At 42.7% G+C, this 72,089-nt stretch overlaps 2 long non-coding RNA genes across 3 annotated transcripts; both read right to left on the bottom strand.

The window, feature by feature from the left end:
• Nucleotides 1-15,147: 15,147 nt before the first annotated feature.
• Nucleotides 15,148-17,107, bottom strand: Gm35667. 2 transcript variants are annotated; one of them, XR_867629.3, is made up of 4 exons: nucleotides 17,060-17,096; nucleotides 16,196-16,299; nucleotides 15,982-16,090; nucleotides 15,148-15,384 (listed from the first exon to the last, which is right to left on the bottom strand). It is a non-coding gene; the product is annotated as a predicted gene, 35667 (long non-coding RNA). The 2 variants fall into 2 exon arrangements; XR_376055.4 differs by having other exon boundaries at nucleotides 16,196-17,107.
• Nucleotides 17,108-32,807: 15,700 nt separating this feature from the next.
• On the bottom strand, nucleotides 32,808-71,857 carry 9830132P13Rik (RIKEN cDNA 9830132P13 gene). Its single transcript, NR_040552.1, has 5 exons — nucleotides 71,742-71,857; nucleotides 60,472-60,599; nucleotides 59,162-59,309; nucleotides 39,855-40,079; nucleotides 32,808-36,378 (listed from the first exon to the last, which is right to left on the bottom strand). It is a non-coding gene; the product is annotated as an RIKEN cDNA 9830132P13 gene (long non-coding RNA).
• Between the last annotated feature and the right edge of the window lie 232 nt (nucleotides 71,858-72,089).

Below are 72,089 nucleotides of genomic sequence, written 5' to 3'. Positions count from 1 at the left end.
CACTAACTTCCTTTGTGTGAGTGGTTGTAAAACACATCTTAAACCTGAATACACCAGTATTTACATAAAAAGAAAATAATGAACCGTTCCAGTTAAGATTAAAAAGGGATGAGGGTTATTTTTCAAACAAACACACTTGGAGAAGATACAGAGAGTCGGACATTGAAGCAGGGTAAATGTTATGTCGTTGCTATGGTGCCGCTGTCTCCACAAGTTCGTGTTGAAACTTAATCCCACTGTGAGGTGTTAGCAGGTGGGACTTTTAAGTGGTTGGGTAATGAGAAGCCTCGTACTCCTGAGTCATGGATTAGTGGATTAGTAGGTTAATGGGTCATCTCAAGGGCAAGTTTTTTGTAAAATCCAGTTTGGCTCCATCTCTGTCACCCTGTCCTGCCCTGTTCCATCTTAGGACTTTGCAAAGTCCTCAGTCAGCAAAATGAAATCCAGAAGAACTTCAGCAGACACAACTCCCTAGTCTTGATTTTCCAGGCTCCAATGATGTGAGCTAAATAAACTTCTTTTCCTCCTAAATTCTCCAGTCTCGGGTATTTTGTTATGGCAACACAAACAGAACTAATGTTGGTGAAGATCTGACCAAAAATGTAATACAACCATATTAACATAAACAAAAACAGTGCGTATAATGTAAAAAGGTGTTACTGCAGCTAGAAAAGCACGTCTTGGTGTAGAAATTTCAACTTACCAAGAGAGCATAATTCTAAGCTTGTATACTCATCAAAGCATAGCCACACAGTATCTAAAATGTTAATAGTTTTAGATATGGACAAATACACAAATCTACAATCATATTCCTAATGGACCTGTTTCAGCACATGTCAGTACAACAAACCGAATTCCTGTAAGTATAGATTATGTGAACGTTCCATCCACAAACCTAGCCTGCCTGACAGATGCTGAACACAGTATTCCACAGCCTAGAGCCCGGATTTTAAGTGTGTACAAGTAGTGTATAAAAATTGATCTTCCTTTGAGCCATTGAACAAAATCACCACATTTCTAATGACTGGAATCTACAGTACAGTCTCAAACTAATTATGGAGCTATATATTTGCTGGGCCTGACTATACCTATGTGATGTGAGCATTTTGAGGTCCTAAGGCAGGAGAATCCCAACTTGGATGCCAGGCTAGACAACCTAGTGTGTCCTGGGCTATCTTGAGATACAATCAGACCCTCTCTCAGAATACAAAACCAAGGTATCATGGCACAATAATTTGGAGGGTAGGGGTTGGGTGGTTCAAGACAGGGTTTCTCTGTATAGCCCTGACTGTCACAAGACCTCTGTAGTCTAGACTGGCCTTGAACTCATAAAGATCCACCTGCCTTTCTTTTCTAAATATGAGGATTTAAAGGTGTGTGCTACTACTACATGGTGGTACAATAAAATTTTAATTTTCAAGAAAGCTTCTCTGAGCTATGAATTAATGTCTATACCTAAGCACGTATGAATTCAGTGTGAACCTAATAGAAAGAAACTCTAACAGGTCTTTGCTTTACTCTTATTGAAGTTTTTTGGTTTTTTTTTTTTTTTTTGGTTTTTTTTTTTTTTTTTTTTTTTGTAAAAATGACTCCAAATTTATCTGGAAATAATGAGGGCTAAAATTATAATGATATTGAGACTTTCATAAAACTGCACTAATTCAATGCTATGGTATTGGCACAGGATAGAATAATAGACTTTTGGAAGGGGGAAAAAACCTCTCATTCATCTTTGAACACCAATTCCTAACAAAATGGCAGCACAAAATAGCAAAGAAAGATGGTGCCACAAGAGGTGTTGACACACAGGCATGCCTTGTTGGAGGAGACAAAGCATGGCTCTACCTCACACCAATGAGAAAAGTGGGGAAAGCAACAGTATGGCTTCTAAGAGATACAGCTAGAGGCTATGCTGTAGCTGCAAAGTTAAGAAAGGCCTTCCAGAAACAATAGGAAAGATACTGTGAGGAAGCAAGGGCGTGCTGGACTATGTGGATGCAGGGCTAATCATGGAAGAGTTGATGTGCTGAAGATGTGCTATATACAAAATACATTTGCCATCACTGTGACAAAATGTCTGACAGAAACAAGCCAGGAGAGGGAGAGTCCGTCTGAGCTCGTGGTTGTGAGGGGTCAGCCCATGTCCATGGTTGCTTGGCCCTACGCACTTGAGCAGAGTAGTATGGTGGTAAGAGCCTGAAGTGAGCTGTCTGTATTTCTTGGAGAGAGAGAAGGGGCCACAAAGACTCTACAGCAGGTACAGCCCCTACGGTCATGAGCCCCGCTGATCTACTCCTTCTGCCTAGGCCCCTCTTCTTCCCCTGCATCGTACCTCCCAATACAGACATCACATTAGGAATCCATCAAGAGTTTAATCCACCTACAATTTAATGCTGCTCATTAATCCCCTAGCCTTTCTTAATCCAATCAACTTGACAATCAAATTAACCATCACAAACCTCTACTAAGCAAAAACCTTCAAAAAGAGTTTGAGATGCAGAACTAATCAATGAGGAAAAGTTAATGCTTTTAGGCAGTGATGTGGACAAGAGAGTAAATGCCCTCTTCACAGCAAGGTGCTATGTTATAGGAATTGCTTAATCCCGACACGGGGTTTCTACACTACCTTTGACCATGTAGTTATCAGGTAAAACACACACATGACCTTTATAGAGTCTTAATCAGCACTAGAGCTGGGCAGAGATCTACCTTCTGTGCTATTAGAATCTACTTTCCTACCAATAACCCAGAGTTACTACTTACTATGTTTCATCTGGGCTGCTCTTAACTCCAATTGGCCAACCCTCAGGGCCATGTTTTCGTGACTCACCTAACCCATGGTAGCTTCTCCTTCCTTCTCCCATCTTCTTCTCCTCATGGTTCTCAACCAACCCCAAGCACAGGAAACTCAAACCCCACCTAAGTCTCTTTTGTTCTGTTATTAGCCATTGGCATCTTTAGTTACCAATCAGAAATAACTTGGGGACAGGATCACTTTGGTCTATGTGTAGACTTGGGGGGCCCAAACTTAGCATTTCAATAGACAACAAGACAGTAACTTAAGGGTCAGCAATATGAAGTGTTCAATTTCACACGTGATGTGTGATTGGGGATGAAATCCTCCATGAGAGCCCACATCGAGCAAGGATGGCAAGAAAGGGAAGTCTAACCCGATGTTACTTCTCATGGGTTGAATCTTAGGCTCCTGCTTTTAGCATTTGCTTCCCGGCAAGTGGTACTATTTTCAAGGCCATTGAGCCTTTAGAAAGTGGAGCCTGGCTAGGGAAAAATAGGTCATTGCTAGTGGCCTTTTGAATGTTTTACCTTCCGCTGGTTCCAGCCATGCTCTCTGATAACTGTCCAGCTGCCATGTGAACAGTTTTTCTTCCTACTACCACTGGAAGCAACACTGTCATACCCACAGCCACGCCTTCCCCAACAATAGCAAACTGAAATCCCTCTGAAGCAATGACATAAAGAACACAACAGACAACCCCCCAACTCAGACTGCCTCTGGTGGTATTTTGTTCACTGAAATGAGAAAAGCAACCAAGGGTTACCTATATGGAAGTCTACAGACCAGTAGGATGTGTAACTCTGATGAAAAGTTAATTAGATAGGAATGTTTTGGGACGTGCTAGAGCAGCCCTTAAATTTGACGGTGCATTAGCTATGCATTACTACAACAAATACCTGAAATGATCCTCCTGTGCGATGAAAAAGTACATTTCGTCCCACAGTTACAGAAGTTTCCATCCATGGTTGGTTGGTCCCATTGTTTCTAGACCTATGATAAGGAAATGCATCTTAGTATTATGAAATCATTCACCTCATGACTAGGATGTGAAAGAGATGGGAAGAGGCCAAAGTCCCATGATATCCTTCAAGAGCATATACTTACAACTTCCCATTAGGCCTCCTGTGTTAAGGTTTCTATCACTTCCAGACAGCACAAAGCTGGGTTCAAGCTTTTAACACATGGGCCTAGGAAGAACATTGAAGATGTAAATTATGGGACCATATACACCTTCTCCACTCACAGGAAAATAACCAACAATAATAGATGCATGTATGTGTCCGAGGGCATGTTAAAAGAATGTTTATGTCAGGGTCCTTTCAGCAAAATCTTGCTAGTGTATGCAATGGTGTCAGTGTTTGGAGGCTGATTATGGGATGCATCCCCAGGTATGGCAGTCTCTAGATTGTCCATCCTTTCGTCTCAGCTCCAAACTTTGTCTCTGTAACTCCTCTCATGGGTGTTTTATTCCCAATTCTAAGAAGGGGCAAAGTGTCCACACTTTGGTCATCGTTCTTCTTGAGTGTCATAGCTGTCTCTTGTGAGGCTATGCCAGGGCCTAGCAAACACAGAAGTGGATGCTCACAGTCGGCTATTGGATGGATCACATGGCCCCCAATGAAGGAGCTAGAGAAAGTACCAAAGAAGCTAAAGGGATCTGCAACCCTATAGGTGGAACAACATTATGAACTAACCAGTACCCCGGAGCTCTTGACTCTAGCTGCATATGCATCAAAAGATGGCCTAGTCGGCCATCACTGGAAAGAGAGGCCCATTGGACACGCAAACTTTATATGCCCCAGTACAGGGGAACGCCAGGGCCATAAAAGGGGAGTGGGTGGGTAGGGGAGAGGGGGTGGGTGGCTATGGGGGACTTTTGGTATAGCATTGCAAATGTAAATGAGCGAAATACCTAATAAAAAATGGAAAAAAAAAAAGAAAAAAAAAAAAAAAGAGAGAAAGTACCCAAGGAGCTAAAGGGGTCTGCAACCCTATAGGTGGAACAACAATATGAACTAACCACTACCCCCGGAGCTCGTGTCACTAGCTGAATATGTATCAGAAGATGGCCTAGTCAGCCATCATTGAGAAGAGAGGCCCCTTGGTCTTACAAACTTTATGTGCCCCAGTACAGGGGAACGCCAGGGCCAAGAAGTGGGAGTGGGTGGGTAGGGGAGCAGTGTGGGGAGGGTATGGGGGACTTTTGGGATAGCATTGGAAATGTAAATGAAGAAAATACCTAATAAATTTTTTAAAAAGAATGTTTATGAAGGCATTCTTCATACATAAAACAACTTGAAATATACATGTCAATCAATCAATGGAAATTGTAACTTGTATTCACTCAAGGGTGTCCTATGCTACGAAGATGTTGAAAGAACTGAACTCAAATATCACTGCATGATGATTTTTTAAACGATTACAATTTGAATAAAATGAATAAAAAACACTGAAGTGCACAGTAACAATAAACACTAAATTAAAAATGTTGTTCAAAAAGGACAAGTAACAGTTCACATTGTATAGCTTTTACTGCTCAATTTTGATGTGTGAAATACGCAGAATGATCCTTAAAAGCCAAACCTTTGATACAGAGAAGCCAATTTACAAAAGGAGAATCAATTTAACTTATGTGAGTAGTTTTAATTAGGCTAAACATCTGAGATTATGGGCATGTACTTGGGTATATTCGTAATAAGAAAACATTAAGATGCTTTTTTAAGATTAACGTTAAGATGAATTTAACACTAACATTTATAATAAAAAACATTATGATATTAGTCAGGATATTAGTTTACTTTGAGAGGCAGCAATAGGCTGGAAAGAAGAGACAATGTACCATTTCTTGACTCAATGGTTTGCGTAGACATTCACTTTGTAATATATCATCAGGCTATACTCTTACTTTGTGGTCTACTCTATGTGTGTTATATTTCTCAATCTGAAAGTCTTTGAACAATTGTTTCCCACATTAGAACCGAAATGGTTATATATTCACATAGCTATTTGAGGTAATTATGTATATGAAAATGAGCAAATAAGTGTTAATTTTGCAGGATTCGCTTTGAGAAATAGTCACCAATAATTGAAACAAGCAAATAGTATAACAATATCAAACATAATAATAGCTAAGACACATGACCTGGGCAGCTATTCTGCAAAGTACTTTACACATAAACATTTGATCTCACAAGTCGTATATAGAACAGACACATATGAACGTACATCCTCCTTTCTGAGTATGAGTCACGGGGATGCTATTTGTGAAGACAGACAGCATAAAAAGACGCTGTGAATGAGCATCGCTGCTCCCAAGGGTGCGGACCTTTCTGAACATCACGGGTGTCAACAAACAAAACGCTTGTCAAGGACTTGATGCCAACTAGTCAAAAAGAGATTAGATATTTTAAAAAGACATCAAAACTCTTTCCATTGGGTCAGGGTGGGGTCAGCTAGAAACCTTTGTAAAAAAAAATAGTGAAATTAACAGAATAATTTTAACATCTTAATCTCTATTAATCTATAAATTTTCTACCATTTTAGATACCCCTTCTCAGGCCTTAAAAAATAACTTCCTTAATATTTATGTCTGCAATGTATTTCTTAATAACTTTTAGGATCCTAACATACTATCAGCATAAGCTTTTTCTTGTGCTAGCTGCTACTATGCCTGATCTTATGGGGTTGCAACCACAAGTAGTCAGCTATTCTGCCTATGACTTGGATTTAAAAATCAATATGCACAAGAATTAAGTTATTGACTGGTGTCTGGCTACACCACCAGAGAACTGACTCTCCACCCGCTCCTCCAGAAACCACTAACTGGTAAGTACCCCCATACTCAGTAAACAACCCTACGCCCACGCCAATGCAAGCAGATAAACTAACTGGCAAAGAGTTGTTTCATCTTAATTTTGTTTAAAAGCTTAAAGGTTTTGTGTTTTGCTTTGGCTGTTGATAATGAAGGCATACAGCATGAAGTCACTTTGTCAGTACCTTTGATCCTTGCTGAGTTAATTTGTTTACATCATGGAATACTCTGTTATTTTCTTTCCCTTTCCTAATAGCAATGTCGCCAAGCTCACGACAAAAAATATTAGAGGGAAAAAAAATCAACTTATTTTAATACTAAAGACGCATCAATATCCCACCTCTTTCAGGCACTTCTGTTCAATACAACCATGTGATAATTGACTTAAATAGGGAAAACTCCATTCACCAATTCAGTATTGAGTTGTCTACTATTAAAACACTGTATATGTTTGCTTCTGCTACTATTTTGAGACAAGTCCTTGCTTTACAACCTGGGCTATACGTAACTGCCAGGCCTCTCTACCTCTGTCCCCAAGTGATGGTATTCCTCTCCTCTCGATGTAAGTTTCCTGTTGTTTGCTTTTGACACAGTGTCATCTCACTATGTCCCCCTGACTGGCCTGGAGCTTGCTATGTAGACTAAACCGACCTCAAACTTACAGAGTCACTCCTACCACCATCCCACTCCCTCTGAACCCCATAATCTTCCCTACAAGTCCCCCTTTTATTTCATGTCCTTTTGCTCCCTCTTTTCAACAATGATCCACTAAATTTAACTGCTTTCATTGGCGTGGGTGTAGGGTTGTTTACTAAGTATGGGGGTTCTTACAAGATAGTGGTTTCTGGAGGAGGGGGTGGAGAGTCAGTTCTCTGGTGGTGTAGCCAGTAGTAAATAAGCTGCCCAGACACCAGTCAATATCCCAATACTTGTGCATATTGATTTTTAAATCAAAGTCATAAGAGGAATAGCTCCCTACATTTGCAGTTATTTTATGTGTGGAGAGTACTGGGGGTGCATGGGTGGTGTTCAACAGCTACAAACTCACAGCCTTCAGAGTGCTGGGAAGAAAGGCATGGGCCACCATGTCAGACTATATTTTTTAATTATTTTTTTGTTTTGTTTTGAGATAATTGCAGACTATATGCTCTTACAGAACAGAGATTATACACACTGGCCCAACTTCTCCAGAGGTCACAATTTCAAATCTGTACGATATCAGAATCATGAATCATTCATTCCAGGACCCCTCATGGGAGGCTTCTGCAACCGCACTTCTCTCTAATTCCACCTTCTTTCTTAAATAAAATCACTCATCTGGTCTCCACTGGTCTCACTTTGTCACTTTAATAACATTGTTTAAGTGGGATCATACTCTGTGGGGCTTTGGGGGAGTGTCTCTCTTTACTAAGCATAACCCCTAGACATTTATCCAAATTGTTGTGTGTGTCAGCAATTTATTCCTTTTCATGGCAGAGTAGTACTCCCTAGTATTATGTACCACATTTTTGAGCCATTTCTCTGTTAAAAGACATCTAGATTGCTTCCAGTTTGTGATTTATTGTAAATAAAGTTGCTATAACCTTTATATAACATGAGCACTTCCCTCTGGCAAATAACCAAGAGCCTAATGGCTGAGTCATGTTCTAGCTACCTTGTTCACACGTTTAAGAAACCAACACTTTTCCCAAACTAGCCATGACCCTCAGCATTGTCAGCCTCAAAGCACTCGCGATCTGCTTTCCCCATAACCTTGAACCCCCATGTTTTAGTGTTTGTGAGCTGGTAGGACACACATACTCAGATAATGTGTTTCTGGAAGCAGTTACAGTTCCTTACCAAAATGGCTCATTTAATTATAGACAAACAGTGATAAATAACAGAAATATAAAAAGTTAGCAATAAAATTCCAGCTGACAAACCAGGTGACAACTCCATGCTCTTTTTTTACCACCCCCACCTATTGTTTTCCCCTATAATTTCCAAGAATCAAAGACTTGTTCCTCATACAGATAGATAGATAGATAGATAGATAGATAGATAGATAGATAGATAGATAGATAGACAGACAGATAGATAAGGCAGATGGGGAGCTGACTCAGTAAAGCAATTTCTTTTTGTTGTTGTTGTTTTGGGGGTGTTTTGTTTTGTTTTGTTTTGTTTTGTTTTGTTTTTCAAGACAGGGTTTCTCTGTGTAGCCCTGGCTATCCTGGAAATCACTTTGTTGACCAGGCTGGCCTTGAACTCAGAAATCTGCCTGCCTCTGCCTCCCAAGTGCTGGGATTAAAGGCGTGTGCCACCACGCCCGGCCCAGCAATTTCTGCACTAATGTGAGAACCAGGTGTAAAACCACAGAATCCATTAAAAGCCACATATGGTGCCATTTATCTGTAGTCCCAAAGATGTCTGCCAACGTCTACAGGCCAGTGAACCTCCCAACACAGCATCAAACAAGACAAGGCATCTCAAATAAGGTGGAAGGTGAGGACCGACCACCAGGGTTGTTTTCTGACCTCTACATATGTACATGAGCACAAACATGCACACACACACATGCACACACACTCACAGAGAGAGACACACAGACACATACACACACATATGCATGCACACAAGCATGCACATGCACACACACACACATGCACACAGACAGACACATATACAGACACACACATGCAAGCACAAACAGACACACTCACATACACACAGACACACAGGCACACACACAGATTTTTTAAAATCTTGACAAAATATGTCTTTACCCACCACATAAGTTGGAGAAATTCACAGCATTCACCTTGTGTACAATGTATCAGAGGAAGTCAGCACAAATAAATGGTTCAAAGCAAAGTAAAATGACTCTAGTCTGTTCCATATAATTAAACATTTCAAACTGTCTGGAAGGGAGGGGTTTCAAACTTGCTGGCACCTAGAAATGATAATATCTGAAAAGACGGAGCCACTGGTTGTCTGATGTGACTGGTCTACATTGCATATGTGCCATTCTGTGCCACAGGCCTATCAATAATTAATTACAAATGGATGCCAATCAAAAGCACCCAAAAACCAGCTTTCAATGTGCATCGTCACGTGAATTTGTCATGCTGTCTTCTCCTGTGTTTTTATCCTTTTAAAAACAAATGTATGTTTTATGTTACTTAAAAATAAACAACTGAATGTTATATTACATCCCACAAAGGCATACACACATATTTATGTTATTTTTAAAAGATTTAAATGCCAATAAAAGAAATATAATCTTAACACCATAATTATCTGACACAAAGTTTCAGGGAACAGAAAAATAGACACATCATACAGAGAGCTAACTGACAAATGTAATTAAAATTGTATCAGTAATCACATCCAATGAGTTTGTTAGACATGCTGGTCCAAGAAACTCTAAGATAGAATAATAGTGTAAGAATCAACAACTATTTATGCTCTATAAGTGACTCACTGTGTATATTAGGGTTCCACAGAAGAATATAACAAGTAGAATATATGTGTGTGAATGTGTATTATATGTAGGATACATAAATAATAAAGATATATTATATATAAATAATGAAGACATAGTTGGTTTGGGTGATGTATAAGTGCATACATTTAGTGTGAACCTTCACAATTTCTGTTCTGAATGCCATTCTAGCTGTATATAAATTCATTTAAGTTTCAATCTGGTTAATTTCAGTGTGTCATTTCCTTCGATGCATTCTTTCCCCTCTGCTTCCAATTATTCGTCAAACCCAGTTTTAACCTCTTGAATACAACTGTCCACAGAGGAACTGCTAATCACTTGAATTTTTTCAGGGGAAAAAAAGATACCGTCATCCCTCTACCCTCAACTCACTACCTTAAGAGATCTGCTGGATTCCACGCCCATTCATCCTGAACTTGGGGAATTAAACCTAGGCTTAAGTATAATAAAAAACTTGCTAAAATGCCCTTTGTCCTCTTACTGGAATATGCACTCTTGCATGCAAAGCGGAGGGGCAGGAAACACTGACAGAACCAGAAAGATAGCTGAGTACACTGAGAATAGCCAGAGCTTCTGCTCTTGTGTTTTGAGTTAGCCTCTGCCGCCCATACCTTGAGAAACATCAAATTAAAAGAATGTGACTCAAGACCACGAAAAAAAAAAAAAGAAAGAAAGAAAGAGAAAGAAACCACGTAGATTTACAGGCCTGCACACAAGTCCATAGAGTTGCACAGATCCAAGCAGAAAGTTTATGTTCATCTGAGAATGGAAATTTCAGCTTCTTCCAGAAGCACCATCTGTTTCTGCTGGCTGGTCTTGGTTTGAATTATTTATTACAACAACCTCACATTTATCAGGTTAACATTTGGATTGGCTCCTAAAAAATGGCAAATGTTTAGGATTTTTGAGTAGGACCGTAGAATGGAAAGATTAACTTTACCGTTGTATTTAAGTCATTTGTGGGGATCTATGTTATAATCAGAACAACAAGGAGAAATCATAGCGTTAACTATGTTTAATAAGTTTGATCCTTACAGATATTCAAGTGGTCTACAAAATGGTATTGCTCATGATAATCTAGAATCTAATTATTTCGTGTATAAGTGTTCTGCCCACGTATATGTACACACACCACATGTGTACACAGAAGAGAGAGTCAGATCTGGAACTGGAGTTACAGTGAGCCACCGTGCGAGTTCTGGAAATCCAATCAGAACTCTTTGGTGTTCCCTTCAAGAGCATCAAGTACTCCTAACCATTCGACCATCTATCCAGTCCAACACATTATTTTTTTCAATATTAATTGGTGCAATTTTCAAACTAAAAAAATAAATAAATAAATGCAATTCCCCACCATAGTTAACACAGGATATTTCCCTTATCAGTCTGCTAATGAGGAATGGAAAAGAACAGAGTTCCCAGAATCAAAGTCAGGACTTTAAAAGCTGACAAACAGCCCTCTGTGGATCTTTACGATCTGGTAAGTCTCAGTATCTTAAGAAAAATATAAATGACTTCTGAGAGGTAACATTAAAGATAAAGCGCCTGTTCTGAAAGGATGAAGCACAGGAGCAGTGGAGAAATGCATCCTCAAGAGACAGCATAAATGGGTGGAGATGTACTAATCACCGAGAAAGTTGGGTTTCCAAAATAGAAGAGGAAATAGAGGCTTTCGCATGTTTCAGAACTCCATGTACAACCTCTTGGCTGAATAGGCTAGGGCAGCAATGCTCCAATGAAAGACACAAATTTAAAGGAATCATTATGGGGTCTATGAGGGCAGGACCCGTGCACTTGCAACCGAGGTTGCATTGCATACCAATAAACTAACTGAACAATGAGAACATCCAACGCCAGCGGGGTGTATGTGAAGCACCTAACACGCTGACTGTCACTGCTTAGCAGTACAGGGCACTGCAGGGTGTGGGCTGTTTCCCCTTGGGACAGCTAAGACAGAGAGCTGGTCCTTACTCTCCTGTGCTTGGTATCCCAAAAGCATATCCCCTATAATACAGCGGCAGCACCAGAAAAGATCAAATTCACAAGCACGGTTTCTATGTGTTTCGTGTCCACACTGGGGTAAACAGAGAAAATCTTCTATCTAGGGATCATAATGGGGGACCTTTGTCGTAACATTTTCACCTCCTTGAGTTGACAGGACGCTACCTGCAGGCCATGAGCCTGACCAATACAGTGCCGTTTCATTTTTCCCGAGCTCTAGCTGAATGCAGCTCTAACGAGCCAATGGATTCAGGATCCTTGGGTAGGTCAGGCATCAGCAACTTGTGAATCAAGGCGGAGCTCAGAATTCCAGCTTCTTCTACTTTGCCTTCATTAGTTCGTTTTCTAGTTGTTGGGGGTCTAGGCTTTTCTTCTCTTCCTATCATGGTTGTTTTTAAGTTTTTAAACATTGCTATGGGTCGGAGCTTGTAGATGTCTGCATGTTTCTGTGTGTTCATGTAAAAGCCAGAGATGCCTGCTCCCTTGAGACACAGTCCCTGACTGAACCTAAAGATCACCATTTTCCCAGATGGGTGGCTGGGCATCCAGCCGCAGTAAATCCCCTGTCTCTGAGCACCCGTTCTAGGTGCTGGGGTTATAGGCATGGGTCGTCATACCTTGCTTCTTTACCTGGGTGGTGGGGATCTGAGCTCAGGCCCTCAAGCTTGCATGCAAGTCGTGCCACTGAGCCATCTTCCCATCCTCTGATGTGTTGCTCAAACAGTCAGGACTAGAATTAACTAAGAAGCAACTCTCTGTTTGAAGGTGTTGCTTTCGTGAATGTTGGCCCTTGGAAGCAGTGTAGACAAATGGGTAGATTTGTTATCACAAAGCTAGGCTGGAATCCTGAGGACTTTGGGGAACAGAAAGAGCAGCCTGATGGAGATATCCGAGTCCCATATGACCCATGTTTCCCCTAACATGAAGGATTTCAGGCCATGAGTCATCCGTGGCTTAGCTAAGACTTTAAATCTTTGCATTTCAATCCCCTGAGTCTTTATGGAGGATGGTCTTTAAAGAGATACATACCATGCCTGGCTCCTGAGTGGCCTTTTCCAGATTAGAGTATCAGTTACCCAGGGCCATCTTAAAATTCTACATTGTTTTTTAACCTCTGTGTGTGTGTGTGTGTGTGTGTGTGTGTGTGTGTGTGTGTGTGTGTGTTGTTGTTGTTGTTGTTGTTGTTGTTGTTGCTGTTGCTGCTGCTGCTGCTGCTGCAATCATATGGAGATCAGAGGGAAACTTGGAGTCAGTTCTTCCCAGCAACTCTGGTCCCTAGTCAACTCTGATCTGTGTTTCTCCCAAGCTACTACTTGTGCCGTCTGTCTGTCTGTCTGTCTGTCTGTCTGTCTGTCTGTCTGTGTCTCATATCTATCTACCTTCCTATCTATCTATCTATCTATCTATCTATCTATCTATCTATCTATCTAGCATCAATTAGACATAACAAGGGTCATCTCAGAAGAGGAAACCTCATTTGAGAATGCCTCCATTAGATTGGCCGGTAGGACATTTTCTCAATTAACCACTGATGTTAGCCAGGCCCACCATGAACAGTTCCACTATGGGGTTGGTGGTCCTGGATGGTATAAGAAAGCAGATTGAGCAAGCCATGAGGAGCAAACCAGTAAACGGCACTCCTCCATGGCTTCTGCTTCAGCTCCTGTCCCCCAGGTTCCTGCCCTGTTTAAGTCTCTGCCTTGGTTTCACTCAGTGATGGGCTCTAATCACCAGAGCATATAAGCAAAATAAACCCTCTCCTCCCCAAGTTGATTTTGGTCTTGGTGTTTTTCCACAGCAATAGTTCCCTGGGATACCACTGAACCTTCTCACCAAGCTGAAAAAAATCTATATTATTGAGGAAAAAAATCATAATCTATCTTTCTTCCCAAGTCCAACAGTCAAGTGTGTTTCCTCTCTGGATCCCTCACTTCGGTGGCTGTACAGCAACATCGCCAGCTAACCATAGAAGGGAGATCTGCAGTGTGGCCTTTGAGTCATTAGTTCTTTGTTGAATAGTCTTCATGCCTCCTTCACTCTCAGTGGCAGTTCCCCATGACGTACTGCTGGCAGGGGACAGGAGCCACACCTTTCATTACAAAAGCAAAGGAAGGGAGATCACAAGTCCCTCTGCCCAGTGGCAGTAACGACCTGAGTGTATGGTCTACTCCCAAGCAAATGCTTTCTATTTGATTCTGGAAGGAAGAAGAAATATGTACTAGTCATCACTTCCTGTCTTAAGCACTTGGGAGGCTGAGGCAAGATTTTGAGTTGGAGGCAACTCTGGGTGGGCTACACAGTATTAATTTCCTGAGCTAATGGTCCAGTTGCCCCCACTATCCTTCTTGCCTAGCATTACACTGATGCAGAGAAAGGTGAAGTTAGCCCAGTCAATGTCAGGTCGCCCAGCAGAAAGCCTGACGAACAATACCGACGGCATCTAAGGAGCAAGGCAGCCAAAAGAAATGAGCGCTCATGATTCAAAACCTGATAGACCGTTAAAATAAATATCAGAACAAAAATACTTGGTTAGGTGAGGACATTTTTCTTTCAATCCACAACTCAGAAAACAATTATAGTCACAACACAGATCTTTTGGATATGTTTAAGATTGTACTTTTTAAGTGAGAATTTACCATCTCGTTCAGTATGAATGTATTATAAGCAAGTTTTAACTTTAGGAAATAGTTTTGTGGGGCTGGAGAAATGGCTCAGCAGTTGAGAGCTAGCTGCGTTGACAGCTGACCTGGCTTTATTACCAGCACACACATGGCAGTTCACAACCCTCTGGATTCCCGTTCCAAAGGATCTAACACCCTCTTCTGGAACCTCCGCAGGCCTTAGGCACATAGCTGATACACAGACATACATATAGAGAAAAACATTAAATAAAACAAATTTTAAAGTGTTTTCATTAAAAAGAAATCGTTTTTTCACCTCCTAAAAAGAAAAGAGCAACTAGAAAAATCAGCAATGATAAAGACCTGTTTCATAAAACTAATTTTGGAGTTTTAGAAGAATCTTTATTCATAAAATCACAGAGCAGTAAACAAAGTATGTCAACGTTTATATATCTTTATTGAACCATCTTAGTAAGAATTCATCACCAATTTATGAAGAAAAAAAAACAACTAGAAAGAACAATAGGAAAGGTCTTCGGAGAAAATTTAAATCATTTCTAATCCAACATCACAGCACGTTGGGGTCAGTTGGACCAGATGAATATTTCTCAGTCATATTGGGATGGCTCCCGCATCTCCATCACCATTATCACTTATGCAGAACAACAGTGGGCTTGTGGATGAAGAGAAGGCAGGCAGTGAAAGGTTATTTTAAATATGTCCTACTGCCTGACAATGATGACCTAAGTGACCAATGACCACTGGGGTGTGGGAGCTCTCAGTCTTTGGGCAAGACTTAATTTTACATCCAGTATTTGTTGGGGTTCTGTTGTCGTTTCTTTTTGATTTATTCTTCTCCCATACATGACAACCCTATGGTGGCTTCCTCTCCTCCCAGTCCCTCCTCTTCCCCAAACCCACTCCCACTCCGATTTCCTTCAGAAAAGAGCAGGCCTCCCAAGGGTATCCACAAACACAGCATAACAAATTACAATAAGACTAGACATAGACCCTCACATCAAGGCTGGATGAGGCAACCCAGTATGAGTTTTGGGGTCCCAAAAGCAGGCAAAAGAGTCAAAGACAACCCCTGATTACACTATTAAGAATCCCAAAAGAACACAACCTTAACATATAAGAGGACCTGGGTCAGACCTATACATGCTCCCTGATCGGCACTTCAGCCACTGTGACCACCACCACCACTCCCCACTCCCCCACCTCAGTTAGTTGATTCTGTAGGTTTCTGACCCCTCTGGCTCGTACAAACCTTTCTTGCCTTCTTCTTGCCAGAGCTCCACCTAATGTTTGGCTGTGGATCTTTGCATCCAGTATTTGTAATTCAGGAATTAACGATGTGGCGGGGGAGGGGGGCACGGCTGGGAATATAGTTCAGACAGTAGAATGAATGCTTGCCTACCATGCTCAAATCCCTGAGTTCAACCCCCAACACCACATAATCCAGGGGAGACAATAGTACTCACCTGCAATCCTAGTACTCAGGATAGAGAGGCGAGAGGATCGGAAGTTCAAGGTAACCTCCGACTACAGGAGGTAGAGACCAGCCTACTGGTTACATGAAATCTTGCTTTAAAAATGAAAATAAAAATGATAATGAGCAGGTTAGTGGTAAATCTGACACATAATATTTTTTTGTGAAAAGAGTTATGACCAGAGTGTTTATAAAGTAGCAGAAGCAACTAGTCTGTAAACGAAAAGGAATGGGCAGTAGAAGTTGGACATCCAGATAAAACAAAAGTTTCTGATACAATATTGAGAAATAGCCGTAGTTTTTCTACATGTAATTTCCAATACACGGACACGGGTGAAACTTAGGAAATACTCTGATTTGGAATTTCTGCGATCTATCTCAAGGCAGCAGGAAAGTAGAGAACAGTACCCCGCATCCCCAAGTTTAACCCATGTCACTAGTTATTAAGGTTGTATAGAATGCACCTCACCACGTAGTTAACAGTATGGTTTTTTTTTTTTTTCAACACTCCACTTGTCACAAAAATGTACAAATAAATTAATATCTCTAATCTAAAACCAAAAAGAAAATGCCTTCAGACTTTGTCAAGTAAAAACTCAAGGGAAATGGACAGATAATAAAATATTGTATCTCAAAGACTGCAGAAGTCAGTAACCTTTCCCTGTAACATTTAGTGTTGGCTAAAAGTCAAAATGATGGCCTGACCACAGCAAATAATTTGCCTGGCGCTTCAGCGCCACCCAGTGGCCGATAATGGTTGTACAGCCCAGCGAACACCAGAGAAGAGAAAACAGCCAGGTAGGTAATGGAGACCCCATAAGAACAACTCTGCACCAAAATTTTCAGAGGTGCAAACCTGCTTAAAAATAGGAAACTAGGGCTGGAGAGATGGCTTGGCGGTTAAGAGCACTGACTGCTCTTCCAGAGGTTCTGAGTTCACATCTGTAATAGGATCTGGTGTGTCTGAAGAGAGCTGCAATATAAGCACATAAATAAAATAAACAAATCAATCTTAGAGGAGCAGGAGGAGGAGGAGGAGGAGGAGGAGGAAGAGGAAGAGGAAGAGGAAGAAGAAGAAGAAGAAGAAGAAGAAGAAGAAGAAGAAGAAGAAGAAAGAAGAAGAAGAAGAAGAAGAAGAAGAAGAAGAAGAAGAAGGAAGAAGGAAGAAGAAGAAGAAGAAGAAGAAGAAGAAGAAGAAGAAGAAGAAGAAGAAGAAGAAGAAGAAGAAGAAGAAGAAGGAAGAAGGAAGAAGGAAGAAGGAAGAAGGAAGAAGGAAGAAGGAAGAAGGAAGAAGGAAGAAGGAAGAAGGAAGAAGGAAGAAGGAAGAAGGAAGAAGGAAGAAGGAAGAAGGAAGAAGGAAGAAGGAAGAAGGAAGAAGGAAGAAGGAAGAAGGAAGAAGGAAGAAGAAGAAGAAGAAGAAGAAGAAGAAGAAGAAGAAGAAGAAGAAGAAACAACAAAATCGTTCTGGTAGTTACGGCTATCTGTATGTTGTAAAAGCCTGGGTCCTCACTACATCGAGTAGAACCCGGTGACAGGCGGGCCCACTGTATACTGAGCACCAAGTACACCTGAGAGTAGGCCCTGTCTCCGTGTTTTCTACAACTGATGTCCACAAAATTTCTTGGGAAATGTTATTGTCTTTGTAAAGCTAAGTTCGCTGAAGGAAGTGGGAAAAAAGGAAGGAAAAACTTCTTTATTCTGCCTGGCTCACACTGTAGCCTAACCTCGGGGGGGGGGGGGGGTCCCCGTATTTTGTTCTCAATGCTCAGTTAATGAAGAAATGGGATTCCTCCAAAGTCACATTAGAGACGTGCTTTTCACTGTGTTCACAACGGCCACTGAAAATCCAATAAGGAAATAAACGCTCCCCAATATACACATATAATACGCACCTGCTTTTAACAGGCCTTGCTTGTCTTGTTTTCTGCATCTCTGATTGGGGCTCTGACATTGGCGTTTAAGGAGCACACATAAACAAGTTCAACTCTGACAAGAACATTACGACCAAGTGTATGACTGGAAAACTGAGTCTATCTGTTGTGTGTGGCTTCCCCCACTTCCCTTCGGCTATTATTTTTTTAGATTCTAATCTAAGGAGACCAGAGCTGGGTTAACTGAAAGTGGAGATAAAATCAGTGAGGGGAGGGTAGACCAAGTCAGTTCTATTCAAACTCTGAGAGGGGCCTAAAACACAAGAAAAATATGCCAGCTGTTTCAAGAGCCACGTGTCCCCGGCCACCTTCCTTCATCCCAGGATGTGCCCAAGGTAATCACAATGAGCCACTTCAAAGAAAAAGTGAGGTTGACCAAGTCCAGTGTCAAGATGGGGGCATCTGGAGTCCAGCCCCCCACTCCCCAGACACTTCTTAATTCTTTTATTTAGGATAATAATTTTTTTTGAGACAAGGTCTCACTCTGTAGCCCATGTTAGCCTGGAACTCACTATATAGCCCAGGCTAGATCAAACTCATAGCAATTCTCCTGCCTCAGCCTACTAAGTGCTTGGCTACAGGTAAAAGCCATGTCTGTGTATATTTAAACCATCTCTGGGTCCGTTACAACACCTAACATAAACTCCTGTAAATGGTTTTCATACTGGTATGATTAAAAAGATAATGACAAGATCTTAAAAATCTGCCTGCGTTCGGCACAGAAATAACTTGATCCTAAATGTGTGGTGGATCGTCTTCACTGCCAGCTTGATTGCATTTAGAATCCCTGGGAGGCCGGTGCGGCACAGACTCTGGGTGTGTCCGTGAGGGAATTTCCAGGTGGAATTCGCACGAGTGGGGAAGCCCCAGCGCAAATGTGAGCAGCGCCCCAGCATGGGGTAGGAACCCAAGGGGAACTGAGGTGGCACGGGAGAAAGTCGGTGCAAGACCTCTCTGCTTCCGGTATGTCCCACAATGCACCACAAGTCCCTGTTACCATAATGTTCTGCCCGAGCACATGGGTCAAACTGACGTACTTGTTTTTATTTTATATACATGAGTGTTTTGCCTGTGTGTAGATAGGTGCACAGTGTGTGAGCCTGGTGCCCGCAGAGGTCACAAGAGGAAAGTAACTCACTCATGCCTCAGTCGTAGTCAAGTTTCAGCGCATACCCCAATGGGTTTCTTTGAAGGGCACACTAAGTAACCATGTGTTCATGTCTCTGTGTACATATATGTGTGTGGAGAGAATCTGTCAGTTAAATTCCATCACATGAGCAGGAGTTAATGTATGGTACTTGATTATACAATAAATCCTTCTCTAAGAAGCCTACTGCATTGATGAACGTAGAAACAGCCACGCACTGTTGAACGATGAGAGTGTATTCTATGAAATGTGTCATTAGGCAATTTTGTTCTGAGGCCAATATAGTGTGTGCTTATGGAAACCCACTTCACATCCATTATCGCACTGTGTGTGCAGTACAGCTCACACATTATATACAGTAGCATGTCAATACAATATATGTAATACAGTATCTACAGTAGAGTAAATGCAAAAAAGCACATAGGTACAGCAAATGCATTATACTACATGCATTATAGTACATGCACTATACACAGTACAGTATAAGCAGGACCATATAAGCAATATGATATATACGGTGTAGTATAGGTACCATAATATATCCGGTATAATAACTATGGTATAAGTATACTGCATGCAGTATAGCATATACAGTATAGCAGAGGCAATATATCCAATATAAGACATGCAATATAAAGAATATAGTATATCTAGCACAGTATTTTAACACAGTGTATGCAGCACAGTACCTACAATAAAGTAATACAGAATGATATATATATATATATATATATATATATATATATATATATATGCAGTATAGTGGAGAATGTACAGTTGCAGTAAAATATATGCAATGTAGTGTGTTCAGGATAGTATATTGTACATGTGAAGTGGAAACTTAATGGTTCTTTGGAAAGTCGGTTGAATGGTGTTTTGCTGGGCCAAACACGTGAAGGAACCTTTAGCTGAAGCAGACACAGATGAAAGGATGTTCTGCTAAAGCAAGCACGTGAAAGGACACGTGATGAAGGAGTCTTCGATAACAACAGCATGCATTGGTCTGCCTTACATTGTGCAGTTGAGCTGCATTTGTCTGGACTCCATAAAGAGAAACACACCAAAAAAACTTCTGGTGGTATGCTGCAGTGTCTTGCTTCCGAGGACTCAGGCCGATTGGCAGAGTGATGTCAGCTGAGACAGATGCACATGCTGACGTAAGGCCCGTTGGAGGACACATGACGTTTGGAGGGTATGAATAGGACTCAGTGGACAGTGACAGACTGAGCTAGGCTTGCTTATAGAGCTAGCTGTGCAACGCATGTGGTCTTGCATCTTTGCTTCCCTGAGAGAGGCACAACTGAGAACTTCTCCTGGCGTTCCTCCTGGTCCCTCCTGCTGCTGGCGTGCCTGGCTGTCTCTGCTAGGTAGCGCCACGGCTGCTGATTCCTGTTTACTGCACCGACTCTGCCAAACTAGACTACTGGTGCATCCATGAAGTGTTTGCAAGCAGATCGAGCTACTGCTGCTGACCTGTGAACCCAACTGCCGATTTCAGACAGCACAGGCAGAAATTGCTCCAAAGAACCTTTCTAAACGGATCCACTTCCCATCTCCTTTCTTTCCCACTACCTCTGGTGGGTGGTGGGCTAAGAGGGAGGTTAGAACATATAAGAAACATCATTAAAAATAGGTTTTGAAAAAATTCAAGTTAGATATATGCAGTATAATGTATGCAGAACAGTGTGTGTATACTCAGTATAATACATCCAGTATAGTTTATATGCATAATAGTGCACTCACATAGTATATACAGTACAATACATCCAGTATGATATATGCAGTATAGTATAGTCAGTATAATATATCCAGTATAAGGCATATAAAATATGCAATCCAGCATACCCATACAATCGACGCAGTATAGTGTATATAGCACATACATCCAAAATAGTATGTGCAGCCCAATATACAGAGTATAGTACATGCATATAATATGTGCAGTATAGTACATACAATCTTTCATGTACGTGACTATAAATCCTTTCCTAATTATTTTTCAAGCAAGGAAGAAATCAAAGAAAAGGTATTCGTTATATTAAAATGAATGCCCTAAGCTATAAAGTCAGTTTCACGTCCCTAACTATGGAAAGTTAGAAGCAGGGTAGCCTTTGTGAAAACCATTGTCCTAGTATGGCATTCCCTGGACTGTGAAATTGATGCATAAATTACTCCTGCGTAAGAAAAACTTAAAGTCTCTGCTAAGCATTATTTCTGGATATATCTGGCTCTGCAGAGCAAAACTCCTGTGTGTTCAAAGGAGGAGTTCTTGTTTCTTTTCTCACGTAAAGTAAAACTAGTTCATTCCCTGCGGCTGGAGGTTTCTAAGTGACTCATTACGCTCCTTAACTGCATAAGATCCTCCAGCAACTGTGCAGTGTCTGAGGATAAGAGTCTAACTACTGGATACAACCTCCAAGGCCTGTGAGATGTTCTGAGGATAACAGTCTAATTCCTGAACACACCCTTAAAAGCCTGCAAGTTTTAGTAGCAACCTCAGGCTCCTTGGCAGCCCCATTGCATGTCTTTGATGTTAAGGCTGAGCCTCCCAACCTGCTCCCATTGGCTTGGGTACGACCACCAGAACTTCCACCGCCTCTATTGAAAAGGGTTTTCTCCCTGGCCTACACTTCATCCCTCACTTCTTGGTTTAGCTGCCTCCCTCTCCGGGCCCGGCATCCATGCCCATATCACTATCTTACAACATTCTCTGCCTCTTCACAGCATGTTGGGACGTTGACATTAATTATGAGTCTGAGAAAGGCTGCCCAGAGCTTCCTACCCATGCAAAGAGCAAGCACAAAGATCTGCTGCTACATGCCAGCATCTGACTGATATATAAATATCCATTCAATATTTGCTTAATAAATGGACAAACTTTTTATTTGAATTCTCTTGCTTACTCTCAAGATGTAACTCAAGTATTTTATGAAGGATTCAACTGCTGACTGAGAGACTTGAGATGGTGCCCACACTCGGCCAAGACCTGGGACAAAATCAATAAGTATTGATTACCTACTATACGCCAAACAACATTTCAGGTTAATATCTGGCCAGAGAGTCATAGGATTACTCATAAAAATGGACACTAATTTTACCCACTTTTGAAATATTTCTACTAAATTCCCACAGACAGGAGGAACTGTCGTGTTTTATAAAAAGATACGGAGAGAAGGAGAATATGTTTGGTGGAGGTGTGGTAAGGTGTGGGGGGAGGGGGTGCCTCCGTGGGCCCGTCCTGAGGCATCCCCCAATAGTATAGTATAGAATAGAGTTTATTCATGGCATGAGGGTGGAAATTGAGAGGGTAGTAGAGACAGAGAAAGGCGGAGAGAGAGAGAGAGAGGGAGAGAGAGAGGGAGAGAGAGAGAGGGAGAGAGAGAGAGAGAGAGAGAGAGAGAGAGAGTAGAGGAGTAGAGGCTAGCCATGCACACGTGGAGAGAGAGGAGGGAGGGGAATGGAGAAAGAGGGGGAAGGGGCCAGAGGACAAAGCAAGAAGATGAAGGCAAGAGAAAGTGGAGTGGGCAAGCAGCCCCTTTTATAGTGAGTCAGGCACACCTGGTTGTTGCCAGTTAACTGTGGGGTGGAGCCTAAACAAAATGCTAACAGGAACACATGAAAGAAGTCTTCAGTGTTGGCATCTTGAGGCCTTTAATCAGAGCATAATTCCAGTGTGGCTCATGGAACCCAGTCACGATGCTCATTCGCAACTACACGTTACCAGGCTACATTAACGGGAAAGCCCCTCCCCCTTGCCTCACCCCCTGCCTTTCTTAGACTGTGTCTAGAGACTGACCCACCTCCATACACGGCTCACGGAGAAAACAAGGCGATCCTCTCAGCCCAATAGCACTGTTGTGTTTTTTCATGTTGTCACTGAACACTTGATGGTCACACTTGAGTGCGTGCAAACTCTTTTCCAGCCTCAGTCCGTGTGCATCTCCACCCTGGCATGTAAATGTAAACTTTTACTTCCTATTCAGATGTCCCATCTTTTTTCTAAATCATGACAGTAAGACCGAGAGGCTGAGTCTAAGAGTCCTGGTGGCCTCGGCTACAGCACACACCCCAACATTTCCTTCCAATCTCACTGGACGGAAAGAGCAAGACTGAACTCAAACTTGATTCTGCGATGATTACCCAACACCACACCGTTGCCGTCCTTCCTTCCTTCCAAAAGAACCCACTGCATGGCTCTGCAGACAAGGCCAACACATCGACCATCTGCAAGCTCCAGTGTAAAACTAAAGTTGTTTGCAAAAATAAAAGCAGTGTCAATCCTAATACTGCAGTATATAAACCCTTCTTTTTCCACAGCCCCGTCTCTCTTTCTTGTTGTGTTGTTGGTTTTATTTATTTAATATATCTATATATAATTTATTTATAATAGATTGTATTTATATATTAATAGATTTATAATATTTATATCTAATATTTAGTTATATAAATTATTTATTTGATATCAAGCCCAGGGATATTTTCATGGCTATTACAACCCTTCACGGGTACTCCAAAATGTATTCTATAACTTTTCACATAGGATCTATGTCCCAACAGCCACCACCAGAAACACAAAGGAAAGTCAGCCTTTCCCATGGCCCCCACAACTCCAGCCAGTGGCTAATGTGCACTCAAATCCTAGCACTTTTGGGCTCAGATCCATTCAGCACCTGGATAGGGTGGCCAGTCTCTCCCCTGTCGACTCACCTGGCAAGCATCTCATGGAGTTACCAGCTTAAGTCAGAAACGGCTACTGCCTTGTTCTACTCTAGGATATTGTAAGTCCCACATAAACCCTATATATTCTATTTTTGTGAACTGATCCCTAATGGGGACAATGGACCATGGCAGGATTTGCCCCATTGCAACTTCCTCCCTGCCAATGCAACCTGATTACATGCAGAAAGTAGCAGCAGCTGCAGGTGTTGGTAAGTAGGGGAAGGCTAAGCATGGCCATGGCAAAGGAAGTGAGGGGCAGGCAACTGTCCTGGAGAAGTAGAAAGAAAAGGAGAAGGACCAGAAGTGAGCTGATGCTGAAAACCCCATCAGATCTTACCAACAGATAACAAATTATGAGATTGCAGAAGGACCAGAAGTGAGCTGATGCTGCAAGCCCCATCAGACCTTACCAATGGATAACAAATTATGAGATTGCAGAAGGACCAGAAGTGAGCTGATGCTGCAAACCCCCATCAGACCTCACCAACAGATAACAAATTATGAGATTGCAGAACCTTAAGCCCTAAGCTGGTCATTCTTCTGATTAGGGGATTCCTGCATAACTGTACCGGCCCTGCAACAGCAAGGCCAGTCTGTCGAGCAGAACATGTGTGCAAAGGCAAGAATCTTTTGAAACCACAAATTATTTGACACACATTCTTCCTCCAGAGCCATGATGTCTATCCACCTTGTGTTTCAGAAACTAGCCAAGCACCAAAGTGATTTTCTGTTGAATTACTTTCACAACTTAGGCACAGTTTATTTCCAGAAACTTCTTTTTTTTTTTAGAGTGTAGAATCCTCTGTATTTGTTCACATAATTTTTTATTAGACATTTCCTTCATTTACATTTCAAATGCTATCCCAAAAGTCCCCTATACTCTCCCCCTGCCTTGTTCCCCTACCCACTCACTTCAACTTATTGGCCCTGGCTTTCCCCTGTACTGGGGCATAGAAAGTTTGCTAGACCAAGGGGCCTCTCTTCCCAGTGATGGCTGACTAGGCCATCTTCTGCTACATATGAAGCTAGAGACACGAGCTCCAGGGGGTACTGGTTAGTTCATATTGTTGTTCCACCTATAGGGTTGCAGACCCCTTCAGCTCCTTGGGTACTTTCTCTAGCTCCTCCATTGGGGGCCCTGTGTTTCATCCAATAGCTGACTGTGAGCATCCACTTCTGTGTTTGCTAGGCACTGCCAAAGCCTCACAGGAGACAGCTATATCAGGGTCCTTTCAGCAAAATCTTGCTGGCGTATGCAATAGTGTCTGTGTTTGGTGGCTGATTATGGGATGGACCCCAGGTGGGGCAGTCTCTGGATAGTCCAACCTTCCATCTTAGCTCCAAACCTTGTCTCTGCAACTCCTTCCATGGATATTTTATTCCCTATTCTAGGAAGGAATGAAGTATCCACGAGTTGGTCTTCCTTCTTGATTTTCTTGTGTTTGGAAAGGACTCCAGAGTGCTCTCCACGCCACAGGACCTCGGGATCGCCTTGGGATCACAGGAGAGTGGAACACAACATCAGCTCCAAAGAATCACGAAGGTTCTTGTGCCACCAGAAACTTCTTATTGAGAAGAAAGAAGCGATTTCTGAATCACCAAACACATTGATTAAGAAAAGCAAATCTAAGCAGAGCAGTGGTGTCCCATGCTTTAATCTCAGCACTTGGGAGACAGAGGTAGGCAGATCTCTAAGTTCTAGGCCAGCCTGGTCTACAGAGTGAGTTCAAGGTCAATCAGAGCTTCACAGGAAAAACCTTGTCTTGAAAAAACCAGGAAGGAAGGAAGGAAGGAAGGAAGGGAGGGAGGGAGGGAGGGAGGGAGGGAGGGAGGGAGGGAGGGAGGGAAGGAGGGAGAGAGGGAGGGAGGAAAAATGGGAAGGGAAAAGAAAAAGAAAAGGAAAGAGAAGAAAATCTAACAAGTACAAACAAGGTTTTATTCTGGACCCCTGAATCTCACTATGTAGCTCAGGCTAGCTTCTGACACACGGTAATCCAATTATCTCAGACTCATAACTGCTGGGATTATAGAACACCATACATCACTTAGAAATTCAAACTTTTCAAAGAAAGTAGATTATTTTAAAAATCAGGAAGATAAATAACTTTTTTAAAAGCATGGACTTCTCCACTACTGGCTTGGTTGATATTACGGCACTTTGCTTTGATCTGGATGTGTCAGAACTAACAAACACATTTTGATGATTTTTGACATGAGAAGAAGAATGAAGGATAAACACGGTATCGTGGAACACTATGAAAATTATAGGCCAACGTTTTCTGGCCATCATCGGGAAACAATATGAAGATGCTCAGGGCATGGCTTAAGAAAGAGCTCCATGTTTGTTCCTCACTGCCGCTGACAAGGAGTCTCCATGGCTGCATCTCTTCCTTCATTCCATCTGCTGATGTTACATTGCAAATATCCCATCAGCCCGCCCACACTCAGCTTTGTCGCTTCTCTCTATAATATTTTAATATGTTTATATTAAGCATACTTGGGTATATTTCTGACTTATGGTTGTACTACTTTAACACCGTCTTAGAGTCTCTACTGCTGTAACAAAACACCATGACAAAAAGCAACGGTGGGAAGAAATGATTTATTTCATCTTACATGTCCCCATCACAGTCCACCATTAGGAAAGTCAGGAGAGGAAACCGGAGACAAGAGTGCAGCAGAAGCCACGAAGGTGTGTGGCCTACTGCCTTGTTCTTCCTGGCTTGCTCAGCTTGCTTTCTGATCAGGCCCAGGGCCACCTGCCCAGGTCTGGAAGTACCAATAGAAAGGTGAGCCCACCCTCACTGCTCCTCAATGAAGAGAATGCATCGCCAGCTTACCCACAGCCCAATCTGTTGGGTATACTTCTTCACTTGAGGATACCTCTAGCTTGTGTCAAGTTGACATAAAAAGAGCCAGCAGAAACTTAAAGCCCTTCTGGTGTCAATGTTGCTACCATTATGGTTTATTAAGCATATTTCATGTTGCAATGCATGCTGCCTCAGGCTATTGCAAAAGCAAAAACAAAAAAAAGGATTCTAGAAAAACAACTTTAAATTAGTTTTATATCACATAACCCACTCACTGCACAAACATTTCATGACATATTTATTATAACACTATTCCTTTCTATAATGTTAATGGTCTTAATTCTAACGTGTGAATGCATTATACAATTCACAGATGCCTTTTGTGTGACAGCTTTCATAGCAAAATATTGAAATGTAATGAAAGCAAATGGAAATGTACACCATCTTCCACTTTGAAGACATGTTTTATGTAAATATGGCCAGCCCAATAGTTATATAGCATTGACTCTCTGGATTTATGTTTTTATCTTTGAAGGGGGGAAAATCTTACCTCCAAAAATGTCAGGAGCATCAATATACTTCAATAGCAATGAACTTCTCAATTCTGACAGAGTTAATAAATTAAATAACTCCTTCCATAGCCTCCCTTTGAACTTCACTTTAGACCCTAACAGCTGATCACAATGAACCTTGTCTAAAATTCTAACAGTTGACCCAAAAATTAGAGCTCTCTGGCCACGAGTTCCTATCCACTACCTCACTTCTGCTCCTCCAACTTCAAACTTGAACTCTCCATGGTGACTCCTCCTAAACCATGGTGTCAAGTTCTTCCCTGGCCAAGTTGAACTCATGACCTTTGATTCATGTGTCATGTCTGTTTTAACATGTTGAACTGCCTAAAGGTTGTGTTCAATTTCACAGAAACTTAATAGACCTTGTTGCCCTGCTAATTAGGGTCGAAGTCTACCATTGTTCTGTGGAATATGGAAGACTCCCTTCATTGGCAGGGCTTTGCCTTCTCTGAACTTGTCTGGAGAGTTCAACTACCACTCCCCATCTGCAGAATACCATGTAGCTTTGAATAAGATTACAGGTTCAACTTCCTTTCTCCTGATAAGAATGCATTCAGTTAGCATCTGAAATTCCTGGAATGCCTCCCCATGCTAATAGAACATTTTGGTACCCTAAGCTTTGCCCATCCTGCTTGTTCCTACCCCAGTTCCCAGAATTATATAAGCCTTGAATCACCCCATGGACAGCTGATCTGCCTCTCTGCCACTGGTCCTGGTATTTTCCTCACCATGTGTACTCACAGGGCTTCCAGTACCCCCATACACACACACACACACACACACACACACACACACACACACACACACACACACACACACTTGGGTAGATATCGACCAATGATCCCCAAGGGTGGGGGCCCATTTCTCCATCTCTCCCATATGTTGCATCCCACCCTCCACTCCCCAAACCCTCTTAGCTAGGTCCTTCCTCTCAGACCACAAGCAATACCCAACTTGCACAAACTGTTTCAAACAGCACCACAGCAGACTTCTTAATTCGAGAGCTTAAGAGGTCATGTCTTCTTTCTGCAACGTCCCCTGCATCACACCTCTTTCCAGCTAATTAAATCCAACTCTTTCTGTGCGTCGTCGTGGGCCAGAGATCATTTCCTTGCACAATCCCGATCAAGTTCCTCTAATTCCCTTCCTTCACAGAACTAATCCAAGCTGTAATTATTCACAGTAATTATTCACAGCCTGGCTCACTCACTAGTGGTTTCTCCCTCTTATTCTTAAGGCTTCAGGAAAGCAGATGCCCTGATGCTATTGACCAGCATTCTACCCTCAATGTATTACACAGATCCTGGGATGTATTTGGTGTTCAATAAATAGTTGTAAATATTTTTAATGCACTTGTTCGCTGATTGTAACCTTAAATCTTTCTTTCAAAACAGTATCGTAACTCCTTCTCTCCACGGTAGTCTGAAAGTCGGCTCCTCCTAAATCGAGTCTGTTGGATGTTAATCTCCAGTGTGACAGTATTAGCAGATGGGGCGTTAAGGAGGTAATTAAATCATGGAGGCACCGTCCTCCTGAATAGGATTAGCACCTCTGTGGGAGAGACTGAGGGCAGCTGCCTTACCCTCACACCATACAACAACACAACAAGGTGCCACTTACAGAGCTTCCATTAAAGACCAGACTAATCATGTCTTCACCTTGGACTTTCCTTAGCTGTGAGGGATAAACTTCAAATCATATAAAATGTTCATCCTAAGGCATTTTGTTACAGCAATAGAACACAGTAAGATGCATTCAAGGGGGGAAAAGGAAGAGATGAGTGTTTCGGGAAAAAAAATGTAACTTTAATTTTTCTTCCCGATAAAATGATGCAAAAAAGTAACCAGGAAGGAGAGGAGAAAGGAACTGGCTTAGGATTCGAGAGGCCAACTCTTATTCCCACCATCGCTCTGACCCGACTAGCCTCCTCTCTGCAGGAAAAACTGGGCCTGAACTTCTTGAAGGTTTCTTCCTGGCATAACATCATTTAGTTTTCAAATTACTGTCCATTAAGGGAATCAGGAAACTGTTTCAGAGGGAAGTCTGCTCTATATTGTGACAGATATTCTGAATGCTTTCCAAAATTGACTGCCTACTTAACAATGATTAGCCTGGTCCATTGACATTCTCTGAACTGTGCTATAGAGTTTAGTGGTCATCATATTGGATAACTAACTGCTTTAGTATCCCTCAAAGAAAGTTTGCTTTAGCAGAATGAAGCAGAATCGTGCCTATGCCAGTGGCTTACTGAACGCTGATTAACACCGTTTTATTCCTCTGATGAAAAGATGATCCGTGTAGCACAAAATATGACAGTTAAACGTAATTTTCCAATAGGGAATGTGATTCTCTATTAATAATAAATTTCCCATGGATTCTCCATTTATCTTCTTCCCAGGAGATGCAGCCATGGCTTTTGCCACAGACGTTTATATCTTGTCATCCCCAGTCACCTCCTAACCCTATCCTGTATCTTCCATGCAACTGTCTACCTCAGCTTTATCTAAAATAAAGGGTGAAAAAAAAATAAATCACTACTTACTGAATTTTTAGTAGACTTTACCAAGAGGAATAATTCCCCTCTCCTTCGTTTCATCTCTCCATTTTTATAAACACTGAGTGGCAAGTTCAGCTTGCCCTTCATTAGGAAAAATATCGCCTATGCTTCCAGGGTGGGTTTCTACTGATGTCCTTAGGGATTCCTTTCCATGTGTAAAGATGTCTTAAACTGATAACTGATGTTGTAAACCAAAGGAAAACATTTAGCTGAGGATTATGTGGCTATAGTTAGAGCAAGTTTTTAATTGTATTTTGTGACTAACACCACTAAGCAAAGTGGAAGGAGTTCTTGAAGGTCTCAAAAGTCACCACATGTCATATGGGTGGGAGGGGAGGGGGCTGCTACTTACTTTGGTTCCCTAATGACGCTTAGCCGAAATGCTGGCCAGAAAAAAGGCAGGTGACCTTCAGAAAAATATGAAGGTGTCAAATGCTTCAAGGTTTAAGGAGATTGTAAACAGTTACCAAAAGAAGATACAAGACTCGAGATAAAAAATAGGAGTGCTTCAAGGTTTTCACAGTGAGCCTAGAAGCCAAAGTGTGCAATTGATGACTATCATGTTTGTGTGGATGTGTCTTTGAGGGTAGACTATGGTGACCATTCAATGAGCTCTGTCTGCATGTTGGAGCAAACCCAGTCTAGTGGGTCCAACACACAATCAACCTAACAACAGTACTAATGTTGACCTGTCTTGGCACTCAGTCCATGTCACAAAAGACTCATTCAAGAGTAAAACTAGACAGAGTTCACCCAGTTTCAGTGGACGCTTAAAACAAACATCAACTATAATGATTCCTACAAAAATTAAATATGGGAAGTGGGATAACTCAGTGGGTAAATGGTCTGTCTCTGCCAAGCCTGACAGCCCAAGCTTGATCCCCACAGCACACATGGTAGAAGGAAGAGAACTGAGTCCTTCTACAAGCTGTCTTCTGTCCTCCACATGTACTCAGTGGTACGCCTGCGCATACACAAGCACTCGTGCACACACACACACACACACACACACACATACACACACACACACACACATACACACACACACACACACACACACACAAATAACAAAATAAACATTAAATTGGAATTATCTCATTATTAAGCAAAAGAACTGAAGACAAATAGTCATACACTTGTGCCATGGTAGCATAATTTACATAGTGAAAATTTGAAAACACAAATAGTCAGCATCAGGTAAATGATCTTAAAAATATGATACATATGCATATCGATAAATATTTTATATTATAAGAATACAATGGAATATTATGTGGCCTTTCATAGATAGACCTTAAAGACATTATGCCAAAGCAACTGAGCCAGTCACAAAAGGAAGAATATTATATGAATACATATGTAAGATCAGTATCTATAATTGTCAAAATCAGACATAGAAAGCAGAATTATAGTTTCCAAACCCTGAAAGAGAGGAGATGAGGAAGTTAGAGGGGAAGAGTCTTTGCTCATAGAGGAAAGGGCATCCAGGAGCATTGAATGGCCGCACATCAATGACTGCTTACCACTGTGATCTGTGAGCTAAACATAGTTAAAACGATGTGCTCTGTATTGTGCACATTTAGCCAAGCTTGTAAAATTCCTGTACACTAAATATATATAAGTCATATAAAACTTGTAAAATCCAGAGAGTCAAAATGTTTTCATGATTTTTAAATCCCAATAGGACTACTATTAGCATGGTGAGGAAAATCCCAAAGTCAAGGATTTCATAAGGCACTTGTGATTCTAACGTCCTAAAGAAAGAAAAGAAAAAAAAAAAACAGGAAGTAGAAGTTGCAACAAAATCAAATTAGAAGAGAATCTTATAATTCCAACCCTTTACATACAAAAAAAATGAGGGGCAGAAGCAGGATTCCCAATGGGGAATAAAACAACTTCTTCCAACTTCACAAAACACAAAACTCAAGCTCATTTCATCAGTAAACACATCTTGAGCCTTAGCTCACACTTATGGGTTTTCTAAATGTCTCATTCTCCCTAAGGAAAACCTAGCTGAGCCCTAAATTTAGACCTATTTACTGAAACCAGTGCAGGTCACACTTGATGCCCACTGAAGAGCTAGAAATGGCACGAGACCATGGCATGTTAACAATTAGGGGTGGAGAATATCGAGATGACCGAGGACCTCTATCCATTGAAAGTGATGCTCAGATGCAGCAAACATAATTGTCTCTGGGTTGTGCTTTCATTTCTTTCCTCCTCATACACGTGTTATTTATTTCATCATGGTTTGTTTTGTGCATGTGTGTGCACACATTTGTGTGTGTGCTGGTATGTTAGCGTGTAGCATGTGCATGTGGAAGCCTGATGTTATTCCCCTGATCTAATTTATCTTCTTTTTCTTGGAGACATGACCTGTTACTGGCCAGTAGGTCCCAGCATAGGCTATGCTAGATGAATAGGGACCCAAGGGGATCTGCGTGTCTTCTCCTCTACAATGCTGAGATTACATGCCATTGTTACCACACCCCGAATTTTACATGGGTTCTAGGAATTGAATTTATGCTTGCTTAGCAAGATCTCTATTGACAGTAAACTTTCCCATTCTTGATCAAGAACTTAACCCCTGGAAATTCAACCTAACTTGAAGTTACTCATGTGCACTTTTTCTCTGCGTACTGTTCCAAGTCGATGTTCATTAAGAGTGTTTCCATGATGTATACAAAGAGTATAGGATGTTTTCAGTATATAAATACCAACAATGTTTTCCTTGCAAGCATACTCCAGCCTGTTTTTATCCATGTGGATAGTCTCATTCACATTTCACATTCCACAGTAAGGCCAACTACTTAGTTACTCTAAAAAACAATAAATAAATAAATAAATAAATAAATAAATACGGCACTCCACGGAATGGTCCCAACTTTATTGATATATATAAAGGACTGTAATCACATAACTAACAGAAGAGCATATTTTCTTCTCAGGACCCATGACTTCATTTATGTGGGTGTTTCCTCCTTCCCCAAATGCTTATTATCCCCATGATCCTAACAGAGGGATGGAGCATCTGCTCCAAGGCATGCTTTTGGAACATGTATTTGAAATCTGGTGACTCACATCTGCGGCTTTTCCTTTGACTTCTAGTCTATTCAGAGTCTCCTGCGAGTGCTCTCCATGTCACTGACCTGGCCATGCATTCCCTTTGAGGAAAACACCTTTCCTTCAAAAACATGGGTTCTTGGCTAGAATCAGGTATGTGTTTTCTCCTGTGGAGCCAGACTTAATTCCAACTAAAAAAGGGGATAATTAACCACATAACATACATGCCACTATTACCCCCATGGGAATATACCTTGCCACAGCAGTCGTAATTGTAGCTCATGGCACTCAAACTTGAGTAAGACGTTTGATGACTGTTTTCCCGTAGCAACCTACATAGCACCATTTAGAAGTATGAACATTATCTAGAAGGAACCATCCTACTCAATACAACATGTCCCGTGATCATGTGTGGTGTCATCTGTAGTAGGGTCTTACCATCAAGTTTTGCTGCTCAGACAGGATCAGTAGCAATGCCCTGTATCATTGGGGGTGGGGAGGGGACAGAATTCCATCTCCTGGACAACCCTTACCTACAACTCAAGAGAAGATAGCCTACACCTGGCACTTGGGTTTTATTTGGCAACCTAATGGCTTTTGGGAGAAGCATGATACCTGTGTAGGGTAATTCCAGTTAAACTCTTTTATATGAAGGTAGATAGATGATAGATAGATAGATAGATAGATAGATAGATAGATAGATAGATAGGCAAATAGATCTAAGAGGCTGAAGCAATAGTAGGTTTACATATATATTTTTCAAATATGTTTAGTGTTAGTTATCTCTCCTCCCTGTCCCTGTGTCTTACCCTCCCACCTCTCCTCCCCTTACACACCCATCCTCTTCATATCATCTATGATATACTATCCAGCTCACTTAAGACCTTTCTTCCCACTCAACCCACACACATGGCCCCTTTCTAGTTGTCTGAATTCTACAAGTACTCCAAATTAAACAGACAAATCTAAAGATAAAAGTCATGAGTGACATTTACCTAAGTCTAGGTTACCTCACTCAATAGACTGCTCTCTAGCTCCATCCATTCACCTGTAAATTTCATGATTTAATTTTTTTAGAGATAAATACATTCCATTACATAGAGACGCCACATTCCCATTATCCATGTATCATCCAATCGATATCTATGCAGGCTCCATGCTTTAGCTATAGTGAATAGAGCAACTATGAATATGGATGAGCATGTGTCTCTGTAGCAAGAAATAGAGTCCTTGGAATGTGCCCAAGCGTGGTATTGCTTGGTGATATTTCTTGGTCTATTTCTAGTTTCCTGAGGAACTATCACACTGATTTCCATCGTGGTTGTACCTGTTTGCATTCTCACCAACAGTGCATGAGGGTTTCTGGTTCCCCTCATCCTCACCAGTACTTGTTACCTTTTGCTGTCTTATTTTTAGCCATCCTCACTGGAGTAAGATAAAATCTCATAATAAGGTTAATTTTCACAGAAATTACAATTTTACAGAGAGATTTCTAGGAATAAATATTGTCTCATTGAATGTTGTCAAAGCATTTGAGTAGATACTAGAAAATTTTGAGGCTTACCTTGTATTAGTAACAAACACAAACTATCAGTGGAAATTTGAGATTTTTGCAGTCAGAATCAACTTTCCTCCATCTGTAACGTTGTGTTTTTGAATTTTGTTCTAGTACAATTCATTTTTGTCATTCCATTATCTACTGAGAATCATGACTTCACATTATCCTTAGGAGTACACAGTTTCCACTGAGATTAAAACATCCCATCCTGCAGGAGGCCCCTTAACCAGAGAGGTAAACAAAATGGCTTCAGGAAGTCCACAAAACTGACCAGATTCACTAAGCCCCCCTCCCTGCCCGAATAAGCAATAAATGCTGAAAGTCTCGCTCAGATGTAGCAAAGCCAAGTTTCAAATAAGACTCTCAGACAAGCTGAGATGCAAAGAAAACTCTGAGACCAGACCAGCTACCTGGAAGAAGCAGAAACCATCTGAGGTGCCTGGAAAAGATTTAGACCAATTTAGATATCTGGAGATGACACTCTCCAACCTCATGAGCTGCCTGTAAGCTGTGAAGCGTGTTCCAGGTTATTAGCCTTGTGAGCTGTCACCCATGCTAGGCTGGACTTTGGTGATGCAGATGTCTTTGAGTCATCTTGGCTCCTCTAAGTAGCCCCACACTCACATTCCTGTAAGTAACTTCAATAAAACTCATTGGTTCACCAAATTAGCTTTGGGGATATCTGTACTTTGGTCTGTCATGAGTTTCCACTCTATGGAGATTATACATGTACATTACATCTCCCCAAAAGTTTTGTCACAAAACATATAGCTGTTACCCAGAGTTGGTCAATTTATCCTCTAATCACAGAGAATGGCTGTAGAGTAGATAGTATTAGAGAGGAACAATTCCTTCCTCACGTACTCATTTCCTTTTCATGTTCATGACTGCCCAATGTTATAACTGATGTTCTTTTTTTTTCATTCAGCCCAAGAAGAAGTGGAGCCATCTATCAGACTGCTACAGTTCAGAAGAAACTTCTGGGCATGTTGACACTGTAATAAATGGTGGAATAAAACTGAAGCCGTATTCCTAGCAATGATTTAGGAAAAAATAATAATAATTTGGTAATTCGTGACATAGTTTGGACAGCAAAACAACAGAAAACCATTTTTCTAGCTGAGCAGTAATGGGTACTACTTAGAGGAGAGACGATTTGAACTTCAGAATGTCAGAAACAGTCTAGGGGTGAATGGACGAAGAGAAGCTAGACATTCACGTTTGCCTCTGTGATGCTTTGTGTATGCTTGGCCTAGGATTGACATTATTAGGAGGTGTGGCTCTGTAGGAGTAGCTGTGGCCTGGCTGGAGTACGTGTGACACTGTGGGTGTGGGCTTTAAGACCCTCATCTTAGTTGCCTAGAAGCCAGTATTCTGCTAGCAGCCTTCAGATGAAGATGTAGAACTCTCAGCTCCTCCTGCACCATGCCTGCCCGAATGCTGCCATGCTTCTGTCTTGGTGATAATGGACTGAACCTCTGAACCTGTAAGCGAGCCCCAATTAAATGTTCTTTTTAAGAGGTGCTTTGGTCATGGTGTCTCTTCACATCAGTAAAACTCTAAGACAGCCTCCAACATTGTAATGGCTTCAAAGTAAGTTTTATGAAAAAAAACTTCTCACTCCTTAGGAAAGTTAATATTGTCGTTTGACAAGATATAGAATCGTATAGGAGGCAGGCCTTTGGACATTCCTGTGGAGCCTATGTAGGTTCAGTTCACTGAGGTGAGAAGAGCAACCCTAACATCCAGGTTTGGGTTCTGGCTCAGTGGTAGAGTGCTTGCCTAGCAAGCGCAAGACCCTGGGTTCGGTCCTCAGCTCTGGAAGAAAAAAAAGAAAAAAAAAAAAGGAGAAAGCTGAGTACGAGTGACCATCATTCTCTACTTCCCAACTGTGGAAGCCACTTAACCAGCTGCCTCAAGCTCTTGCTGCCTGGACATCCCTGCCCTGGTGGGCTAGGCCTTCAGACTGTGAGCTAACATCAAAGCTTTCCCTTTAAGCTGCATTTGTTTGGGTAATTTATCACAGCAACAGAAAAGCAAGTCAGATCCCTCTGTTGCCTGCTTGTGTGTGATTATATTTTCACATAGACTTTGCAAGCTTCTCTGGGGTGGGCATTATGAGTTTCTTGCATCACACACTAGGTATTTAATCGTTGTTACAGACTATAAAACAATTCTCGTCATTTTGGCTAATCTTGTGTCTTCTGCCAATATGTACCTATGCTCCCTTGACAGAGTCAAACTGTTGGCATTGTTGAGAGTCAAATGGAAGTAGAGTTCAGTATGGAGCTGGTCTAGGATGAAGAATACACAGTAATTATGCTGCTATCGACTACAGAACTATAAGAAAATTCTTAACACACTTTTCCATTAATGTTTCTTAAGGTGATAAGTGGAGTGGAGTGCCTTTTGTCGATAGGTACTCCAGACCATCTGAGTTAAAAAGACAAAGACGAAACAAGAAGACTCATTGAACTAGTGTTTATGCTATTTTGCTGATCCCTCAACTTGTTCAGGAGCAAAATCCACAAGAAAGAAGCGGAAGACCACGTTGTAACTCATCCTTTTACTCTTAGGAGGCCGGTAGAGTCTATAGCCAAGAAATTCAAAGAAAAAGATTGTGGTTTAATAAAAGGTTTAATAAGTAAAGGAGATGCTACACTCAAGCATATACTTTTACATTTGGGGCTGCGGCCCCAATTGAAAACAAATGACTGTGCAAAGTAGGAAGTAACTGGCAGAGCCATTAAGCCACCGACCAACACTGAAGCCAACACCCTGGCCTTGCTTCGCATAAAGGTCTGAATGCACTGGCCCAGCATAAGTCCTGTCAACTAATGCAGTTGATGCAGGCTTTCCCCCTTCAGCTGGCATCTCAAATGTCTACAGTTGATACAACAGTGGCTCTGAAGAGCTAATGGACAGAAGAAGGCTCACTAAACTCTTTGCTCTAACGACTGCAGGCTGCACACTCCCTCCCCTGACCCCTCCTCCAAAGATTCTGACTCCAGTGTTTCATCAAACCGCAGACCGGACTCCATCTCATCTGACTTCGGAGACTAAACAGGCCTGGGCCTGGTTGCTAGTTGGATGGAAGAGATTCTTATGCAGTAGATCTGGGATGGGACTCATTCAGGCATTATATGTTCTACATGACTCTGATGCAAAAAAAAAAAAAAAAAAAAAAAAAAAAGGTCATTGACCATGCTGGGGAAACTGCTTTATAGTTCCAATGTCTCCAAGGCCACAGATAGCTAGACCCAAGATATGAACAAACACTGGAATGTGCACTGTAATTGAGTTTAAGATCATAGATTAACCTTGTACACAAAAGGGGAAAGCAAGATGTGAGTAAAAAAATAAAATAAAATAAAATAAAATAAAATAAAATAAAATAAAATAAAAGATCCCTAAAGAGAAGGTGGTATTTGGTCTGGGATTTAAAAGATAAGAAGGCATTTTCTAGCTAAAGGGGTGTGAAGAGAAAAAAATCAAAGAGAACAGAAGGTGCCTAGAGAAGAAAGGCAGGTACATCGTGCAGAGGATGGAGCTCTAGGGACCACTTCAGCCACCTAGAGTAGTGTCTGTGCTTGGAAGAACAGTTTACCCCATAGACTAGGATTTCTCAGGTACGAGGTCTGTACCCTACACCCAAAGCACATATTAAAATGCAGCCCTCAGGGCCTCGTGACCCCTGCTAAATCAAACTGTTTTAAGAGAAAGGTGCGTATCTAGACACTTAACACGGGCCTATAGGTTCTACGCAAGACAGTCACTATGGAACCCACTGAGGGCTCAGCCAGTTCAGAGGATCCTTTTTCCCGAGTTGATGTCATGAAGGGTCCATCCAGGGAAGAAAAACGAAGTCAAGACAAAGAGTCTTCGTGCTCAAAAATATGTCCATGCAGTAAGACTTCTGTGGAGAAAGAGGCAAGTTACAGGGACTGAAAAATCAGAAGCCAGATCTTCAGAAGGCAGTGGCTGGACATAAGGACAGTGTACACAGAGAGGGTCCTCCCTGCTATCAGGCAGAGGTAGCTTCTGAGATCTGAGACTGAGAGGCTTAGCAGCCTGGATCAGCGAAGAAGGAGCACATATCCCGTTCAAGCAACAGGAGAAAGACAAACTAAGCAATAAACAGAGAAACACTTAGTTTGAATGGAAACAGGACATGTCAGAATGTCTACAAGAGCGGATGTCATTGCTTGAGGGGACAGAGAAGTACCAAGACATCAGGAGTATCTCTCTCTCTCTCTCTCTCTCTCTCTCTCTCTCTCTCTCTCTCTCTCTCTCTCTCTCTCTCTCTCTCTCTCTCTCCTCCATCTAACATACAGAACTGTTCTTCAATATGCCAGTAGGTGGTGCTGTGGCTTTGAAAATAATAAAGCAATGGCCCAAATGGACCTAATGATTGATGCTAAGGCCTCTCCAACAGCCGACAGGGATCACCAGACCTCCACCCTACAAAACAAACTACAGGTAAATAAATAGTCTTCCCCTGTGAAGAACACACTAGCTGGTTATCTAAGATCAAATGGTCAGCCCTAAAAACATACATACAAGTAACATAGACTGAGCAGGTTGTATTTTTGCATTTTGGAACACATATACATGTTAAAAATTAATGGAAAAAAAAGGCCATGGACTTGAAAGAGAGCAAAGAGAAATATATGGGAAGGTTTAGAGGGAAGGAAAGGAAAAGGGGAAATGATGTAATTATATTATTATCTCAATAAATTAATATTTTTTAAATAAAATTGTGATTAGGGTTAAATAAAGTGATAAAGGCAAAGTGGGAGACCAGGTCAGTCAGTGTCTAAAAGCTTACTTACTGTGTGACGCTCATGCTACTCAAATCTTTACAGTTTAGTTTTACCCTACCAACGGCTTGTACAATCGAACAGGCAGTGTTGCAAGATGTAGGTCACATGACCGTCAAGCTCACAGAGAAAGAAGTCAGATGCACATTAGCATGCTTGGCAGTTAGGAAACACTCAGATCTGCAAAACTTCTGGCCTCCTGGCCTCTGCCCGAACCTGCTAGTTTCCAAACATGAGGTTTTACAGGGATGCTTGTTGTCTTTCTAAGTCAGATGCTGCAGATAGGAAGGATATCAGGATCAGAGGACAGTAAGAGGAGGTGCTGGACGTGTGGAAAGCACAATGAACGTTCATTATTTGTGTGGATAAAAACTCTCGGCTCAACCTATTTTTATCATCAATATATACTAACTCTAAGATAAAAGGAAAGTTTGCTTTCTATCAGAGAAGTGTAAGAAAAGTAATACTTCTTACCTGATTCATTGGTTGGTGGATAAGGCTGATGCAGAGTCCTTTGTTTCTGAAAATCTTTACTCAGAAACTTAAAGCAGAGGGCAGCAGAGCAGACGCATGCCAGGGCACCGGTGTAGCCAGGTAGAAAGGAAGAACTGGCCTGCGGTAAGGAGAGCTCCCATTCTTACATCTCAGAGAGGACAGATGGGAGAGGAGAGCTGCCACCAGCTTTCTTCGGATCCAATTCTGATTAAAGAAAGAAAGAAAGAAAGAAAGAAAGAAAGAAAGAAAGAAAGAAAGAAAGAAAGAAAGAAAGAAAGAAAGTATGAATTATGTGACTGCAATGCTTGGGAGTCTAGGATTTTAAGGGTTCAAAAACAGCAATTTTAAGTTAATCCCAAGATCGAGAAGGCTCGAGATTCTTGGGGGTTCCTGAAAAAGTAAGGAGAAATACTTTAGATCATTCTAAGAACCCCAATGCAGGATAAAACAACTCTGGATGTCTGGCAGCTGGAAGTCAAGCTCAGAGATCACGTTTAGAGTCAAGAGTGGTAGCCTCTCTTGGTCAAGGGATGCCTTTGAACTTCATCTCTGTTCAGAGCTACTTAAGTCTGTGCCCATGGTGAGTTCTTGTTTGTTCCCTACACGTTGGCTGCAAGCTCTTAATGGGAAATATTTTCTATTAATTTTTTTCCTTACAATTTCATATATTAAAATAATTTTTAAAAAACCTCTCTACAGTCAAACAAAAATGCCTCTCATTACAAACAGAAATGACAGCATCTGCTTCGTGTGCATAACTTGTTCATTGTAAGCCCTCTTCTCTTTTGGTATATACTTCACGAAGATAGGCAGGATGTAACATTCAAAGCTATGGAGAGTTCTAAGGAGTAGAAACCATGTATCGGAGTTCTTTGTTGTGATAACCATGAGCTGAGGTTAAGTTGAGATATACACAAATTCTAAACTTAGTACTGTTTATACTCAAAGGCCATTGGCACTGAACCCTCTAGAGAGGAAGACTTCCCAGAATTCTTTCGCTAGCCCTTCAGTGAAGGAGAGAAGCCCTGAAACACTGTTTATTCTATCACTGTTTGCTTGGGGATGATTTTTGAGAGCATTTATGTAAGCTTAAGGGACTGTGGGAAAAGGAACTTGGAAGCTGTCACACACACATGCACGCACGCATGCGCACGCAGGCATGCACACGCGCGCACGCACACACACACACACACTCACACACACACATCTTATACTCCCAGATGACTGAGAAGAAATGCCTCTAATCTGCCTTTATGGTGGCCCTTTGTCATAACCAGATTGGGGAATGGGGTGGGGTGGAGTTCTTTGCACATGGAGAGCAGGTGGCATAAGGCTTTTTCTGCAACGCCACACGATGCTGGTGTCAGCATCAGCCTCTCTTGGACAGGTCACACGGCAGACACATGGACGCCTGCCTTCCTTTCCTCCCTCTGTCACACCTTTCAATGCAACTCTTGATAGGTCCTCATCGAGAGAGGCCAACACAGGATCCAGGACCAAAGCCTCTGAGCTCAGATCAGGCAAGACTCTGACGTCTTTAGCCCTCAGTTTCATTATCTATAAAACAGAGATCATGACAGTGATTCCTACATTATGAATATCTAACATGGATTAAATGAAAGAGCCACACACAAGCTCTTCATCCATACCACCTAGTGCAGAGTTAGCTTAATGCTATGTATTAGCCACGTTATTTACCATCCTAGAAAATCCACTTTAGGAAGAAGTCTGCTCAGCTGTGTTCATGCTTTGAGTGTACACTTAAGGAAGAAGCCTGTGTACATCCAAGTGCACACACACACACACACACACACACACACACACACACACACACTACATAGAACAACCTGGAGCCAAGAAGCTGGCATGCATGGTTCCGACAAAAGAAGTTTTTGAATTGTTACAGTTCCGTGTCAGTGAGCGTGAAATAGAAGGCAGCAGCTATTGCCTGTGGAATCTGGGAAATGGGTCAACGTGCAGATAGAAACACTCAAATAAAAATAAGGGAGAAATCAGCAAATCTTCCTGGTTGAGACCTTACAGATCCACCTACTTCATTCTATTGTCTCCATGCCAGATCCCGGCTCCCATAACCAGATAAGACACTCGCCCTGTGAACTGGCCTTTCCCAGCTGTGGTCCTAACAAGCAGCCTTGAGAACACTGACATTTTTAACGTCTAAAACTAAGGGTATCTCATTCTACCAATGCTGGACGAACCTGTTTCCACTTCAGCATTCTGTGACAATCAGGAAGGAAGACACTCTCTCTATCCCTCTATTTTTATTAGATATTTTCTTTATTTACATTTCAAATGTAAATGTTATCCCCTTTCCTGGTTTCCCCTCTGAAAACCCCGTCCCCCATCCCCTATCCCCCACCCCACCCCCTACCTCCTACCCCTGCTCACCAACCCACCCTCTCCTGCTTCCTGGACCTGGCATTCCCCTACACTTGGGCTTAGAGCCTTCACAGGACCAAGGGTCTCTCCTCCCATTAATGACTAACTAGACCATCCTGTGTGACAGCTGGAGCCAAGAGTCCCAATATGTATTTTCTTTGGTTGGTGGTTTAGTCCCAGGGAGCTCTGGGGGTACTGGTTGGTTCATATTGTTGTTCTTCCTATGGGGCTGCAAACCCCTTCAACTTCTTGGGCTCTTTCTCTAGCTCCTTCATTGGGGTCCCTGTGCTCAGTCCAGTGGATGACTATAAGCATCTACTTCTGTATCTGTCAGGCACTGGCAGAGCCTCTCAGCTATATCAGGCTCCTGTCAGCAAGTACTTATTGCCATCCACAATAGTGTCTGGTGAACAAAATACCCATAGAAGGAGTTACAGAGACAAAGTATGAAGCAGAGACTGAAAGAAGAGACTGCTCCACCCGGGGATCCATCCCATATACAACCACCAAACCTGCCCCTCTATTTTAATGTGAGTTCTTCTTTCCTTCCACAGATCATTTCTTAGTCCACAATGCATTATTCTGTTATTGTTTAATGTATTCTTGTCAGCATTTGCTTGATTCAAAATCCTTGTGAAGAACAGATGTGAGTGTGGTGTCACAGGTGCTGTTTCCAATAAAATCAGAGGACCCCATCCCCCGCAACCCCATTTCTGCTTTTCTAGTAGCAGAGAACAGTTCATTTCACATGAGCCCTTTCAAGAAGCTCACGATAAAGAACGGAGGTGCATACAGAACGAAGCCTGCTCTGCAACTGCCATCCACTGCATATGCTACCAAGCTACTGGGAGACTCTCACAAACCCCTTACCACAGCCTCGGCTTTTATGCCTGTTAATTTATGCTGCACACCGCCTACACTGAAGTTGCCCAGGTATGCCTTCTCTAAATTATTCATCTGTACCCAGATGATGTCGACCATAGACAACAGCATTAAAATAAAAATCTTCAGACATGCCATGACCATTTCAATATAATCAAACAAAATGGTTTGCTTTGTTCATGATTCAAAAAAAATATCTATTTGTTGAAGCGGCATATACTCCCAGCCTTCGACAGACTGTAGCAAGGGGAGGGTAAATTCAAGGCCAGCCTGAGCAACCCAGTGAAACCTCATCGGAGGTATGAGTGTGCGGGGACACTGAGTACCTCTAAGTCTCCAGCCTTCACCTTGGATTTGTTTATAGGTTGTCTTCTCTAGTGAGCTCAGGGTTTATTGGAAGGACTCAGACAAGAGGAACCCAAACATGCAATCCTAAATTACAGTGAGCAAGAAATAGAAACGTGTATTTTATTAAAGAAACATAAGCAGCCTCTCTCAGACTGGATATATAATTTGGTGAGTAAAGACTTCATAGGGGTTAGCAAGGTGAAGGGTAGAATGGAAACAGAACAACACGCAGCGGGACTAAAAGGGCTTGTCACATAAAGAACTGAGACTGTCCAACACAGTGGCACTGGGAGAGCAAAGGGGAAGGAGCCAAACCTGAAGTAAGCCAAACCTGATACCACATCCGCTGTGTTCGATTGTCTGTTTGTTATTTTGTTTGCCTATATAGCTCTGGCTGTCCTGGAGCTCACTAGACCTGGCTAACGCTAAACTCACAGAGATCCGCCTGCCTCTGCCTCCTAAGGGCTGAGATTAAAGGCGTTCACCGTGACATCTGGTCTGTATTTAACTTTTTAAAGCCAGGATATCTTCTTTTAGAAGTGTATTGCTATGCAAGGGCTGGGTGTAGGCCCCCTACACATTTCCAGCAGATGTGCAGTTTGGTCTTTGTGATGAGCCCCTAACAAGCAGAGCAGAGGCTGTATCTGACTCTTGTCTGTCCCTGGACCCTCTTCCCCTAGCTGGACTGCCTGGTTGGACCTCATCAGGAGAGGGCATGCCTAAGTCCTGCTGGGACTAGATGTCTCAGGGTGAAGTGGTACCCAAGGTCAGGTCGGCTTCCCCTTCTCAGAGGAGAAGGGGAGGGGTGATGGAGAAGGGATTTGTAAGGGCTGGACTGGGAAGAGAGGAAGAAGGAGGGCTGTGATCGGGGATGTAAAGAGAATTAAAAAAAAATAAATTATTGAAAATAAAAGTGTATTGCTAGACAATTGACGAGTGAATCTAAGTTTCCTGTCCCTGTTCCTCATACACATGAGCCTCCTCCTAATATCCACGCTGGCATCTCCTACACTTGCACACACGGCTTTACCTAACTCTGTCCCAGTTCTTCTATTCCAGTGTATCAAGTGGTCTAAATGTAGTAGAGGGCAAACAAGACTAGATTTCCTCCGCCTTTTAAATGTGGTGCATAAAATCTTTTCTCCCTGTAATTTTAACATCTTAAATAGATGACATGAATTGACGATTACCTCATTTATTGATGGATAGCTCGGTCCAATGCACTAATTGCAGTCTTAATTCAATTGGGGATTGGTTTCTTTCCCTTGGCTAACAGCAACCCCACCCAGCCTGAGTAATGTGGAAAGTGGCTGGCAACCTTCAGCTTCCTCAGACTCCTCTAATGGATGGTCCATCCCAGAAGCTGCCACTGTCAGATCTCAGGTGACTTGTATTCCAAAAGGAGTTTGGGCTTTGTCTTTTAAAGGGCACAGAGAAAGTTAAACAAGCAGGCTTTTGCTTCAGAGTGGCACCGTGGCCCACACTGTGGCGAGCTGATGAGAGAAAGAGGGGTGGGGAGGGGGCTTTGGACAGGAGCGTGCCCTCCGGAGTGCTCACCGATCTGCTTTCTCACAAGGTTCTTCTCACAAATGTCCCCTACGTGCCATGCAACCTTGGAGAGTATGAAAGCTCTTCTCTTACCTGGGGGCAATTATGACTATAATTGGACGACTTTCAAAACCCCGCCATGAGAAAGACGGCACTTCTACTCAATCTGGATTAGTGGTAGGAAAACATTCAAATCAGTCTCTTTCTCCTTCAGAGTTTCCTCTGAGGCTCCAAAGTCTAAGAGCAATGGAAGTTGAGATGCTGGCTCCTGAAGCAACCCTGCTGTGAGGAAAATAGTGGCTGTGAGACTTAGTCCGATAGCTAGCAGGGGATGGGGTGGGGTTCAACTTTGTAACTCCAGATCAGTCAAAAGTTCCGGCTAATGAAGCCTACACAGAGAATTGTTCTGGAGGTGGGGGTTGGGGGTTCAGTCGAAGAATAGGACAGGGGAAGGGGGGAAAAACACTCCCCTGAATCAGATAAACACACCTGCAGATGTGGAGGGAGACTCGGAGATGGACTCTGCCTCCACAGAAACCAATCTAAAGATGCTTTGAGGGAGGGGAGTCGTCAGATGGTGAAAGGCAAGAGAGGGCTGTGCTGGGGAAAGATCTGTGGTCTTGGTGAAAGTGAAAAGGGAGCCGGGCGTGGTGGCGCACGCCTTTAATCCCAGCCCTTGGGAGGCAGAGGCAGGCGGATTTCCGAGTTCGAGGCCAGCCTGGTCTACAAAGTGAGTTCCAGGACAGCCAGGGCTACACAGAGAAACCCTGTCTCGAAAAACCAAAAAAAAAAAAAAAAAAAAAAAGGAAAGAAAGTGAAAAGGGGGCATTTGTCTCTCAGGACGCAGGGGGATCCTGGAATAAAAAGCAGCCTGGGATAGTAAAGGTCAACACAGAGAGATTCATCGAGAGTGCTGTGCTACTCAGTGGTTAGGGCTAGAGTGCTGTGATAAAAACAACTCCAGTCCTGGCTCCTCTCCCGTGAGGACAGGAGACACACGGGACAACACAGTTGAGGAGAAAAAGAGTCAACTTTATATCAGTCTCTGACAAGATCTTATCTCTACCACCTGTTCTTGACTCTGGGTGATGTTTGTAACTCCTTCCTATTTGTGTTGTTTTGTCTGGTATTTGGGGGTTGGGGGTGTTGTTTTATGTTTTGTTTTGTTTTCAGTACTGAGAATTGATCACTAGGGCCTCCTCCTGGGTGTTAGGCAGAAGCTCTGTCAGTGAGAAGCAAATCTAGCTCTTTACCAGCAACTGCTGCTGCTGCTGCTGCTGCTGATGATGATGATGATGATGATGCTGATGATGATGCTGCTGCTGCTGCTGCTGCTGATGATGATGATGATGATGATGATGATGATGATGCTCCTGATGATGGGGACGGGTATAATGATGATGATGATGAAGTTTTGAGATGGGGGGTCTCACTAAGTCAAAGTAGCTATGGTTATGGGTGTGTAACTCCATACCAGAGTGTGACTCACTTTTAGCCCCTCACTAGGCTTGGTAAGAAAAAGCCACCCCAGCTTTCACTTTGTATGTTGAGACTGTAACTTTGGCACTCCTGACTCTTCTAAGATTGCCTACTTTGAAAAGCCCAGGCAATAAAGAGAGAGGCAGACGTCACCGTCCCATTTGAGCTCTTGATGCCATTATGGAGTGCCAACTGACAAATAGTATCTGCTAGCAGACAAGTGAATGAAGATACCTTCAGAAGATCCCACCCCTAATTCCCGAATTACCCTTAGCCATAGGATCTTCTCAAGTGAGGCCTAGATAATAAGCTAGACAAGCCACGGTCTACACCCCATACACATTCCAAATTAACACAATCTTTCATCACAATAAAATACTTCTTTTATCCCCCCTGATAATGGGCAAGAAGACACCTTGGAGGTGGTGGTAGTGTTTTATATCAGTCTGCCCTGACTTGATGACAGTTCTTTGTTTGTCCTAGTTTGATCCTGGCTTGGTGGCTCTGATGGTTTCTATATGCTCAGCCCAGGAAGTGGCACTATTAGAAAGGGTGGCCTGGTTGGAGTAGGTGTGGCCTTATTGGAGTAGGTGTATCACTGTGGGTATAGGCTAAAACACCCTCATCCTAGTTGCCTGGAAGTCAGCCTTCCACTAGCGGCCTTCAAATGAAGACTTAGAACTCTCAGCTCTGCCTGCACCATGAAAATAATGGACTGAACCTCTGAACCTATAAGCCAGCCCCAATTAAACGACCTTTAAAAGACTTGCCTCGGTCATGGTGTCTGTTCACAGCAGTAAAACCCTAAGACAGTGACCAAAGCTGTTTTATGCGTAGCACGTGTAAAAATTAAATCAAATTCAGGTGTGGGCCACCATGCCCCCCACAGACCTGCCCTCCAGTGCACAGCACGGGTGGACCATAGACACATGCTTGCCAGTGCATCAGGCAGCGTGGATGGAGGATGACCTCCAGGGCTCACTAGCTACGTGGCCAGCCTGCAGCTGGAACCACCACAGTGTGAGAGTATGTGGTCGTCAGATGGGAGAGCAAGAAAAGTGGAACAGCTTAAGCATTATGAAGAAAGACGGAACCGGAGACCTAAGGGTGGAGAGGTGTAGCCTTCTGTGAGTGGCTAACCCTGCCACACGGGGCCATAGTGTGGTCGCAGCCCACTGCTGCTAACGACCATTTCTGAGTCCATTAGCTACACAGAGGCAGAGGTTAAGTGTCTGTGCCCGTGGCTGATATTACCACTGGAGAACATGGGGATATCCCGGGTTGGAGCAGCTACCGGGGACCACTTGAATGATCAGGAGCTGTGTAGAACTGGCTCTGCCCCTCACTGCGAACAGCACTCTGGAAAGCTGGCCCCATCTCTCCCCACTAGCAGCACTCCGGAAAAGGAGCCCTGCACCCCACCCAGGTGCTGGACCCACTGGTGAATGAGTCAGCCCTAGGACGTGAGCGTGGGAGAACTGACCCTGCCACTCCTCTGCCATGGGGTGGCACAGGCACAGAGATGATGCCCTCCTTGCCCTTCGCCACCTCCAGCAGTTGAGAAAGTAGCCCACAGGGTCCTGAGCTCCGGACAGCTAACCCTGCTCCTCGCTGACTGCTGCACTCCGTAGAGTGGCCCCGGAACCTCACCTGAACAGCATAGGGCGAAAGCATAGGAGAGCTGGCCCCGCAACTCAACCACTGTGCGGTGGCGTGTGTGCAGGGGTTATACCTTTCCCACTTTGCCTCTCACCACATGCAGCTCTCAGGAGAGCAGGACGTGCATCTCACCTGGGCAACACAGTAGGGCTGGCTATGGTCAAGGGGTACAAGTGAGCCAGCCCCGAGGGCAAGAAAGCAGGAGAGCTGGCCCTGCCACACTGTCTGCCAAGAGGTGGCATGAGTACGGGGATAATGTCCCCTGATCCCTCAGCACCTGGAACTGGTAGGCCATCCATTCCCCTTCACTGGCGACACCGCTTGGGAAAGTGGGCCCTGAACCTTGACTGGGCAGCACAGTGGAGCTGGCTCTGGAGACATGCGTGCAGGTGAGCAGGCCCTGCAGGCAGGAGAGCAGGAGAGCTGACCCTGCCTCCTGCTGATGGGTAGCCCAGCCAAAGCAGTGCTGGAGAGCTCGCCCTGGTATTGTGATATGGATAAGGGAGAGCTGGTGGGCTGAGCAGCACTGCTACCACCTAGGCCTAGATCCAGGGCTCTGAGATGGTCCACTCAAAAACCTGTATGACCTGCTAATGGTTGAAATGCGTAAAGGGGCCAATCCTACTGTTTCAAATCTGCTTGCACGGGGCAAACAAATCTCCATGACACAGGGCAACAACGGGATAATCAGGATGAGTCCCGATGAGGATCCAATATTGATGGTGTCACCGAAGCCAGAGATCTTGAACCAGACCAGTCACTCCTTGCAACGAACACTTGCAAGTGAAGATGTGTGGACAGAGGGTTGTACTGTGGGACACATTGTGACACTCTACAGCTTCCATGATGAGATGTTTTCTATGCTTTGTTTTGTTGTTGTTTGTTTGTATGTGTTTTTATTTGGGGGGGAGGGTGTAAGGGCAGAGGGCAGATATGAGGGGACGGGGAATTGAACAAGACTTAAACTTACAAAGAATCAGTATAAACATTCTTAAAATGCTTATTTTAAGCTTTTAATTTGGGGGTGATTTCTTACATAGCAAGAATAACTATAACAACAGAAATCCGGCAAATGTTGTATGGGTAATTTTTAAAATTTACAAGCTCCAACCCTCACTTTTCTTTTCTTTTCTTTCTTTTTTTTTTTTTTTTTTTTTTTTTTTTTTTTTTTTTTTTTTTTTCTGAGACAGGGTTTCTCTGTGTAGCCCTGGCTGTCCTGGAACTCACTCTGTAGACCAGGCTGGCCTCAAACTCAGAAATCTGCCTGCCTCTGCCTCCCAAGTGCTGGGATTAAAGGTGTGTGCCACCACTGCCCGGCAACTGTCACTTATCTTACAGGCCCAGTTTTCCCTCATTTGTCTGTTGTGATTTAATTTAATCCCCCACCAAATTCACAAGAGCCTAGGACTCTGGTCCTCAGGTCTGCTTTCTTTGGTAGCAAGTTCTTTACGGAGGTCAAATGAGAACGCAGAAGTCTTTTCCATGTGGTTAGCCCAGTGACATTTTCATTCAAACCTGTGTTTAGGTCAGCCTCTGAAATACAGTTGTTTTCAGTACAGTAAATCTGAAGTAAGGGCTTGTTCTTAAATAAACAATGGAAAGGTTAACGGAAGTTCCCTGTGCCTGGCCAAAGTTCAACTAGATTATTATTATGGTTATTTCAAAGTCAACCAGCTTCCTGATAGTCTCCTTAACAAAGCAGTTTAAGAATTTCTGAGAGTCTACATTTAGACATTCTGACCATGTAAGAGTAATAATTACAACACAAGAGGTCTTGAATTTTAGAGGGGCTGGACGTGAAAGAGGTTGAAGGGGAGAGAAGGGGGGGTGGGAATTGTGTGAATGTAGTACTTGAGTGTCAAATTATCTAAAAATGAAACAAGAATAAAATAGGAATCATTTTCTAAGATCCTATGTGCTGGATAAAAGCTATTCTGCTCCTGATACACTCCAACTGAGGTACTTGCCACCGAGCCCCAATGCTAGAATGGGGCCTTAGGGAGGGTGTGCAGCCCTGGGTTAGGTCCCAGCACTGGGAAACAAAAGCAGCAAGCCAGCAAGTACCGAAGAGCATCAGGTCTGGGACCAGTCTGCAGCACAGCTCTTCCTTTCCTCGGGAACTAGGAACTTTCCAACCCGTGGCTCCTGACTCTTAGAATCGGGCTACAGTAGGGCCTGAGGGGAAGGCTTGGTCAAGGGAAGATTAGTGAGGAGATTTTGACTGAGGGGCTTCATATCTCATCCCAGCATAAACTTATGGTGAACACTGGAACTTTAGATGAAATTAAAGAGAAACCATAACAAAACCAAGCCAAACAAAACAACAAAACAGTTTGTGGGGGGAAACTTTTTTAATTGCAAAAGTGGGAGACCCTGTATAAGCTTAGTGGAAACCACAGAACCCAGTATACTAGGAATTCACCTTTATAAAGCAGTGGTTCCCAACCTGTGAGTTGTAACCACGTTGGGAGTCCAATGACCCTTTCGTAGGGACCACACAGCAAACATCCTACATACCATTATGATTCATAACCATAGCAAAATAACAGTTGTGAAGTAGCAATGAAATGGTTTTTTTGGTTGGGGGTCAGCATACCATGAGGAGCACGTTACAGGGTCGCAGCATTAGGAACATGGAGAGCCGCTACTATCAAGTTTATACCCTTTAATGTCAGTGTACAAGGAACAAAGAAAACAAAGCCATTAGCAACGGGACATGAATAGGCCATTCACGAAACGAATATAATCTACAAACAAACAAAAAAGGTGCTTGCTTACAGCTTAATTTTTTAAAGGGAAATCAACAGGACAGAAAGTCTCAAACCACCTTCTCCATGGAGGGACAGCCTGAGGTTGTGAGATTACACCAGTCATTTTCCCAGGAGTCACACAAGGTCTCAGACATCAAAATACCTGATGCTTCAATTGCAGTAAATTCAGACATTTGAAAAGAAATTGAGACCAAGTCGTTAAAAGTGGCAGAGCAAACCCTGATCTAAAAAGCGTTTAGTTCATTGACTAAGAAAGTGAAAACTAGTCTCAAATAATTTTACATTGGTATGGATTATTACATAGTGATATAAATGTAAGTTTGTTTTGTTACAACACAAGGTATGTATGTTTCAACTCTTGTTTAGTGTATTGTGTATATGAAACTCATTTAAAAAGTAGTGTAAAGTTCTAGTCTTATGAAAGCCACTATCACAAATTGTTTACGATAATTAGAAATGCAAGTGAAAAACTTCCGTGGGGATACCCCCACCCGAGTCACGAGATAGCATGCACCCAAGGAATCACGAGAGACCATCTTGATGCAAACACATGAGGTAGTTTCATGATGGAGCTCCATCTCACGCAGGAAACAGAGGTGCCGACCATGAGGCTCAGAAGCTAGGGGTTTATATAGGAAAAGAGTGGGAGTAGGGGAAGAATTGGCGCGGCTTCACACAGTTGGACAGCTTAAACATCAGCAAACTGTACATGCAGATCGAGGTAACAGCAGAGCATCTGGTTAACATTTAACCCATGTCAGAAAGGCGGGAGATAGGGAGGCACCAGGCCAGTCCGGACATTCTTGTATGTCTTCCCTAACTTTATGGCTAGTTGGTTCCTGGGATGACTTTACAGCCTTTGTTCTTTGCTCTAGGCCCAAAAAGCCCTCTTAACTAGCAAGCCACATCAGTCATGAACCTTGAATTTTAATTTTCTTTCACAAGTTAGTAGTTAGTAACCTATAAATAATCTTATTTGTAGACTTATTAGGTACTGGGTTGGTGAATTACAGAAATAAGCTTTATTTAGCCTTTTGTATATGTTTTCAAAGTTAAGCAGATAATAAATAGCTAGAAACGGGCGTTTGTCTATTGGAATATATGATAGGTAGATAGATAGATAGATAGATAGATAGATAGATAGATAGATAGATAGATAGATAGATAGTCTTCAAATACTTCAAAGATATGCAAAATGTAAGGTTTAAAGATGTTTTAATAATTAAAGGCTTTTCTGACAGAGAGACACATCAGCTCCTGGCAGCTCCCAATCTACTTTAAAGAAGATAATGGACATAGAAGAACCTCCACCTGGAGTTTGCTTCAATTGTGGCAAAGCTAGTCACTGGGCAAAAACTGTCCTTGCCTCTACTGCTGACAGCAGGCTGTCCAAACTGTGGACAAACAGGACGTTGGAAAGTCAACTGCCCAGTTTACAGAGACAAGATAGGTCAGTCCTTCAAAATTCCTGCTTCACAAGTAAGGCTGTCAGATATTCTTGGCCTATAGGACAAAGAATGGAAGCCCCAACAGCACAGAGAAACTTTGGGTGGCTACTGAGGCAGCCAGTGTTCTCTGGAGTTATTTTTCTAGTTGCTCCATGTTTACTCAGGCAATATTGATCCTTCTCAGGCCTCTGATGGGGTTGAAGACTAAACAGTTATCGTCTTACAGTTTTCCTTATTAAAGATTAAAGACATTAAAAGCTTAAGCTGTTTACGATCTAAGAAAAATGCTTTAGGGTTTAAAAAAGATGTTTTAAAAGTGGAAATGCAAGTTATGATATGAAAGTGATTTGAGTACAACTTTGGACTTCCCAGGATAGGATAGATAGATAGTGGAGTACTTTCTCCAAGGTTGCCAATACATATGGACAGACATTTCTAAATAGAATTCTTACTTGATAGTTCTCATAATTGTTCTTATTTGTATATGGTTTATTAATGTTAGAGAAAAGGCCATTTTTGGACTAAAAGGGGGAAATGTAGTGAGAATTTTGGTTTAAAAAAAAAAACTCAGCTATGTCATGTAAGTAGGTTTTTCTTTTTATTCCCAGGTGTGCTTCAGTTTGTCCACAGCCTTTAGCTATGATTGTCTCCTGCTCTAGGAGGGGCATGATCCTTGCCAGCTGTAGAGAGTTTAATTCTGGGGACTCTGGAGAGGGAATAAATGCCACCGCCCCAAGAGAACTTGAAGGTAGTGACTGGGATGGGGGTATCTCCAAAGAAGAAGAAACAGACAGCTGCACCCCCTATTGTTCCTAGTTGCTGTTGTTACAGGTTGTTCCTGAGCACAGAGAGGAAAGAAAGTTGGATATCCTGATGACAAAGATTAGGCTGGCCGCAAGGGAACGCTACATTCCTAATTAGCATGAAGTGGGCCTCCTTTCTCTCCTAACCTTCTTTTTCTCCCACCTTGTGTTAGAGGGTTGAAAGGAATCAGGGTAGAAAAGGGATTAGAGGGAAGATAGAAATGTAAGAACATGATGAATTAGCTAAGGAAAAAATGCACCAACAAAAAAGCCCACAATCAACTTATTAGCACTTCTTTTAAACATTTGCTAGAACACCAGGTTGATAGGAGCTAAGAAAAACGGGCCTTTTGTTCAAGGTTAATGAAACATTGTTTCACATTTTTTAAAAAAAATATTGTACTGAGAGTACTAGCTTATGCCAAAATCAAAAGAAATTCCAGAGGTATTTCAATCCAGATGTCCCTCAACAGAGAAATGGCTACAGAAAATGTGGTACATTTATACAATGGAGTACTACTCAGCTACTAAAAACATTGAATTTATCAAATTCTTAGACAAATGGATGGATCTGGAGAATATCATCCCTAGTGAGGTAACACAATCACAAAAGAACACACATGATATGCACTCACTGATAAGTGGATACAATTCGAAAAACACATGAAACTCAAGAAGAAGGAAGACCAAAGTGTGGATACTTCGATCCTTCTTAGAAGAGGGAAAAAAAATACCCATAGAAGAAGTTACACAAAGTGTGAAGCAGAGACTGAAGGAATGACCATCCAGAGACTGTCCCACCTGGGGATTCAACCCATATACAACCACCAAAACAGACACTATTGTGGATGCCAACAAGTGCTTGCTGATAGGAGCCTGATATAGCTGTCTCCTAAGAAGCTATGCCAGTGCCTGACAAATATAGAAGTGGATGCTCACAGCCATCCTTTGGACCGAGCACAGGGTCCCCAATGAAGAAGCTAGAGAAAGGACTCAAGGAAATGAAGGGGTTTGTGGCTCCATAGGAGGAACAACAATATGAACTAACCAATACCTCCAGAGCTCCCTGTGACTAAACCACCAACCAAAGAAAACACATGTTGGGACTCATGGCTCTAGCTGCACATGTAGCAGATGGCCTAGTTGTTCATCAATGGGAGAAGAGGCCCTTGGTCCTGTGAAGGTTCTATGCCCCAGTACAGGGGAATGCCAGGGCCAGGAAGTGGGAGTGGGTGGGTTGGTGAGCAGGGGGAGGGAGGAGGGTATAGAGGGTTTTGGGAGGGGAAACTAGGAAAGGGGATAACATTTGAAATGTAAATAAAGAAAATATCTAATAAAAAATTGAATTCAAATAAAAGATACAGAAAAAAATGGGAGAGTATCTTCATAAATTAAAATAGCACAAAAAAATTTTGAGACTCCAAAGCCAGCAACTACCACAGAAAGTTTTTAGATTGTGAAGCCAAGTTAAGGTCCATAATCACTCTTCATCAAAAGGCTGCAGCAAGAGAGCAGATAGGCTGTGGTGGAAAAAGGGAGGATCAGAGTGAAAGCATCTGCTTCCCTGTAGTCACCGACCCCTCCGGACACAGCAGGGCATCTACACACGGAACACACAGCAGTCAGTACAGCAACTGCAAACCCTGTCCAAACCCAAGACAGGCCAAACCCCAGAAGAGAAAGAGGAGCTGGGCACACAGTCCCACCCAAGCCACGGAGCTCATGGCAATGGCTAGAGGCTGGAGGAGAGAGATTCTCTAAGCTGCCCACCTCTCCAGAAGAAGACCATCCAAGAACAATTGGGTAGAACGAAATTGGACTAACCCGTGTAGACCAGTTGGACATTATCAGTTCCTTTCTTTGCTTATATCATTTAAAAAAAAAGTGTATATACTCCAATGGTATAGGGATCATAAGTAATTTATAAGATTAAAAATCTTCAAATGGCAACGTTCAGTGAAGAATAAGTGCCGTGCTTTCTCCCAGCAGTGATTCAGTCTAAGGTGTCAGATCGCTGCTTATACCCCCGTCTCGTTTCTTCTATAAACCGTGGGATACCAACTAGAATATCAGTCATCTGTGTTCAAGTTCCGCTCATCACCAGACTCTTATGAAGATCCAAGGATGACAGAGATGAGTTCAGAAGTGAGTCATAAGCTTATTCTTGGAAACTCGGCAGGCAACGCTTGCACGTCTCCTAACTTCCTCTTCGGTTACAGGCACTCATGTCTGCAGCCCGCTTTCTATGTGCTTCAGGGATGGGTTTGTGTGCTCCTCTCCTGCATCCCACCTGCCTGACTGTATGTGCCCATCCCTGGGCTCTCAAATGCAAGTCACAGTGCTGGCCTGGGCTCTGTGTTTTCTTCCACAGTATCTTCTAGACACAAATCTCATTGCAGATTGGATTTCCCCATAACATTGCTGGAAGAGCCACCCACTCAGTACCTTTTCAAGCCCTTTTCCAAGAGCTGCCCCTTCATCAAAGGAGTTCCAAAACAGAATTTTCAGAAAGCGAACACACTTGTGAACCCAGAGCCCAGATCACCTGAAGCACATAGCCAGCGCACCTCATGGGGAAGTTCACTTGAAGCCTAGATTAGATCCCCTCAGAACCTTTCCTCATAATTTGGTATTTTCAGTTTACCTCCAGGACCACAGCAGATGTCATTCTTACAGGGGGTGGAGCAATGGAGTGAATCTATGAGGGAAGCCTGCAGCCCTGATCCTATGACTCACTATTTGATCTTGGATACTTTATTCATCCTTTAATTCTTTTCTTTATCGATGGCTACATGGATGGATAGATGGACGGACAGACAGACAGATGATAGAGAGATCTAGATACAGATTCAGATACAGATATAGAGCCGTAAACTGACCCAGAACTAGCTCCCTAGCTCTGCGTATTTTGCAATATTCAAGTCTCTGCTTCCTGAGTATTAAGATTATAGACTTGGGCCTCCATGCCTGGCCATACTTATTTAATCCTACTGAACTTCATTTACTTTATTTGCAAAAGCATATGAAGGCATTTCTAATTCTTTTCAATTTTCAGGAAAAATAAGCTAAGCCTTGCTGAGAAAATACAAGGTAAAAGAGAACGGGCACAGACTCCCATCAGGTATCATAGATGATGCGCTTCTACTTCTGTCTCCTCAAATCCCATAGCAACAGGGCGGGGAGAGAGTGAAAAGAAAATGATATATAGGAAGAACAGATAAAATTTAATATGTAAATTTACATAAGTTTGGCTATATACAATAGGATTCCCGTCCCCCACCCCCACCCCACCCCAGTGGTAAAAAAAGAAAACATGACATTTTCAGGAAAGTCAATGGACCTGAAAATCATTATGTTAAGCAAAATAAGCCATAAAGACAAATATTACATGCACTTTCCTCTTACATATGCAGCCAAGATTTAAACTTATCTGTGTGTTCTGTGTGAGGGTGGACCATGGAACTAGGAAGGGGGCCAGGCGAGGGAAAGTAGAGATGTTAGGGGATTTCAAACATACAGGGAAGACAACTGAGTGTATGTGGCACGAAGCAAAAGTGGGGATGTCTAGGGGAAGGGAAGGAACCTGCTAGAGGGAGAAAGGGGTGTGTGTGTGTGTGTGTGTGTGTTTGTGTGTGTGTGTGTATGACTGGAGGGGAAGAGGATAATTAGAGCATAAATATAATGATGCATGGATGTAAACATGGCATAATTAAAGTCCATCACCTCATATGCTTACTTAGAAAGTTATTTTTTACTTAAAAAGTGATAGTAGTCAAAGAGAAATGTCTAAATAAATTTAGTAGAGAAGATGGAGTAGGACTAATTAAGCCAGCAACAATATATCAGTGTCCACTAGCAGGTACTATGCAGAACCAATTTGCTGTCTAGAGGCCCCAGGCCACGTTATACCCACGGGAGTGTCCATAGTAAGATGAGGTGAAGCTCAAGTTGAAATCAGGACCAGGACTGTGCTGTGAAGCAGTCAGAAGTCCAGGCTCCCTCCTCCCCTTACCTCACCATCAAGGACCAGAAATGGATTCAGAGAATCACCAGTCTTCTGCAGCCGCAGCAGAAAGTCTGGGGGTGCCGAGAGCCCTAACTCGGAACGGTGTTTTCTACTCTGCCCTCAGAAGAGCGGCCTGACAGAGATGGTGTTAACATCTAGAAGGGTCAGCAAGAAGATCTAAGCAAATGTGGCACATGGCAGCTATGACAGGATTACTAAGAACAAATGAAATACTACTCCTGATAGGTGGTAGCATGGGGAACAGGGAGGTTCCACAGAGCCAAATGTCTCTGCAGAGTCACAGTAAGGCACACCCTGACGGTTGACTTGGCCAGATATGAACCTATCTATGTTCTGCAGTGAGGAAAGTGCCAAGACACAAGCATATACTATGTGCAACCAATCGTTTGGCTTTGGAAGTCCCCACCCCTTCAATGTGGATAAGAAACTAACCTGGACTGCATTCTCCAAAACACTTTCTTTTATGGGGTTTCGTTTTTGTTTTTGTTGTTGTTTTTGTTGGGGGTGGCGGGGAGTCTTAAATTCTGTCCCAACATGCATTCAGGATTTGGAAGGCAGAAGTGAGAGAAAGGTTTGCGGCTGTGGCTCTGGCTGTGGCTGTGGTTGTGGGAGAGGCTGCTGGCAATCAAGGTGTTAGATTGGTAGGAATGTTTGCAGGGAGTGGACTTGTACATTCCAATGTCTATTATGAACCCCTGGGCTGGGCGTGGAACGTTGCAGAGCTAAGAGCAGTGACCTCTGTGTCACATTACTGTGGCGTTGTTCAAATATTGCCCCACTGCACCGGCAGCAGCCGTTTGTTCTTCACCGACTTCTCTGTGTTTAGTCCCTAGAATGGCTATAATCCCATGGATTGAACAGAGACTTAAAAAACAAGCAAAAAATAAAAAAAGAGAGGCCCATTGGACTTGCAAACTTTATATGCCCCAGTACAGGGGAACGCCAGGGCCAAAAAGGGGCAGTGGTGGGTAGGGGATTGGGGGGTGGGTGGGTATGGGGGACCTTTGGGATAGCATTGAAAATGTAAACGAGGAAAATACCTAATAAAAAAAATAAAAAAAAAACAAGCAAAAAAAACCAAAAAACAAACAAAAACAAAAAACCAAAACAACAACAAAAGCCTAACTCTCAACTGATGTTGAGAAATAGAAGAATAAGCTCATTATTTAGACATCTAGAATGGCCCAGGATATGAGTTAGCAGAGGCCAGAAATCAGCCCCAGTGAGTGTGGCTCGTAGTAGGTTATTTCTCCATCAGTAGAATGAGCCATTTCAACCCAGATTAGATTAGATTAAGGGCAGGTTTATTGGGAAGCTGCTCTCAAGCAGGGGAATTCACTGACCCCAAGGAGGGAAACCAGGGAAGTCCCCATGGGGAAGGAAGGGGGCAGGAAAAAAGGGCTGTGTGCATGAATGCGCGAGGGGGGAGGAAGAGACTAAAATGTCTGGATTATATAGGGAAGAGCCTCTGAGAGAAGGAGAGCCCAGCCGTTAGACTGGAAAGTTCATTGTTGAGGCAGAGTATGCAAGGTGGGGACTGAGGGATGCTGGGATAGCCAGGAGGCCAGGTCTGTTTTAATATGTCAACAACTATGCACCTCAGTCCCTTGTCCTGGGTCTGAAACCCAACAGCTACCAAGCTTCTACTCAGGCTGCTCTAAGCATAATGTGGATCCGACCTCCTTCATTTAACACTGTTTTAAGATTAGTGACGGGCTGGTGAGATGGCTCAGTGGGTAAGAGCACTCGACTGCTCTTCCGAAGGTCCGAAGTTCAAATCCCAGCAACCACATGGTGGCTCACAACCACCTGTAATGAGATCTGATGCCCTCTTCTGGTGTGTCTGAAGACAGCAACAGTGTACTTACATATAATAAATAAATAAATCTTTAAAAAAAAAAAAAGATTAGTGACAACATACCACAGGGTTGCTTTCAACATGAGCATACACGTCAGTTCTCTTCCCTAAAAGGCTTCTTGTGTGTCAAGCTTATAGTCTTGAAGTGCCAACAGAAGCAGTATATCCAAGGTGTGGCAGGGTGTCTGACCATCTATTCTTCCATTGTGCTCTAAAAAACAATATAAATGCCATGTAGTGTTAACGCAGACAGAGTGTTTTCATGCTTTCCCACGCTTGCCCATGAAATTCCAGCCATCTTGAGGACACTCTGCGATCACTTTTGGTTCTTCTTCCATGGAATGCACCTCTCATGCTGTCAGCCCACAGAGATTCACCCCAGGAGCTCAGTGGCTTGTCCTGCCTTCAAGGCTCACACCTAAAGTATTAATACATTTATTTCAGAACTCTTGGGTTTGGTGGCTCCATGGTCAGTCCCCTCTGTCTCACAGACCTTCATTATATGTATACTGATAGAATAGAAACATCTTTAAAAGTGTCGTTCTAAATTCCTGCTCTTAGCAAGCCTTGAAATTTTTCTCACAACTTGGCCTCTTTGTCGCAATGCTCAGACCTGAAATCATCCCTCTCCTGGGCTCCACTCCTCACAGGAAGAGGGGACAGAAGGTACAGATAGTCATGCTTTCATGTTACAAAGACAGACTTACAGTCCATACTGAAGAAAAGAGTCCATACAGGCATTGTTAATGTCTTAGCGTGTGCTTGGCGCTAATGGCTTCAGAGTGAGCTCCTCCAGCCCAGAGGACCTGGTGAGTGCACGGCAGATACTAACCTGACCCAGAATTAATGCTGTAAGTAAGTAATGAGAATGAGAAAGGCACAGACAGGGCTGGGGAGATGCTCCATGGGTAATGTGCTTGCCATGCAAGCCCAAGGACCAGAGTTCAGGTCCCCAGAACCCTTGTAAAGTCGGATGCAGTAGCATGCATTTGTAATCCCAGTTTGCTACTGCAAAATAGGGGACAAGCAGGTGTGTGTGAGCCAGCTAGCCTGGTGTACAACAAAGAGGCACTGTCACAAATGGGGAGGAAGGCAAGGCCTGACGCTGAAGGCTGTTCTCTGACATACACATGTCTACCATGGCATATGTATACAGACGGGGGGGGGGGGGGGGAGGGGAAGGGAGAGGGAGAGGAAGGGAGGGAGGGAGGGAGGGAGGGAGGGAGGGAGGGAGGGAGGGAGGGAGGGAGGGAGACAGAGATGGAGAAAATATAAAAGTGCAGACAACACGTGTCTTAAAGACACAGCTGACCACCTGATCAGAAGACTAAAACTGAGCTACAGACCCTGTTCCCCTGCCTTGCCCCTTGTACCTGTGTAATCTGCTGGCTGGAGATGGGAGGTATGACAGATTTTCATGATGTAAATTCACTGTCTTCTCTTATCTCTGGATCTCTGAGTAAAGCAACCTTAACATTCAATTCGTACCTCTTTTTATCACCTTTCAAAGGAACAAGGCAGATTCCAGTTAGGATGTGTCTGTGGGAGAGGAAAGATACAAATCATATTTTCTTATAGAGAAGCGTGGAGGTCACTCCACACTTCTTAGTCAGACTCATCTGTGGCCCTCCAGCCTACAGAGGGGTGGGGGAAACTTCGAAACAGGCACTAGTGAGCGACAGCAATCTTTCAGAATAGAATTGTTTGAATGTGGACTGTCCACCATTGTGTTTGAACTGTCTGGCCAAGCCGGTGACACTGTTTTATAAGGCTGTGGAACTTTTGGGAGTTGGAGCCTCAGTGCAGGAAGTGGAGTGGGTCTGTGTGCATGGACTTCTGTGGATCTTACAACCTAACTCCACTTCACCTGCTCTCTGCTTTCTGTTCTTACCAGGCTGTGGGCAGATGAGGGGGCCAGCTGGACTCCTGCCAGCTTTAGGACACCTGTCATCATGCCGTCACTTGAGGTAGACCCTGTCTCCTCCGACTGTGAAGCACGGGGCAACCCTTCCTCTCTCAAGTTCTTGACAGCTATTCAGTTTCAGCCACAAGCCAATTGTTGATTCCAAGGTGAGCAGCTGTGAGAAAAGCCTCAACTCAGACTGCGTGAAGAATGACTTCCTGGTTCTGAGAACAATGGAAAAATTGAAGGTAATGCCACGAGGAAATGATAACGTGCCACGTTTGAAAATATCATGGAAAGAAAAATAGCCAAGCCTTTGGATAGAGTACATGTATCAAGATTAGGTAAAGAATATCCAAACTAGCCTTTTTAGTCCTCGCTTTTCTTACTCTCTAGCCCTCTTTCTTTTTTTTTTTTTATTACGTATTTTCCTCAATTACATTTCCAATGTCTAGCCCTCTTTCTCTCTTTCCCTTCCCCCCTCTCTCCACACGGCCAGTCTCTCTCTTGCTACCTTCTCTCCTTTCTCCCTGCCTTTCTACAATAAAGCTCTAAAACCATTTTAAAAAAAAGAATCTCCACACTATCATGGAAATAAAATCCTTTGCATGTGCATGGTGGGGATGGGGGTTGGCTCAGGAGCAGAAGGTGCAGCCTGGAGCAGACTCACCCAGCCTCGCCCTTCTCAGGCCCCACTTCTATAAGAAGGGGTCCCTGGGCCCTCCAGAAGAATGACTCCAACCCCCTATTCACCCCTCAAGGTACAACCCCAGGGCTAAGGAGAAGAGACACCCCAGCCTTCTCATTTTTCCCCTGGAGGCTGAGTTGAATAAGTCACTTCTTGGTGGCTTTCCAGGACAAGGCAAACATGCTATATCATGTCAGCACCATCCCAGTACATGATTTAGCCTGTGGCAGTGGCCTTGACAGTTTCCCACCGCTCCTAACACTGTCTGCTACTTTATAACTGCTCAGGATATATTTGTCCTCAACCTTTCCTTTAAACGTGCAACCACAAATGATATAGTTTCTATGAAATACAGACAAAATTCCAAAGGTGGGATTAAAGCTTATTCCCTAGAGAATAAACTATATTCTTGGAAAAAAAGTTTTTATACTAATATTTTTATTTTTTTTAAGATTTCATTTTAGATGATGTATATAGAGAAGAGTACACATGAGTGCAGTTATCCATGGATGTCAGAAGAGGACGTGGTAACCTGGAGTTATAGGTAATTGTGAGTTGCCCAACATAACACCTAGGAGCCAAACTTGGTTGCACACAATACTAGTGCCCACCTGTAACTTACAAGCCATCTCTCTAACCCCAGTAACATACTATAAGTGTAGTGACTTAAAGACCAAAAATACCCTTTAATTTCAATAAGCCTATTGTAAACAGCTAGACCTTAACTCGTGACAGTCTAGGGACAGCCTCTCTCATTCAAAAAGGTTTAGCATCAAGCTTGCAGTCCATGAAAGACAATGCAATATGGAACTTGTTCTCTTCAGTCCTACCTGCAACCCTATCGATGTCCTTACAGAGATTGGACAGTTTGTACAGTTATATGTTAATCTGTGGCATCCTGCTCCGTATACAGAGATACATTTTGGTTTTTCCCCTTTCATGCAGACTTTAGTTTTTACAGTGACCTTCCTGACTAGGATGGCTAATCTCAGTTATCACGTTGATTGGATCTGGAATCGACTAAGAGACACATTGCTAGCATGTCTGTAAGGATGTTTCCTAGAAGGATTTCCTGAAGGGTTAAGACTCCCCTGAGTGCCACGTACCTTCTGGCAATGGCCAAGAGATAAACAGGGGAAGACAGAGTTGCTCTTGGCCTGCTTGTCTTTGCACCTTGCTGGTGAGTACATCAGCTCCTCGCTAGTACAGCAACTACCATAGCAGGCAAAGAAATGAAGCTTCCAACACAGACTAAGGTCCAGTATCTCCTGGGATCCCCTAGACCTGCAGCATGGTACTGGGACTGTTAAGCATCCAGCTTTACAGACTAAGCAGGTACCAGGTTCTCAGCCTCTCTAAAGTACAACCAGCCACTGCTGGACTACTCATCCCATGCTGTGTCCAGGAATGAGTACATTTTCTTTGTTATGTACATCCATTTGTTTGGTTCTGTTCTGTAGAAAGCCCTGAGGAAGACACTGCCTACAGATCAATGCAACCTGCCTAAACACAACTTTTAAAAGTCCCTGCCTCTGTCTTGGTATATTTAGGCTACTGTAACGAAGTATCAAATATAAGATAACTCTTAAAAAACAGAAAGTTGTTCCACAGGCCTGGGGAAGTGGGTGATCAAGGCGCTGACAGATGTAGTAACTATGAAGGGACCACTTCCTGTTTCACAGGCAGCTCTTATCTCACTGTATCCTCATCTGGAGAAGGGTGATGGAGGTCTCTGGGGCCTTTGCAAAGATACTAATCTCATTCATGAAGCCACTACCTACCAGAATCTATTATGATTACCTTCCCATGGCCCTACTTCTGCTGCATACACATCTCTATGTAACAGAGTCTAGAATATATATAAAAGAATTATTTATATGCCTGCATGTACATTTGCACACCAGAAGAGGGCATTGGAGTCCATGGGACCACAGTTTTAGATGGTTATGAGCCACTATATGGGTGCTTGGAATTGAACTCAGGACCTCTGAAAGAACAGCCACTGCTCTTAACCACTGAGCCATCTCTCCAGCCCCAAATCTTTATATTTTTAGAAATTCTGTTTACATCTTTTATCTATTTTGAGTTCATTTAATTTATATTATATATATATATATACATACTTAATTTAAATTATAAGTCCAAAGTTTCATATATATATATATATATATATACATATACATATACATATATATATATATATATATATATATATACATATATACATATATATGAGAAGAATATTTGTGTGGGTGCATGTGTGCATGCTCAGGCATGAATTACTTGTTCACACTGTTTCTAGTTCCAGTGTGAATACTCCCCCTCCCCATGGACAAATGTAAAGAAATGATGACTTCACAACCAGCTGAATATTTGTCTGCAAACTTTAGAACAGCTCGCTGATAACACTACTATGAATGTCCCAAACACCCATGTGTGAACTGGTGGTAAAATTTTGTTAAAACTGCTTTGGAGGAATTTGCAGACTAACAATGAGGAAGTTGCTGATCCTTCACATAAAAGTAAAAGAAAGATGTAGTTTCTAAAAACCTAACATAATAGATTACAAAGCTGCATAAGTAAGAAGCCCATCAAATGAACATTAAAAGAACATCATTCAGAGAGCAGAAAAGAAGACACTGTTTCACAACAGCATATGCCCTACCCAGACCCCAGCAAGCCAGGCGATGAGCTGTGGTGAGGATGGGAAGTCCCTTCCATAGGGACCAAGTGGCCTGGCTCTTCCCAGCCCCGAAGCAACACACCCATGGTGTCTACAGTCTGTTAACCCTACAGCTTGCTTCTTTATTCCTCTCAGTTTGGAAAGAGTAAGTGAATCTCTCTCTTTCCAGAAACCTCCCTGGGTCCTGTACTGGCAGGAGCAAGGCAGAAGCATATCTCAAGCCTGAAGAGGAAGTGAGTCAGAAATCATAGTTTTCTCAGGTGACAAATCTCACACTACTTCCGTCTAAGGCATTTGAGAAGGGCTTAACATATCAAATATCCTGATCATCCTGTCTGCTTCTACCACGTAGGATGCCCTCCCTAGCTGCAGTGATTAACCAGAAGTGCTGCAGCCAACAGGATGCTCAAGACTTTCAATGGCAGCTGCAGAAGCTAAACACTCACCTCCCAGTGAGGGGACCCATTCATTCCTGGTGGCCCTGAGAAAAGTCATCCTCAGGCTAAATCTAGCACGAGTACCACAGCAAAGCCTGAGCATCCAGGGAAAGATCCAGAACACTGAGAAAGCCACTTGCAGAAGGTCCAACTTCTTCACTTTTTAGAAAACATAAGCCAATCCCTTTCCTTGAGTCAACTGAAGTTTATCGTTTTATTCTAACAAAGGCATGAACTGGGTCTAATGTATAATTGTAGCTTTGGTAGGTATGGCTTTTGTTTCGACTTTTTAAAATGATTGATTGGTTGATTGATTGATTGATAGCATGTATATGTGTGCCTGAGTTTAAGTGTGGGACAGGTGTGCAAGTGACCAGAGAGGCCAAAAGAGGGCATTTGTTTCCCTGGAGTTGGTGTTGAATTGTGGCATTGTTGGTGGCCTTGTGCACGACTAGATGTTGGTGCTGGGAACTAAACCCAAGTCCTCTGCAGAAGCAGGAAGTGCTCCCATCTGCTGAGCTATCTCTCCAACCCCTTGATTTAATTTTTCTTGGTTATTTGACACTGTCGCAGTTTTGTGTTCCCAGGCTTTTACCCAGCCAGTGTTTTTGTTTTGTTTTGTTTTGTTTTGTTTTGTTTTGTTTTGTTTTGTTTTGTTTTGTTTTGTGTTGTGTTGTGTTGTGTTGTGTTGTGTTGTTTTGTTTCTACCCTTTGAAAGCTACCCAGTGTATCTGTGGAACAGTAGCTAGTTGCTGTAAATCCAGGCTCCCCTCTCCCTTTTCACTAGCAAGCTGTCCTCGAAGAGCTGTGTGACCCAGATTTGGACCGCTTGTCCTCATTCTAACCTTGCGCTGGGCTGGGCTTGCTTGCAGAACTCTACATCTGATCATTGCACATTGACTCCCTGGGGGAAGAAGTGACACCTGCGATAGGAGACACCTGCCTTGGAGTCCCGCCCAGGCTAGTGTGAGCTGTTCTGCCTAAGGACTCATCTGACAAGAAAGGGTATCAGATAACAGAGGAAGTGCTTTCTACTGCTTTTTTTTTCCTGTTTTCTGACAATTCCATCCCCTCCCCACCCCACCCCACTCCCCTTTTTTTCCAAAAGTGATAGTGGCTCTGCTTGCTCCATAAACACTAGCAATTCCTCAGGTTTAAGAGCCACACAGAACCCCTCTGTTAAGGGCAGAGAAACTGAGTTTTCTTCCCAAGTCCAGAGTGACAAATCCAAGCTAAGAGACAAATTCCATCAAGTCTAAGCATGTCTGGTTATTTTGAGGACCAAATTGAGCAGTCCTATGATGGCACCCACAGGACCATCCATGGATGGCTTCACCATTGACTATGGAGGTCACATTTAAACAGAACCTTAGTGACAAAATACCTCCTAAAACTGGTAGGTCCAAATGGCACTTTCAGGTAGAGAAAGCCAAAGAACTTTATTAAGAAAATTGAGAATTATGGGTAAAAGGAGCAGCATAGCCAATTTAGATTAAATGCACTGGAAAAAAAATCCATTTCAAAAAAATCAGAATTATTCCATATAAGACAGGTTGACTTGTGAAACTGTGAGCTCAGACCACTAAACAAACTCAGTCAGCAGTTAGTTAGATGGCTTGGATAGAGACACAAACTTTTTGTTTGTTTGGTTTGGTTTGGTTTGGTTTGGTTTTATTTTGAGGTTTTTTTTTTTTTTTCGAAACAGGTTTCCCTGTGTGTACCTGGCTGTCCTGAAACTCACTCTGTAGACCAGGCTGGCCTCAAACTCAGAAATCCGCCTGCCTCAGCCTCCCGAGTGCTGGGATTAAAGGCGTGCACCACCACCGTTCAGTGAGACACAAACTCTTAATCAGAATTGATCAGACAGATTTCACAGGCTTGTGTCTTTTGTAAATTCTGCAGCGTGCCTCAAATGAAATGCAGTCAGTAAGATCTTAACTCACTGACTCCCCAAACTTTGGTTTACATAAGAATCTGCTGGAAGAGAGATGTATTGCCCACACCCAGGGTGGCACACACCAGCGATTCAGAAACAGCCAGTCCAAGGCAAGGGCCAAGAATTTGCTTTTCTAATAAGGTCCCAAGTGATACCTGCTGCTCCGAAGGCCATGCTTAGAATAGCTCCATAAATCAGAATTATTTATTAGATATCTGTGAAAAGATGATGGAAAATTAACAGGCTTTGGCAAGCAAGGCAGAAAATAAAATGTAATGTACTTGGCACTCTTATAGGAATAAAATGGACTACTGTGATCGCTATTTCAAAGGGAAGGAATCCTTCTGGGGCAGGCCACATCCATTTAACATTTGGAAGGCCTCGAACTAATCGTCCTGCCTCTTCATCCTTCAGCAAATCCTACACCACCACGACTCCACGTCTTGATGGCAGAAGGAGCTTCTGACTGAAGGAGCTGAAGGGGTTTGCAACCCCATAGGAAGAACAACAATATCAATTAACCAGACCACCCAGAGCTCCCCGGGACTAAACCACCAACCAAAGAGTATACATGGCTCCATCTGCATATGTAGCAGAGATTGCTTTATTTGGCATCAATAGGAGTGGAGACCCTTGGTCCTGTGAAGGCTTGATGCCCCAGCAAAAGGGAATGCTAGGGTGGTGAGGTAGGAGTGGGCAGGTGGGGTGGGGGAGCACCCTCATAGAGGCAGGGGAAGTGGGGATGGGATAGGGGGTGTGCAGAGGGGAAGTCAGGAAGGGAGGACAACATTTGAAGTGTAAATAAATAAAATAACCAATAAAAAAGAAAACATTTGGAGGGGAAATTTAGTGATAAAAAATGGCTGTTCATTTCTAGCCTCTATACTCTTCTTTTAGACGCTTGGCTTATGGGATTCTAAGGAGATAACAGAATTTTAAAATCTTAAGTCTGGGGGGTCAGGGACCCCCTCATATTTGAATATCTCTCCAGTGCCTTCATCATCAACTCCCATCAGCTTGGTAACAGGACTCAAGGCAAGATATTTTTTTTCTGTTATAAGTAAAGCACAACTGTTTGGGATCAGTAGGTTGCTGTGGTCTGTAAATGTCTTACCCTGAAAGTTCAGCAGAGGCAGTTGTCGTCTATGTGACGAGGTCAAAGGCAAGTCTTGCCAGTCCTCCAATGTTCATGTCAAATTTCTCATGGAGTCATTTCTTACCCCCTCAATAAATAGATTGTGAACCCCACGTCTTCACCTTACACCCGGATTTCTTAATGTATTACCCACTGTACTATGATTTATAATTAATATTTCTTGAGTTATCATGGGTCCGATTGCAAAGCAGGTGAGACAAGAGAAGTGTATAAAACATCACTAAGCTCTGACAGAAAGTAACCGTTAACAATAATAATAAGAGAGCTAGACCTGAGAGGGGTGGCCAAGGGACAAACAAGGCTGTAGGGCAGTGGCAATTCCTCAGACGTGAATGGAGAGGGTATAGTTAATAGTTTCATTATGGAAACATAAATGTTCGGAAGTTTGTCCTGGCCAGGACTGATCTGGGGTCACTGGGAAAGCAAAGGGCTTCCCTACAGAGGCAGGTGATGCTGTTGTGGAGGATCTGCCAGAGAAGACCGCTCAGACATGGATTTAAGCCCATAGAAAGTCTTTGTTAGCTAGCCAATAACAACACTGGGTGTTTGGGATACCAGTGTAGCCCTGAGCCTTTCTCGGAGTGAGCTTTTCAGCACAAAACCCAGGTTCTGGGCTGACATACTTCAGTTAACAAGAACAGTTACCCAAAAATGGAACTACAGAAGTCATAAAGCAAAGATAGTACATTTAGAGACTTTCCCAGAGCTATGGGCTTTGATGGATTTGGTCTTCGTTTCCTTTTGGCAGGTGGTACTGTCCGCACACTGCTGAGTTTTATGGCCTGAACGGCCATCCATCATGGAGTCAGTTGTATTAAAGTCTAAGGACCCTGTAACAGCGCCAGTTGATCAACTACCAGCCGGACAGGCAGGCACTGGCTGTGGAAGCCCAGGGAACAGGCAAGCCACAGAACCTGGAGAGAGATTAATGTTTCAATAGAGACCTGTACTCTCAAGTCTCATGCAGACATGAATGTATGTGTACAAGAAACCTTTGGGTCTCCAATTGCTAGGATAGGGAGTCTATACAAAGCTTTTTACCAGGTTGGGTTTGGACTGGAAGTCCAGTGACCACATATTCTAGGTTTTCACTCACCATGCAGTCGCTGTACACAGACACCGTTTTAACAGATCCGTCTGGGAAAGTTTCCCATGGAGAACATTGCAAAAGGAGATGGTTAAAAAAAACTCTATCAGTCATCTAAACCAAACAGTGACTCCAGAGTTGAGAAGCAATAAATTGAATACTGACATATTCGTAGATTTTTCTTGAGATTAAAGATGGTGGGGCAAGGTGTAGAGCCATGTGCCTTTAATCCCAGTGCTTGGGGGGGGGGGGGCAGAGGAAGGGAATCTCTGTGAGGTAGAAGCTTGTGATTCACATAGAGAGTCCCAGGACAGCTAGGGCTACTTAGTAAAGCCCTGCCCCAAAATAAATAAATAAATAAATAAATAAAGATGGAGTTTCCTTTTAAGTGTCTATGGTTCTTAGTTATTGTAGTAAACTACTCCTCTGAGAACATTGAGAATTCTCAAGCTATTTTCTTTTACACATCATTTAAGAAATGAACAAGCTGTCCTAAAATTCATATGAAAATGGCTCAGCATAGCCAAGCCAGTGTTAAAAAAAAATGACACTTTAAAGGCTGACACTTCCTGATTTTAAAACTTACTGTGTCACTCTATAGAAATCAGATACGGTGGCACAGCTTAGGTATGCAAGTGTGTTGGTTACTTTTCTGTTTCTGTGATAAAACACCGTCATTAGAACTGATTTATGGAAGAAAGGTTTATTTCAGAGGGATAAGAGTCCGTCGTGGTGGACGGGCATAGCAGTAGGCAGAGGCATGACATCCAGAGCAGGAAGCTGAGAGCTCACATCCTCAACCACAAACACAAGGAGAGGAGCAACTGCAAGAGTTAAACGCTTAAAACCCACCCCCTGTGATGACGCACTTCCTCCAGAAAGGTAACGCCTCCTAAGCCTCTTGAAATAGCACTGGGAACCAAGTGTTCAAACACCCATGGCTACGAAGGATATTTCTTACTTAAATCATCACAGTGGGCCAGTTGGTACAGCACTTGCCTAAGATCCTGTGGTGCTGGCATAAAGAACTAAATACAGATACCTACAAGACTATATAAATTAGCTATTAAGTTTATGGTGAATTGATTTCTAGCATATGTGCCAAGGTTCTTCAGTGGGAAAGGGGGCATCTTTTCTCAGTAAGTAGCTGAGACAATACAACGCTCACATGCAAAAGAATGAATGACCCTAGACTCAGACCTTACACCATACACAAAGAACTCTCTAATGGATAATAGATTGTAGCATAAGAACAAAAAACTACAAAATTCTTAGAAGAAAGGATATCTGTAAATCTTTGTGGCTTTGGATTAGGAAGTGGTTTCGTAGATATCACATAAAAAGTACAAATGACAAAAAAAATAGATAATTAGACATTAAAATTTCAAAACTTCTACGCTTTAAATGCTCTTTAATCTGGTTTTCAAAAACTGTTGAAAATGGTATATTATATAAGCCAAATAAAGGACATGTGAATTAAACAAAAAGAATGTAAAAGACAGCCTACAAATGAGAGAAAATACTTATGTGTCTGATAAAGTATGCGTATCCAGAAAATACAAGGAACTTTCTCAAATGACCAATCAAAACTCCAGTCTTAGACTAGGCAGGGCTTGGGATGGCTCAGAGGTAGAGCACTTTTGACATATCTTTAAGGGAGACTGGAGAAAAAGTAAAATGGCAAGTTACTTTGGAAAAGAACCTAGTAACTTTGCCAAACCTTAACATATAATACCATTCCTAAGTTTATGCTACAAAAAAATTAAAAATATATGTATGCAAAGAAACTACTTAAATGTAGTTTCATTAGCAACATTATTCACTATAGCCAAAAAAGCAGAAATAACTCAAATCTCGATTAATTTGAGAAACTAGACCAAACACTGTATATTCATGCTATGAAATATGGCTCTGCAGTCATGGCCTCAAGCAACAAGAAGTCAAAAATTCATCTGAAAAATTCTGAAAGAGAAAAATTCATCTGGACTGAGCATAACAGCTTTTATTTTCTTGTCACTATTCCGTCAAGAGGATAGCTATTAACATATTATTTACATTGTCCTGGATATTTCAAGGAACCTAGAAATCATTTCAGGAGGAGGCACCTAGGTTATACAAAGGCAAATGCTAAAGCACTTCTACTTATTGGTTAGGTTTTTGCTCATCATTTTGGTCTTTTGAGACAGTCTGACTATATAGTCGAGGCTGGTCCCAAACTTGCCACCTTCCTGCCTTAGCTCCTGAGAGTTAGGATTACAGGAGCTCACCATCACACCCAGCTCTCAACATTTGTTTGTTTGATACAAAAAACTTAAATATTTGAGGATTCAGTCATCCAAGGGGGCTCCCGAAACCAGTCACTCATAGTTAACAAGGAACAACTAGACATATAAGACTATGTAAAAAATTAAAGTACTGTTGCTAAAATCTCTTCCCTGTGCTAACAGAAATAGCATCTACACCTCTTCCTAAGGTTCCAACAGCAAACTGAAGTATGGTTCCACAAAAGTTCACCCAGGCTGGGCAGTGGTGACACATGCTTTTAATCCCAGCACTTGAGAGGTAGAGGCAGGCAGATTTCTGAGTTCAAGACCAGCCTGGTCTACAGAGTGAGTTCCAGGACAGCCAGAGCTACACAGAGAAACCCTGTCTTGAAACCTGTCTTAGTTAGGGTTTTACTGCTGTGAACAGACACCATGACCAAGGCAAGTCTTATTAAAAACAACAACAACATTTAATTGGGGCTGGCTTACAAATTCAGAGGTTCAGTCCATTACCAACAAGGTGGGAGCAATTAAGGCATCCAGGCAGGCATGGTGCAAGAGGTGCTGAGTGTTCTACATCTTCATCCAGAGGCTGCTAGTAGAAGACTGACTTCCAGGCAACTAGGGTGAGGATCTTATGCCCACACCCACAGTGACACACCTACTCCAACCAGGTCACACCCATTCCAACAAGGCCACACCTCCAAATGGTGCCACTCCCTGGTCCAAGAATATACAAACCATCGCAAAACACACACCCCCCCCCAAAAAAAAATTCACCCAGGAGAACTAGGGAGTTTATTAAACCTATGTACAAAGCAATGGGTGAGAAGCTAT

This window comes from Mus musculus, chromosome 3 (genome assembly GCF_000001635.26).
Source record: "Mus musculus strain C57BL/6J chromosome 3, GRCm38.p6 C57BL/6J".
In the NCBI taxonomy this organism is placed as follows: Eukaryota; Metazoa; Chordata; class Mammalia; order Rodentia; family Muridae; genus Mus; species Mus musculus.
This window is presented reverse-complemented; position numbering and strand designations above follow the sequence as displayed.